Source organism: Pongo abelii, chromosome X, assembly GCF_028885655.2.
Source record: "Pongo abelii isolate AG06213 chromosome X, NHGRI_mPonAbe1-v2.0_pri, whole genome shotgun sequence".
NCBI classification, from domain to species: Eukaryota; Metazoa; Chordata; class Mammalia; order Primates; family Hominidae; genus Pongo; species Pongo abelii.
Window position 1 is genome coordinate 156,189,965 of NC_072008.2, and position 70,739 is coordinate 156,260,703.

General features: G+C 45.6%; 3 protein-coding genes and 1 pseudogene across 6 annotated transcripts; all 4 read left to right on the forward strand.

Annotated features, from left to right (window-relative positions):
* The first annotated feature begins 1,487 nt into the window (after positions 1–1,487).
* TMEM185A (transmembrane protein 185A) lies at positions 1,488–35,678 on the forward strand. 4 transcript variants are annotated; one of them, XM_054544056.1, is made up of 7 exons: positions 1,488–1,752; positions 21,068–21,244; positions 23,672–23,879; positions 28,185–28,268; positions 31,766–31,942; positions 32,567–32,719; positions 33,978–35,678. In XM_054544056.1, the coding sequence occupies exons 1-7, from the start codon at positions 1,715–1,717 to the stop codon at positions 34,200–34,202; spliced, it is 1,062 nt and encodes a 353-aa protein (XP_054400031.1). In that variant the 5' UTR covers positions 1,488–1,714; the 3' UTR covers positions 34,203–35,678. The 4 variants fall into 4 exon arrangements, with proteins under 4 accessions (XP_054400031.1, XP_054400033.1, NP_001126120.2 ...); NM_001132648.3 differs by having other exon boundaries at positions 1,533–1,752; positions 32,567–32,690; XM_054544058.2 differs by lacking the exon at positions 21,068–21,244 and having other exon boundaries at positions 1,510–1,752; positions 32,567–32,690.
* Positions 35,679–35,715: 37 nt separating this feature from the next.
* On the forward strand, positions 35,716–39,737 carry LOC100438616 (heat shock transcription factor, X-linked). Its single transcript, XM_054545174.2, has 2 exons — positions 35,716–38,114; positions 38,952–39,737. Exons 1-2 carry the CDS (start codon positions 37,551–37,553, stop codon positions 39,657–39,659), a joined length of 1,272 nt encoding a protein of 423 aa, XP_054401149.1. The 5' UTR covers positions 35,716–37,550; the 3' UTR covers positions 39,660–39,737.
* A 4,768-nt stretch (positions 39,738–44,505) lies between these two features.
* LOC112131876 (melanoma-associated antigen 9) lies at positions 44,506–50,105 on the forward strand. Its single transcript, XM_024241805.2, has 4 exons — positions 44,506–44,904; positions 48,150–48,236; positions 48,388–48,458; positions 48,534–50,105. Exon 4 carries the CDS (start codon positions 48,599–48,601, stop codon positions 49,544–49,546), a length of 948 nt encoding a protein of 315 aa, XP_024097573.1. The 5' UTR covers positions 44,506–44,904; positions 48,150–48,236; positions 48,388–48,458; positions 48,534–48,598; the 3' UTR covers positions 49,547–50,105.
* A 19,740-nt stretch (positions 50,106–69,845) lies between these two features.
* LOC100451240 (melanoma-associated antigen 8-like) overlaps positions 69,846–70,739 on the forward strand; it is a 1,009-nt pseudogene continuing 115 nt past the window's right edge.

A 70,739-nucleotide genomic window follows, 5' to 3' on the forward strand; every position in this document is an offset into this window, starting at 1 on the left:
AATGAAGATGGTGCTGTCCAATCTGACCACTGGCAAGCACCTCTTTCTAACAGTATGGGCTGCAGGTTCAGCTAGACCCTGAGTTGCATCTGTGCTCCTTCACCCTTACTTGCTGGGTGGCTCAGGGCCTGTTATACAAGCTTCTCTGTGCCTTAGTTCCTCGTCTGTATTTGAGTGTTCATTGAGAACCTCCTTTGGGCTACACATTGGACTTTACCCAGAGGATGGGAAAGGAAGATGGGTGAAAAAGTCTGGGACAGGGTCCTGGTGCTTCAGCAGATGAAAACTTGATTTGGGTTACTCATCCTTAAAATCAGCTCATATAATAATATCCATTCCCCAGCGGGTGTTGGGAAGCTTAATTACCACTTATGATATGTTTTTACATTCTCAGAAGAAAGGTGATACATCAAGGCTAAGTATGACTATCGCAATTGTGATTCTCTCAAGCTGCCCTTGGGGCTAAACAGTATAAAATTGTCATTTGTGAAACTCTGCTATTGCAACAAAGGATGACTATTATCCATAATGATACTAGACTAATGTTTAAGGCATTGTTGTGCTCATGAAAACTTAAATCTGCCCGAAGTGAAGATGGTAAACTAGGTCACCTGCTATGAGCTTGTCCTGCTCTTGGATTCCAAAAGCAAACAAAATCCTTGAAGAGGTAGACACCTGAAAGAGTACCAGATAGCAACAGCATTCTTTGTACACCTAGCATGTACCAGGCAGTGTGTTATGCACACGATCTCACTGAATCTTCCTAACAGGCTTAGAAAAGAGGTTTTTATCATTTCCATTCTGCGGAGGAGAAAAACTGAGACTCAAAGATGTTGACTTGCCCAAGGAAGATGAAACTGGCACTTGTAAGTAGGGCAGCCTGGAGTGGAGGCAGAGGTCAGGTGTGAAGTGACCACAAAGTTTAGACAGGATCCAAGGAGGCTCTGAACTGGGTTAGAAAAATGAGGATGATTTCCACGTCTCCTGCTTGAATATCCCCCTATGTACGAATAGGCCTGCTGCTAAGGGAAAAAGGGAACCCAGGAGGGGAAGGCGGTTGGGACGGGAAGTGACTTTGGTGCTAGGTAACTTGAGTTGGGAATAGCCAGCATATCTGGACACGCTGGCTTGGGAATTGCAAGGGAAGTTGGGACCCAAACTTTGGAGTCGTTGACAGATGTGACAGGTGAAGCCTGGGATGACATCGCCAAAATGCAACGTCTCACTCGTTGTCACTACTCCCAGGGCTCAGTCGTCACTGGGGAAAATCTCCAGAAGGTAGCGCGGGCCAAGGTGACAGGTGTCTGCCAAGATCTGCCCGCCAGACTCCCGGGCGGCGCGCTCCCTCCCTGCAGGCCTTCAACCCGTCAGCATCCCCTTCCTCGGGGCCCTGCTCACTCCCAGCCTCCATCCCCCTGCCATCTCCTCCGCCGGTCGCGTGCGGACACGAGGATGGTGGCCTTTCAGCGAGGAGCGCTCTGGGCGGGGCTCCGGACGCATGCGCGGCCGCCGTACGGAAGCCCGGAAGGAGGGGCAGGGGGCGGTGGCTCAGGTTTCTCCGGGCGGCGGCGACGGCAGCGGGGAAGGCAGCAGTAGCGGGAGCAGCAGCGTGGACGCGGCTGGCGCCGGCGCCATGAACCCGCTGTAAGGCGCAGGCTGTGCAGCACGGGGTGCGGGGGAGGAGGAGGAGGACGCCGCGGTGAAGTTCTCCGCCATGAACCTGAGGGGCCTCTTCCAGGACTTCAACCCGAGGTGAGGCGGCGTCGTTGGCGCCCCCGGGAGTCCGCGCTGCGGGCTCGGGCGCGGGCTGGTGTTCGGCTCCGGGGAGGCACGGCGGGCGAGATGCTGCAGCCCGAGGACCCGGGCGCCTGCCCGAGCCTCCCTGCGGGTGCAAGCGGTCCCCAGGCAAAACAGTCGGCCTCGGCGCCCGGCCGCTTCCTCCTCCCGTGCCCGGTGCTTTCAGCCCCTGCCCGGCCGCGAGCCCCGTCCTGCCCCAAGGGAACCCCTTTCTTCTCTGCTTGCTGTCCCTCATTGGTGTCCCAACTTCTTCGTCTCGGTTCCATCCTCTTCTGCGCCGCTGCGGGCCCTCCATTCTCCGCGTCAGGGCCTTCTCACTTGACCCAACACCCCTACCCCCACCCCAGCTGTTTCCTCCAGTTCCTCGCAGTCCTTGGGGTTTTCCTTGGGTTTATGCCCATCCCTCTCTTGTTTGCTTCTTTGTTGAACGGATACCTGAAACACTGTTGAATCCTTGGAGTCAGTGTCGGGGTATGGCAATACCTTATATAATGCATTTCTGGGTGAGCCTGATCATTTTCCATACTCATTTTCTCATCAGTCTTCACTACAAGTTTATTTGCAGGAAGTAGATATTGCTGTCCTTCTTTTCCAGATGGGGAACACCCAGTGGACAGTGTGGAGAAAACACTGGCTAAGCACTCAAGCGCCTGTCCTTGCACTTGCCCGACTGTTTTATAACTGTTCTTTACCCCAGGCTGTGAGCTCCCTGAAGCTGAGACCATCTCCTGCTCATCTCAGTGTCCCCAGCGCCTCCTGCCCACCGTATCTGGCACATAGTAGGCACATATAAAATGTTTGTGGAGCTAAACTGAGCCCAAAGACTTGGATTGGAGACGAGGCCGTATGTAACTGGGCGATTCTCTGCTCTTTTTTGGCCCTTCTGTAAAATGAGGAGTTGGCCTAACTGATCTCTTAAATGCACTACTCTCCGAAAGGAGTACCCGTTTCCCTTATTTGCTAGTTGGGAAGACATGTGCTCAGTAAACATTTGTGTGGTGTAACCTATGCTAAGTGCTTTAGATGCTGGCGGTCGCAGCATAGGGGTGAAGAAAGGCTTGTACACTTAAGATGCCTTACAGTACTGTGCAGTGCTGTACTATGAGGGCCAACTCTGGGGACCTGTGCCTTGGCTGCTTGTTGAGGATGAAAGGAAGTTTTAGGGGAGTATTTGTATGTTGAGGGTGCAGTCTCCCTAGAGATGGTGACATTTTAACTTGTGAGTCATTGTGACTTTCTGTGTGCTCTTATTCCACTTTGAGTTCACGTTCTGGTCTGGAGTGCCAGTGTCTCTAACACAGTGCAGACATTATCATTGTTGGCCTCGAAGGCATAGAGGAGGTAACAGAACTAACTGCAGTCCCTTCCTCTGCTGCATCGGGGGTTAAGATTCGTCTGCAGGATAGTAGGGTTGGTGCTGTAGCTGGACAAGCCATGTGTGTCTTCTGTTTGGAGATGGTGATAAGAAAGTTAAGTAAAAACTGAATTGTTTTGTGCCCTTGGGCAACTCACTTATCTATTGTTTTATCTGTAGAATGAGTATAATCTCTCAGCGGGGTAGGGAGGCCAATTAAAGATTGATTACAAAGTGCCTTACAAATAGAAAGCTACAGTGACTTGTTTGCGAGGTGACAGATAATTCAGAAGCCTCAGAAGCCGCAAGAAACTGCCTCAAGTGATCAAACAGGCTAACGGAGTTGCCAAAGCAAAATAGTGCTGCACTGATATTACCTTTAACCATTTTTTCCTTTAGCCCTTTCCCCCCAAAAAAAATTAGTATATGAAATTACAATGAAATACCTTGTATCTAAGCAGATTTATAGTAATTATCAACATATTTATCAATCTCTTAATTCTACCTGGATTAAAATGTATTTCTACCTGAAACGTTTAAAGGTCTTTTATACTGTGCCATTTTCCTGATTCGTTGTTGCCAGAGGTAGTGAGTTCCTTAACTTTACAGATATTTCAAGAGTACATTGGCCACGTATTATTGGTAAATCAGATTTGTTTTTTTAGCTGGTAGTGTTTCATGTCTCCTGAGCACTCCTAGTTTTTGACAGTGTGCTTTAGTCTCCTTCCATGCTGAGGAAGGCCTTCTCTATAGCTAGAAAGAAAACTGAGGGGTGTACACAGGAAGTTACCTTATGCTGGGGACTCAAACCTTGATGCTACTGCTTTGCCCCCTGCCTCTAATTTTGAACCAATTCAACATCTCCCTCCTACCCCAGGACCTTGTCACACACTGTTCTCTTTACCAGGAATGTTTCCCTCTCTTTTCCTCTCCTCCAGACCTAGTGAACTCCTATTTATCCTCACTTGGCACTTGCTAAGGGAAGCATTCCTGACTTCCCTGACCAGATTTACTGCTCCCTGTCTCTACAGTTCCTGTAGTATTTACTACTCCTCCATCATAGTGCATATTTGTACCCTTGTGTCTGTCTGGATGCTTATTTGATTAATACCTGCCTCCCCCACTAAACTTTAAGCTCCATGGGCTCAAGGTCGTGACTGTGTCAGTATCATAGCCTGCATACTTGGAATAGTACCTGTCTCAATAAATATTTGTGGAGTAAATAAGTGAATAACTCTCCAGAGTCTATAAGATAAATCTAGGGCTGCTGCTTTCAATCACTGCTTTCCTGGTGGTCTGTGGCCTGGTTCTCTTTCTTCTCACACTCTTCCCACCTTCAGAGTGCAGCCATTGCATTGGAGAGATGGGAGAGAACATGGCACTAAGGCAGAATATGGCTATATTTACTTTGAAGAGTATGTTTTTGTCATAGAAATAGTCACTGTCATGGTTTGGTGGGTCCCAAGGCATGGGTCATGGCTCCAGATCCCCTTTCCAGCCTTTTGGATCTTGGTAAGTCTGAACTCACTGCTGCGTTGGCAAGGCTCTGGAAACTGTAGTGACAGAGAATGATTCACAAGTGTCAACACTCAGATGTACAGGGCTGCCAGCTGACCCACTCTACCTATTTCCATCTGGCACAGAACTGGTTGATCATGAACTTCTTCTCATAATTGCTTTTTAGTTATGCAGGTTAAGACAGGACCCACAAACAAGTCCTTCCTTGAATGCCTGAGGCTTCCTAACAGTGAAAGAGCCCTGTTCTTAGAATAGGCAAACTGATTCTGAGGCATTGTAGGTGGTAGGGATCTGGTAGTAGGTAGCATTAGGTGGGCTCCTGGCACTCACCATGGAGCCTTGAAATTTTCTGCTGCTTTGGGGGAGTTGCTGGTTCAGAGAAGGCCCTTCCACCCTGGCAGCCATGTGGCACTGGAAGGCTGTGAGAACTCTGCTGGGCCTTCTTAGTCATCGGTGGTGAGCTCCTGATGGGAGTGTGGTGTATCCCTTAGGTGTGCTAGACTGGAACAAAGGCTGAGAAATGTTGCTCTGGGGGTTCCAACTTGTGGGCATGTGGTACCGATGAGATCAGTAGTGTTTGGAAACTTCTGTATGCTCCATCTTCAAAAGACATTCTGGAGTCCATATAAGTTATCTTGTCTCTTGTTTGAAGTCAGGAAAAAGGAATGCGATTGCTGGTAATATAGTTCACTAAAGTCAGCTACCTGGCCTCTAACAGTTATTTGCAAAATATATTATAACATTGATTCATCAAACATCTCCTAGGTTCCTTATCTCGTGCCAAGTGATGTACTAGGTGCTCTAAGTACAAAAATAAAGGAATATAGTCCTCCTCTCAATGCGTAAGCCTAGTGGAAGAAGCAGAAATGAAAGGGAAATAAGAATTCAATAGAGTATGAGGCATTACAGAGAAAGAAACCAAATGTCTTGGAAGTGCAAATGGCAGAGCCACTAATTCTGTCTCGAGCAGGCAGGGAAGAGTCTATAGTGGAAATGACTTTTGAGCTAGATTTTGAATTGAGCTAGTCTTTTGAGCCACACTTTTGAGCTAGAATTGTAGGGTTGTCATCAGACCAGAGAGTAGGAAGGGTATCTTGTGGGGAAAAGAGAGATCAGATTGTTACTGTGTCTATGTAGAAAAAGAAGACATAAGAAACTCCATTTTGATCTGTACTAAGAAAAATTGTTTCTGCTTTGAGATGCTGTTAACCTGTAACTTTAGCCCCAACCCTGTGCTCACAGAAACCTGTGCTGTAATGAATCAAGGTTTAATGGATTTAGGGCTGTGCAGGATGTACCTTGTTAACAATATGTTTGCAGGCAGTATGCTTGGTAAAAGTCATCGCCATTCTCCATTCTCGATTAACCAGGGACACAGTGCACTGCGGAAAGCCGCAGGGACATCTGCCCAAGAAAGCCTGGGTATTGTCCAAGGTTTCCCCCCACTGAGACAGCCTGAGATATGGCCTCGTGGGAAAGGAAAGACCTTACCACCTCCCAGCCCGACACCCGTAAAGCGTCTGTGCTGAGGAGGAGTATTGAAAGAGGGGGGCCTCTTTGCAGTTGAGATAAGAGGAAGGCTTCTGTCTCCTGCTCGTCCCTGGGAATGGAATGTCTCTGTGTAAAGCTGACCATTCCCATTCGTTCTATTCTGAGATAGGAGAAAACCACCCTGTGGCTGGAGGCGAAATATGCTGGCAGCAATACTGCTCTGTTACTCTTTGCTACACTGAGATGTTTGGGTAAAGAGAAACATAAATCTAGCCTACGTGCACATCCGGGCACAGTACCTTTCCTTGAACTTATTCATGATACAGATTCCTTTGCTCACATTTCCCTGCTGACCTTCTCCCCACCTATTGCCCTGCTACGCTCCCCTCGCTAAGATAGTAAAAATAATGATCAGTAAATACTGAGGGAACTCAGAGGCTAGCGCTGGTGCAGGTCCTCCGTATGCTGAGTGCTGGTCCCCTGGGCCCACTGTTCTTTCTCTATACTTTGTCTCTGTGTCTTATTTCTTTTCTCAGTCTCGTCCCACCTGAGGAGAAATACCCACAGGTGTGGAGGGGCTGGCCCCTTTCAGTATCTCAGAAGGGACAAAGTACACAAAGGCATGGGGTCATGATAGTGCCTGGTATGTTCAGGTAGTGAAGAGGTCCGTGTGGTATGAGCACTGCAGATGACATGTGTTGTGTGAATTAAAAATACATAGTGTTAGTTACTGCAAATATTTTTTACAGGTTATTGTTTTTAAGAAAGCGGTATCCAATGCACGAGTGTACTGTCAGTACTGTCAGTGAACTACTTACCACTCAAGTGACTGCTTATCTATTGTTCTGTCCTCTCAAGCCACCTACAGTCAGAAAATGGTCTTGATTTTACTGATGTTGTTGTTAATAATAGCTGTGACTTCTTGAGTACCCACCACATGCCAGGCCCAATGTAGGGGCTTTGCATCCATTATCCATGATCTTTACAACAACCCTGCAAAATTAGGTATCAGCCTTATTTTAAAGTCTTGACAGCTTGTGACTTCCCTGAAGTTGCATAGGCAGGAAGAATCTAAGTCAAGATTCGAATCCACGTCAGTCTCATGAAGCCTGTGCTCTTTCCTGCCTGCCATGCCATAGTTCTAGTTAAGTGACAACTCCTTTTCCCCATGACACTGTAGATCCAGTATACTAAGGAACCCTCTATTTACAAATTGTAAGTGATTAAACAAAACAAACCTGTTAGTGGCACTTATACATCCAAATGAGTGTTGTCATTCAAAGAAGTTACTTGGGGAAAGAGAATGTATAAACCTATTCCATTGTTCATACTCCTTGTTACTCATCTGGAATTCCCTTTAAAGTCAGTTTACATATCACATAAGAAGATCCATCTCATTGCTTTATCATCATCTATCATTTTCAACCAAAATAATTCCACCTAGTTTGATCACACATCTTATTCACTAACCTTGGCTCTGACTGACTGTTTGCCATTTCCAAAATTTGAATCCACCCTCAGTGAAAATTTAGCACCATTTGGGATAGTCAAAAGATCAGACTGCAGGTTCTCAAGGTGCTTCCAAGAAGAAAGCTTCAAAGATGATTTGAGTAATGAAGTACCATTGGAATTACTGCATTGCCTCCCGAGGGGACTGGTTAAAGGAGAGAAATCTCATTTGAATGTATAATTTCCAGTTTTAAAAATATCATTCCTATTACTTGATAATTACACACACATTGTTCTTAGCTGTGTTCTTTGAGGGCCAGGATTTGGAGGTACTGAATTACGTGCTGAATGAGTGGATGTTGGGTACAAATAGACATCTACCACTGGGAAATCTTTGTTGTACAGGAGAGACAGTGGATTGAAGGAGTTTTAGATAGTTTCCTAGGACTCCAGAAGTTAAGCTTTTTAATATGGAGCTTGAGTTTTCTAATCATTTTGCCTGATATGTCATGCCTGTACAAGATGACTGGAATTTAAGACAAAAGCCTCGAACTCTGGAGATAGTTGCTTTATAAGTGGAGATTCATACTTTGTCAGCTCCGGCTTAACAGTGACAACAATGATTGCTAAATGAGATTGTTACCTACAATGTGGCAGAACTTTTGTCTTTCGTAATACTGCTAAAGCTAGAATGGGTAAAATGTATCATTTACACAGTGCTTTCACATACCCTTGTCTTAGTGAATCAGTATATGAGGAATCAGATGAGGAGACAGACCTGGGGGAAAATAACTCACCCAAGACCACACCGCTGATGAATGGCAGTTGAGGAACTTAAATGCAGATCTTCCTACTGGCCTGGGCTCTGCTTTTATTTGGCTTTTGTGCTTTTTTGTATCTACTGGTTAAATGCTCTTAAACATATTTCATCTTAATAAAACCAGCTAAAGTCTCCAATAAAAGACTTTAAATTTGGTTAATAAGGTGTAAGAGGGGCAATTCCCTTAATAGTTTGTGAGTATGTCAGGTTGTCATTTGGAGCCATTCTGTCAAGCTTTAGACTGGGATGTGCCATCCAAAGTTTGTGTGTGCGTATGTGCCTGTGTGTGTGTACGTGCATGCAGGCATGTGTTAATGCGCGTGTATGTGCTCCAGTGAAGCCAGCAGCTTCCACTGGAAAAAAACTGATAGGTCTAAAATGAGTCCAGCTGCATTCTTATGATATGCAGAAAACAGATACTAGAACTTTTACATTCAGAGTCATCATTCCTTTGCTATGTATATTCTCTCTCTCCCCTCCCTTCTTCCTTTTCTCCCTCCCTATTCTCCCAGCCCTGCAAAGTGGAGAAAGGGAATTTGAGCCTGAGCAGAAAGCTCCATATACGTTTCAGAGAGGATACTAGCTTTGGCCCAGGTAGCACTACTTAGTGATTCATCATATACTAACACTACAGATTCAAATGAGAGTGGAATAAATCCATTCTAAAGATGTAACTGGAAAAGTGAATTTTAAGAAGTAGTGATTAATCTTAAACCAGAACCTCCCATTTCTCCCAGGTTTGTGGAGAATTAAGCAGTCTATTTTTATACTTGGAATCTGGTCTGAATGTTTCTTGAAAAGTAACTCAAAGTAGTTTAGGCTATGACCATAACTTATTTTTGTAAATACGTTTTCTTATCACTGTATTATTGCATATTATTGTGTATTATTTTGCAAATCAGGCTTGATATTTCCTTTTGGCTGTGCAGTCACCTTTTAGACTTTGCTTGCAAATATACTGATATAGTTAAGATACTATTCTTTCTTTCCCCAACTAGAAGTGTGTATGAATTACATCTTTTGAACTTTCTGATTATATTACTTTGTTTTACTTGATCAACTTTGTAGTTTAATTTTTTTAAAAAGCTAGCTGTTGGGATTACTGATCAGTTTCATTTTTATATGTATATTTCTACTTTTAGTTTTATTATTTTCATGTTTTGGCTTTTTCCCCAAATTTCTTAGAAACTCAGATTACTAGTTTTCTTTTGCCTCTTTTTTTTTTCTTTGTTTTCTACTTTTATTTAAACATTTGAAATGAACACATTTTCTCTGAGTTTTGTTTTGGCAGCTGCCCAGGCATTTTTATGTTTCAATTGTATTTTAGTAACTCTACTAAACTGCTTAACAAATCAGTATTGAAAATGATCCATTTTTTGTCAGTTTTTTTATGAATCATATAAAATGTCTACCTCTGGTCTCTGCAGATTACAATCTACCTTACACACTCATATGTATCTTCTGTCACTCTTTTGTTGAGAAAATCTGCAGTGGCCCCATATTACCTATTAATAAATTCCAAGGACTTTATCTTGATATTCACATTCCCCTACCATGTTACCACAGTCAACTTCTGGCTTATTCCCCCCAGTGCCCTTTCTCCTGTCTCTGCAGCACCCTACCCATCACGATTTATAGAAAGTATTCTGTGTGTTCCAGTCTGCTGGAATTGGAGACGGGAGGATAAAGAGGGGATGGGCAATGAGTACAATAATACAGTTAGATAGAAATAATAAATCTAGTGTTTGGTAGCATAAGAGGGCAAATATAGTTAATAATGTATATTTGCAAATAACTAAAAGAGTGGAATTGAAATGTGCCTAACACAAGTAAGTAAGTGATCAGTGCTTGAGATGATGGATATCCCAGTTACTCTGATTTGATCATTACACATTGTATGCTTGCATCACAGTATCACATGTACCCCATAAATAGGCACAACTGTTTTGTATCCATAATAAATAAAAATAATTTTAAAAAATTGGAAAACATCTTATTCCCTTTGTCTGGAATTCCTTGTTCCCAACTTGTTGCCCAGATTCCACTTCTCTTCCCAGCTCTCCCGGGGAAATTAATCTGCCAAGTCCCCTAGTTTACCATATGTAGTTACTTGTTGATACATCATCTCCCTCTGTTCCTATTAGTCTGAGCACCTTGAGCGAACGCATTGTTGCTCCTTTTTATGTATCTCACACATTTCAGGCACTCAAATATTTTTAAAAATTGTAAATTAGATGTGTGTTTATTGTGTATTGCTGCCCCATGATCCTTTTTTTCTCCCTGGAAAAACTGTATATATGTAAAGAAAGTATGTTTTCTTCTGCTACTTAATTATCTTCATATAACCTTGCTATTTTTTAAATTTTCTCGTTCTGCTACTTAATTCTCTTCATCTAACCTTGCTGTTTTTTAAATCTACTCTTGTGTTCATTTCTGTATTCTCCTTAGGAACTTCGTCTGTTTTATCTATCATGATTTAAGAGTAGCATGAGGAAGCCCACAATTAAAATATTTCTGTGTATCCTTAAAAAAGAAAAATTGTAAAATTATTTCCATATTCCATGGTCATGTTGTTAGGTTTTTGTTATTTAGGTTTTCCTTATTAGTCCTTTTAGCATTTTAATACTTTTGGCTTTGAAATCTAATTTATCTAGTTTTAAAGGTAGTAAATTGTTGCTCTTGTCTTCATCCAGGCATGCTAAACCTCTGTCATCTGATTTCTGATAGTTGGTTTGACTTTTGACTTTGGTTCCAAGCATAACTCTTGAATGTAACAGATTTACTTTCTTAATCTAGGAAGCAGCCTTTCTTTTTACAGAGCTGTGGTAGGCAGAATAATGACCCCCCAAGTATGTCCACATCCTAATCCATGGAACCAGGGAATATGTTCTGTTACATGGCAAAGGGGAATTAAGGTAGCAGATGGAATTAAGTTTGCTCATCAGCTGACCTTAAAATAGATTATTCTGGATTCTCTGGCTGAGCCCAATGTAATTACAGGGCCCTTAAATATAGAAGAGGGAGACAGAAAAGGAGGTCAGAGTGATTCAGTATGAGAAGAACTGCATTCTCCATTGTTGACTTTGAAGATGGAGGAAGGGGCCATGAGCTAAGGAATGTGGCAGCCTCTAGAGCTAGAAAAGATGAAGAAACATTCTCTCCTAGAGCCTTCAGTAGCATAGTCCTGCTGACACCTCAGGTTTAGCCCAGCGAGACCCATATTGGACTCTGACCTCCAGAATTGTAAGGGTTATGCTTTTTAAACCACTAGGTTTATGCTTTTTAAACCACTAGGTTTGTGGCAGTCTTGAATGGCAGCAATAGGAAATTAATAAGAGAACATTCAGCTCGTGTATGTTTTTCTAACCCTAGTATTTGAATCATGAATTATATTTTGTGTGTCCTTTTGTAAGTTTATCTTGTTTTCTATTTCTCATGTAATAGACATAAAATTTTAAGTTTCCTTTAAAGTATGTCAAAAACCACATAAAATAATCACTTTTCCAACATTTAAAACATTTTGGTACTTCTCTTTTCTTTAGTTGCACTACTCTCTTTTTTTATTAAATAAGGAAACTATTTTACAGAGGATAATGAAGTTAGCTTACAGCATTTACCACCCCCCCCCACCACCAATTTACTTTTTATTTATAGTCTGAAAATCCTTTAGGATAAAAATTACCTGTACACGTTATCTAATTTACATATGAATCCTGTGTCTGTCATTATCTTAGCATTTGTTAATGTTCGAATCCACTAATTTCTTTTTTAAATAGTCTGTTTTCAGGTCCATTGTTTCTGGTAATTATTTGTAGCCACAAGCTTTAGTTGACAAATTGGTTCTGATTTTTTTAGATTTTGGAATATTTCCCTCTGCTTTAAGAGAGAAAACTTCTGCCTCTACTAATTGTGTACTGTAATTGTGGTGATAACTCCATTTCTACTAACTTGTGAATCCCGCTCCACCCCACCTTGACACAGGCTCTCTTCTTGTCCAAAGTCTAAGGGATGAAGTCATTTTTATCTTGGTTTCTTTAAATGTTCTGTCTTTCTTTGTAGCAGCTTATAAAAGCCTGTTTTTGTTTTCGAGTATCAATAATATTAGCTAATGTGTATTGAGTACGCTGGTTATCAGACTGTTTCCCACAGACCTTGGGAGTGGGCCTTGAGACCCTTTCCAGGTATCTGCAAAGTCAAAATTATAATACTAAGACATTCTTTGCCTTGGTCGACATTGGCACTGGTGGTACAAAAGTAGTGCATCAAACAGCTGGTGCTGGAGCACAAATCAGGACAGTGGCACCAGCTGCACTAGTCTTCTGTCACTGGATTCTTCACCACCACGTGCTGGACTTGCAGTTAAAAAAAAATGCCAGCTTCACTTACGAATGTCCTTGATAAAGCAGAAAAATATTAATCTCATTTAATCTTGACCCCTGAATGCACATCTAGTTTAATATTCCATGTGATGAAATGGGAAGAATGCATAAAGGCCTGTTATATGCTGAAGTGCAATGGTTGACTCAAGGAAAAACGTGTGTGCCTGAGTTACAAGCTGCTGTTTTCATGGAGTATCATTTTTATTTGGAAGGACAACTGACAGACAAGACTGTGGTTATTTGTGTTATGGTGTTTGGCAGACATTTTCTTGAAAATGCGGGAAGCAAAACTTCAAGGAAAACAACTCATGGTATTTTTTGTAAATGGTAAAATTTGATCTTTCATGGGAAAACCAGAATTTTTGAAAAGTTGTATCTGCTACCATGAGCTTGACAACCTCCCAGTAATTAAAATATTTCTGATGAAGTTGGTGGAGATAGTAAGTAATGTGATTTTTTTTGCTATTGTATATGAAATGTGTCAACATTTGAAAGATCTTTATAACTCAGTAAACCAATATTTTCCAGTCGACCTACATTGTATTATACAATAATGCTGGGATAAAAGATTCATTGAAAGTATAAGAGAGACCAGTGGATTTCAGTGTAGCAGAGTACAAAAAGGTCATTGATACGATTTCAGATTCCACATCATAGTTAACCTTTAAGAAACTACCACTTGTTGAGTTTTAGTGTCCTGTTGAAGAACATCTACCATTATCTGAAAGAGCTATTAAAATAGTTCTTTTCTAACTACACATCTCTGTGAGGCCAGATTTTCTTTGTATATTTGAACCAAAACAATGTATTGCAACAGAATGAATGTAAATGTAGATATTAGAATCTAGGTGTCTTCTATGAAATCATACATTAAAAATTTTGCTAAACTGTAGAAACAGTGCTGCTACTCTCTAAATTTGTATTGGTTTTGGAAATGTTTTTAAATAATGTTATTTATGTTAGTATGTAATGTGTTTTTATTACCTTTGAAGAGTAGATATTTTTTGAATAACAACTGTATCATAAATATTAAATACCAATAGGGATAACCCATATCAACAAGAGCTCTTTGGGATCCTCAGTAATTGTTAAAACTGAAAAGGAGTTCTTTTTAAGAGTTAAACGTCAAAATTTTTGATACTAAAAACTTTAAGAGCCACTGATATAGTGCTTTATACAAAGCACTTGTTATACTCATTATCTTATATTCGTAGCCACCTTATGAGGTACATATTATTGCCCTAACTTTATGGGTAAGAATACCATGACACAATGATGCTATGTATATTTTTGTTAGCAACCCCTCTGAATCTCATGATCTTCCCAGCGTAGTTTTCTCTCTTGGAGGCTTGCTTCCAAGTTTAATTTTGTAGGTCCAGTCTTCTTATAACCCTCCTCCCTTTTTTCCAGTCGAAGTTTCTTATGTTATTTTTCATAGTACAAAAACAGTACATGTACCTTACAGAAAACTCAGATATCATAAGCAAAAGAGTATAAAGACTATCCTTAATCTTCCCGAGTAGAGACCTGTTAGCTGCTCAGCGGATATTTATTCAGATGCTTTTCTAAACATGTTCATTTATCAGTGTAAAGCCAGGATAGTATAATACTCAATTAGAAGGATTTTGGAGTCAAATGGTTTGACTCCCAACTCTGAGCTCTTAGACAAGTTATTTAACATCTAAGCTTTCTGTTCCTTATCTGTAACCGCACTGATCTGTTTTCTGTGTCTAGAGTTTTGCCCTTTCCAGAATGTCAAATAAGTAGCATTGTACAGTATCTTGTGTTTGCCATCTGAATTATTTTACTTATAGTGCATTTTAGATTCATCAATGTTGTTGTTTTCATCCATAGTTTGTTACTTTTTACTGCTGATCAGTATTCCATTGAACGGATATATCAAAATTGGGTTAACCATTCACCAGTTTATGGATATGTGAGTTGTTACCAGTGGCAATTATGAATAAAGCTTCTTTGAATATTTGAATACAAGCCTTTGTGTGGACATACGTTTTCCTTTTTCTTGAGTAAAATACCTAGGTGTGGGATTGCTGGGCCATAGAATAAGTATACACTTAACTGTATAAGAAACTTCCAAAATGTTTTCTAAAGTGGCTGTACTATTTTGCATTCCCACCAGCATATATAAGAGATCTAGTGTGTGTATAATCTTATCTCATTGTGGTTTTAGTTTGCATTGTCCTAACATCTGAAAATACTGAGTAATTTTTGTGTGCTTATTTGCTTTTTGTATGCCTTCTTTATGGGATGTCTCTGAATTTTTTGGCCATTTTTAATCGGGTTGTTCACTTATTTTTTTAGTTGTAAAAGTCCTTTTTATATACTGGATACAGGTTACTTTGTCAGATATGTGTTTTCAGAGTATGGTCTCCCAGTTTGTGGCTTGGCTGTCATTTTCTTAATGTCATTTCTTACTTTTGGAGAGTAAGAGTTTTTCATTTTGGAGAAGTCCAATTTCATATCCCATCTAAGAAATGTTTGCCTAACCCTAGGTTGCAAGTATTTTTTTTCATATGTGTTTTGGACATTTTATAGTTTTGTGTATGACATTTAGGTCTATGATCCATGTCACATAAATTTTTGTATATGTTGTGAGGTTAAGAGTCAAGGTGTACTTTCCTCATTTATCCAGTTGTACCACCATTTATTGAAACATAATTATTTCTCCATTGAATTGCTTTGGCACCTTTGTGGAAAATTAACTGACTCTATATGTATGGGTCTGTTTTCCGACTCTCTAGTACGTTCTATATATCTATTCTTATGCCAGTACTACATTGTGTTTATTACTGTAGCTTTATAGTAAGCTTTGAAAGCACGTAGTATAAATTGTCCAACTTTGTTCTTTCTCAGAATTGTTTTGCCCACTCTAGGTCCTTTGCACTGTCATATGACTTTTAAAGTCTGTATGTCAATTTCTACAGAAGAACCTGCTGGCTCCCAATTTTCGCTGGGATTGCATTGATTCTTTAAAATAATTTGGTTAATTTGGTGTGTGTGGTAGGCTAAATCATGGCCCTCAAAGATACGCACTTCCATGGAACCTGTTTAAGATCTTGAGATGATGGGGTTATCCAAGTGGGGCAATAAATGCAATCAATCACAGGTTCCCTTAAAAGAGGGAGATAATATTAAGAGGAGAAGGCAATATGGTGGAAACAGAGACAGAGATTTGAAGATTTTATGCTGCTGGTTTTGATGATAGAGAAAGCGGCCACGAGCCAAGGGAATACAGCTCTGGAAACTGGAAAAAACAAATAATAGATTCTCCCATAGAGTCTCCAGAAGAAGTAGGTCCTGCTGACATCTTGATTTTAGCCCAGTGAAACTCTTTTTGGACCTCTGGCCTCAGGATAATAAATGTGTGCCATTTCAAATCACCAATTTTGTGGTAGTTTGTTACAGCACCCATAGGAAACTAATACACGGAGGATGTAAATCTTAACAGTATTGAGTGTTCTATGAACACAGTATATGTCTCCATTTATTTAGATCTTTAATTTTTCTTGGCAGTTATGAACTGAATGTGTCCCTTCAAAAATCACAGGTTGACTCTAATCCCCAATGTGATGGTATTTGGAGGCGGGGCATTTGGGAGGTGATTAGGTTATGAGGGTGGAACCCTCATGGTTGGAACTAGTGCCCTTATAAAAAGAGACCAGAGAGCTAACTCACTCTCTTTTCACCATATGAAGGGTATTGAGAAGTCTGCCATCTGCCACCCAGAAGGCAGCCCTCACCAGAACCCAGCCATGCTGGCATCCTGATCTCCAACTTCCAGCCTCTGGAACTGTGAGGAATAAATTTCTGTTGTTTATTAGCTTCCCCACAGTCCTACCAGTGTTTTGTAGGTTTCAGTATATAGGTTTTGCATATATGTTGTTACATTTATCCCTAAGTGTTTTATATTTGTGATGCTATTGTAAATGGTGGATTTTTCATAAACTTTTAATTTTTGAATAGTTATAAATTTATAGGAAAGTTGCAGTAAATGATACATATTTTTAAATTTCTGTTTCCAATTTGTGATAACTACTATATAGAAATGCAATAATTTTTGTACATTTACCTCGTATCCTTCAATTTTGTTAAATTCACTTACTAGATCTACTAGCTTTTTTGTAGATTACTTAGGATTTCCTACACAGAAAATCATGTTGTCTGTAGATAATGACAGGTTTACTTCTTTCTTTTAAAACTATATTCTTTTAATTTCTTTTTATCATTTATTGTTGTGGCTAGGACCTTTAGTACAATGTTGAATAGATGTGTTGAAATGGACATACTTGCTGTGTTTCCTGTCTTAAGGGGAAAGTATTGAGTCTCTCACCATTAAGCATTATAACTGCAGGTTTTTCGTAGATGCTCTTCTATTCCTAATTTGTTTAGCGCTTTTAACTTGAATGGGTAGCAAGTTACGTCAAATGCTTTTTACACAACTATTGAGATGATCATGTGATTTTTCTTTTTCAGCCTGCTAATACCACGAAGGTTGCTAACTGATTTTCAAATGTTAATCCAAGATTGCGATCTTGCAATCCTAGCTAAACCACACCTAGTCATAATGTAGTATCCTTATATATTGCTGAATTCAGTTGGCTAAAATCTTTTGAGGATTTTTGCATATCTGTTCATGAGAGATATTGGTCTGTAGTTTTCTTTCTTTGTCAGTTTTGTTATCAGGGTAATGCTGGCTTCATAAAATAAATTGGGAAATGTTCCCCCCTCATCTTTTTTGCAAGAGTTTGTGAAGAATTGGTGCTATTTCCTCATTAAATGTTTGGTAGATGTTGCCATGGCCTGACATTTTCTTTGTGAAAAAGGTTTTAACTAGAATTGCAGTTTCCATGTCTTTGTTTCAAGAAATTTCCTGGCATAAAGTTGCTTATAATATCCCCTACTTATCCCTTTAGTATTTTTAGGATTTGCAGTGATATCCCTGTTTTCATTCTTGATATTAGTAATTTGAGCCTACTCTTTTTTACTGATTATTCTGGCTGTAGATTTACCAGTTTTCTTACTTTGTCAAAGAAACTGCTTTTAGTTTCGTTGATTTTTTTCTCTAATGCCTTTTTACTGTATTTTATTGATTAATGTGCTTACATTTATCATTTTCTTCTTTCTGTTTACTTTTTAAAAATTTCCTTCTGTTTCTTACATGGAGGTTCCTTACCTCCATGTTCTTTCTAGTTTCATAAGATAGAATCTTAGATTATTGACTTGATATCTTTTCTAATGTAAGTATTTGATGCTAAAATTTCCCTTAAGTACTGCTTTAGTGTATCTCACAAATTTTGGTATATTGTGTTTTTGCCTTTATTTAGTCCAAAATATTTTTCAATTTTCTTCATAGTCTTTGACCTGTGGATTATTTCTCAGTGTGGCATTTAATTTTCAAGTATTTTGAGAATTTTCCAGATATTTTTCTATTGTTGATTTCTAGTTTGACTTCATTGTGCTTATTTACTTTGTATGAATTCAGTCCTTTTAAATTTGTTGAGCCTTGTTTTATGGCCCAGAATTCAATCTGTCTTGGTGAATGTTCCGTGTGTGTTTGAAAGGAATCTGTATTTTGCTTTTGTTGGGAGGAACTCATTAATATTAATTAGGTCAAGCTGGTTGATAGTGTTGCTACAATCATATATATCCTTAGTAATTTTCTGTTTATGTGTTCTGTTACTAAGAAAGGAATGTTAATTTCCATTTATAACAGTTTGATTTTTTTATTTCTCCTTTTAGATTAAGCAGTACTTTCTACATGTATTGTGAAACTTTGTTATTAGGCATATGACAAATTGACCCCTTTATCATTATGAACTACCTCTATTTGTCCCTGGAAATAGTCCTTGTTCAAAAATGTACTGTGTCTTACGTTGTGGTAGGCAGAATGCCCCACCCCCACAAATACACAGATACCCAGGCCCTAAGCCCTGAAACCTGTGAATATGTTATTATTTTACATGGCAAAGGGGACTTTGAAGCTATATTTATTAGCATTAGTTTCTGCTGTTACCATGACAAATTACTCTCAGTTCTTTAGGTCAGAAGTCCGGGTACAGCACGACTCAGATGGGTCTTCTGCCTAGTTTCACAGGGTCAAAATCAAAGCGTCAGGAGGGCTCTATTCCTTTCTGGAGCCTCCAGGGATTAATCTGCTTTCAAGCACATTTGGGCTATTGTCAGAATTTAGTTCCTTGGGGTTGTAGGGCTGAGGTCCCCTTTACCTTGCTGGCTGTCAGCTGAGTTATTCTCAGCTTCTGAAGTTATTCTGAGTTATTCTCAGCTTCTGAAGCCTGCCTGCATTCCTTGGCTCATGGTTCCTTACCTCCATGTTCAAAGCCAGAAGTAACAGGCTGAATCCTTCTCGTCTGGAATCTCTCTGACTTCTGCCTCATCTCTCTTCCACCACATTTCTCCGACTTACTCTTCTGCTTTCTTAAGGGCTCATGTGATTACACTGGGCACACCTGGATAATCCAGTATACTCTTCCTGTTGTAAAGTTAGCTGATTAGTAACCTTAATTCCATCTGCAAAGTCCCTTCACAGTATTACTTAGATTAATGTTGGATTGAATAATCAGGGGACAGGAATCCTGGGAAACTTCTTTAGAATTCTGCCTACCAACCACAGTTATGGACCTTAAAATAGGGAGAGTAGCCTGGCTTAACCAGGTGGACCCAGTTTCATCACATGAACTCTTAAAAGCAGAGAACTTTCTCTCACTGGAAGCAGAAGCGATATGGCAGAAGAAGTGAGAAAACATCCCAAGCATGAGAAAGATTGAATATGCTGTAGCTTGTTACTGGCTTTGAGATGTAGGGGCCTATTTACAAGGACCCAAGAGAGGCCCCTACTATCTAAGATCAGCTGCTGCGTGACAGCAAGCAAAGAGACACGTACCTCAGTCCTACAACCACAAGAAACTGGATTCTGCCAACAACCTGAATGAGCTTAGAAGTAGATTCTGACAGAGTCCCCTGATAAGCATTCCACCAACAGACATCTTTATTTCAGCCTTGTGAGATTCTGAGTAGAGAAACCAACCAAGCCCGTCTGGCCTTCTGTCATATAGAACTGTGAGATAATAAATTTACGTTGTTTTAAGCTGCTAAGTTTGTGGTAATTTGTTACAGCAGCAATGGAAGACTAAACAGATATTAATATAGTCATTCCAGCTTTCTTTTGGTTAGTGTTTATTTGGTATAACTTTTTCTTTCCTTTTGCTTTTAATCTATCTGTGTCTTTATAGATAAAGTGGGATTCTTACAGACAGCATATAGTTGTCTTGCTTACTTATCCAATCTGATCTTCTTTGTCTTTCAGTTGGCCATTTATATTTAATATAGTTATTGACAGAGTTGAGTTTTAACTGCTTTCTTGCTGCAGCCTGGAAACTGCCTCTGATCTGCAAACTGGGGTAATAGTAGGGTTTACCTCCTTTATTTCCTCCCTCTCACCTGTTCTCCACTGCCTGTTGTCAATGTCTGAAAACTTCTTTTGTAGACTGTATCAAGTTTCTTATTTAGGCGGGAAGGTAAATTATATTCCTATTATTAAGTCAAGGCTGGAAGTAGAGATCCTCAAGAGTATAATTTCTAATTATTTCAAGGACATCCTCTGTAGCAATTCCCTTTTATATGAGACGTGAGCATGTGTGTATGTGTAATTTATTCATTCATGGAAAGTATAATACATACACTAAAATGTTCATGCCATATGAATATGACAGATGGCTGCCTTTTTAGAAATAGAATCAGTAAGTGATAGAACTTGACCATTTTCAGAGCATGTCAGCCTTTTCCAGTCTCTGTGTCTTGGTATAGCTAGTTCCTTCTGCCTGGAATACTTTCTCATCTCACTTGCTTTCCTGCCTGGCAGCTTCCTGCTTACCCTCTGGAACCAGCCCTAGGGTCACCACATCTCTGCTTCTGAGTGCCTCAGACACAATCTGTATTTCCTCTTCCAAGCTCTCATCACAAACATTGTGCTGTATTATATGTTTCTGTGTGGTCTTCCTTCTATGAGGAAGCTTTGGAAAGCAGGAGACTTATTTTAGTCTTCTTTATGTTTCTTTTATTCCCAACACATTATGTCTGCCCCATAGACCTTTTCAATAAATGATTGTTGAGTTAGTGACTCCTTTTACATGCTGACAAATGTGGCTCTTATTACTCCCCATTTCAGTATCACATATTTGTAAAAGTGAATCCTCCTTAATCGTTTTACTTTTCTCCTAGTAAATTCCTCATCTATGCCTGTCTGCTGCTGTTCTCTGTGCTGCTGGCCCTTCGTTTGGATGGCATCATACAGTGGAGTTACTGGGCTGTCTTTGCTCCAATATGGCTGTGGAAGTTAATGGTCATTGTTGGAGCCTCAGTTGGAACTGGAGTCTGGGCACGAAATCCTCAATATCGGTAATAATGCTTTATACAACCCATTGGTCTCTAGCATGAGGGAGCAATATCTTGACTTTTCTCACTTTTGATGAAGTAAGGACCATTTTATTTTCTGCCTATCTGGGGTCTTAGAACTATAGTATAAGCTAACAGATCTCTTCTGTGTTTTTGAAAATTTAGTCTTTGGTATGTATTTTCTTACAAAAGCAGTGCCATTTGGGGGGTAAGTTGCCAGCCAGCTCACAGATGCCTATATAATCCAAAATGCACCCAAAATACAGAACTGGTATGCCATACTAGACTAAGCAGCATGAAACCACCCTGTTTTTAGGAAAAGACACTCATATTATGTTTGGTCATGAAAGATCTTTCTCCACTTCAGTTTTGGAACTGGGGCTCCCCTTGTCCTACCCTCCTAGTCCCAGAGCTTTAGGACTATTAGCAGTGTAGGGGAAGTGGCTTGACCAGGAGACCATGAGTCCCTGAGACAGCAGCTGGGGAATGAGGAAAGTCAAAGGTTGGATGCCGAGAAGGAAAGCAGAGCCTTTGGGGGCAGGGGAGAGGGGTACCCTTTACCGTTTCCAACTCTTGCCCTCCCTGCTCTTGGACACCTCCACTGGCCCAAATTCCTGGGAGTTGGCTCATGCCAGCATGCAGCCTGGTGTTGCTGGGACCTGCGAGAGGCTTTCCCTTCTCTGCCACAGAGACTGTAACTACATAAAGGGAAAAAGGGGGACTTAAGACTGGGAGGCTATTATGAACCTCCACTGGGAAGATGAGGAGTACAGGAATTCCCAGAAGGCAGCTGCTCATGTGGGAAAAGTGTAAAGTTGAAACTACTGCACCTTTTTTTTTTTTTTTTTTTGAGACAGAGTTTCACTCTTGTTGCCCAGGCTGGAGTGCAATGGTGTGATCTCGGCCCACTGCAGCCTCCACATCCCGGGTTCAAGTGATTCTCCTGCCTCGGCCTCCTGAGTAGCTGGGATTACAGGCACCTGCCACCATGCCCAGCTAATTTTTTGTATTTTTAGTAGAGATAGGGTTTCACCATGCCAGGCTAGTTTTGAACTCCTGACATCAGGTGATCCACCCACCTTGGCCTCCCGAAGTGCTGGGATTACAGGTGTGAGCCACCACGTCCGGCCACTACATCAACTTTTTAAATTTTTGTTTACTAAATATGAAAATGATTCAGATTGTGTAAATTACATATCACATACATGTCTAAGAACTGTAAAACAGTTACACAGAGAGCCTTGGCAGCTGAGGGACATTCATGTATAGCTGTTTCAAAGTTCTTAGATTTTTTTTGAAAGATTGATGACCTGTGTGGCTGTATGTGTTTTATTTTTTTATGAGATATTTTCAGATATCTAATATTAATTGCTTCTCAAAGAATGCAAAGTTAAATAAACATTTAGGTTCTACTAATTGATATTTAGAATATATTCAAACTTCTCTTTGTTGGTCTTATTTAAGATGTTTTGAGCAAGGAAAGGAATTGTGTATGTGGGGTTGAATGTAAGGAATGTACAGGCGTGGTCATTCTCGTGTTAACATTAACCAGTGGAACATGGTTGGGTCCTACAGGAATAACTTCTGATAGCATTTTCTCTATGATCTAACTTCCGGTGTATTTGTCACCCACAATACATGTATATCATAAATGTTCATCTGTATTTTGAATAAACATTGTAGGCCTTTCAAATGCATTATAGTGCCTTTTCCTGATTGGCGGCCTTACCATTGCTCAGTTGTAGATCTGTTAAGGTTATTGTGCATGATACTTAGCTAATTAAACTGATTTTGTCTGAGAACAGTTTTAACTCTTGTTCTTCTTTCTCTTTCATCTGCAGGTGTTAATTTATCTTAATGGAATAGAAAGGAAAATGAAAATCATTTATACGTTTTATTTGCATTTAAAATAGCACCTAACAATAGTTACTACTATCTTGAAATATAACCGGCACTTGTTCATAGAACTAGAGTTATTTTTATAATATTGTGTGAAGGGTGGTTTACATGGTTTCTTGAAAAATGAGAATCATGAGACTTAAGGGGTATTTGCCTGGTTTTAGCAGCAGAAGCAAATCAGCTTGAATAATCTTGGAATTAATTCTTGTTGTTGAATTTAAAGATGTGAACAGAAGCGTTTATGTACATTGTCAGGAAAATAAGAACTGGCTATTACTTTTGAGAATATCCTTATATGGTTAAAACATTAAATTCTGGTTTGGTTGTAATGTTCATTTTGTATTATGTAGTAGTTCTTCGATGTTTCAGAGATTGCCTACCAAATCAGCTTTCTATCTGATTTCCCTTTGCTTTTGTCAAATTTTCAAGTAAAATTCAAAGTATCAGTATAAGTTGGTATTTGCCCTGAACTGCTTGCTTATAGTGGAGATTCTGAACTGAGGGTGTTTTCTTCTTCTCTCCCTTTTTTAGAGCAGAAGGAGAAACGTGTGTGGAGTTTAAAGCCATGCTGATTGCAGTGGGCATCCACTTGCTCTTGTTGATGTTTGAAGTTCTGGTCTGTGACAGAATCGAGAGAGGAAGCCATTTCTGGCTCCTGGTCTTCATGCCGCTGTTCTTTGTTTCCCCGGTGTCTGTTGCAGCTTGCGTTTGGGGCTTTCGACATGACAGGTCACTAGAGGTGAGATTTCATATATTTAAGAATGCTTTCCACTTTGGGAGGTCAAGGCAGGTGGATCACTTGAGGTCAGGAGTTTGAGACCAGCCTGGCCAACATGGTGAAACCCCGTCTCTACTAATAATACAAAAATTAGCTGGGCGTGGTGGCACGTGCCAGTAATCCCAGCTTCTCTGGAGGCTGAGGCGGGAGAATCTCTTGAACCCAGGAGGCGGAGGTTGCAGTGAGCCAAGATTGAACCATTGCACTCCAGTCTGGGTGACAGAATGAAACTCCGTCTTAAAAAAAAAAAAAAAAGAATGTTTTCAAAAGTAAAATATTTTGCTCAGTTATTCAGATGTCAATTTCTTACCCTTTGTTAGGAAGAGCTTGATCATTACCAGCTCTACATCATGAGACAACAAGGCAACAAAAGACGATGGAAATAACAATTTTTCTTTCTTCACTTAGAACACTAGCTTTTCACCCAGGACATCAGCCTTCTCCCAGCTTCACATCTTGTATCAATCAGACAGAAACAGAACTGATAGGTTAGATACAGATATATGTATAAAGAGAGTTAAGGAACTGGCTCACATTACTGTGGGGCTGGCAAGTCTGAAATCTCCAGGGCAGGTGAACAGGCTGGAGACCTAGGAGGAGGTGACACTGCAGTCCTGGCACAGAATTTCTTCCTCTCCAGGAAACCACAGTTTTTGCTTTTAAGGCCTTCACCTGATTGCATGAGGCCCACCCATGCTATGGAGGGTAGTCTCCTTTATTCAAAGTCAGTACCTTCACCACAACAGCAAGCTTAGTGTTTGATTAAATAACTGGGTACTATAGCCCAGCCAAGTTGATACTCAAAACTGACCATCTCCCCACCTCAGACCCCATGATTTAGCACCTCCCCTGCTGTCTGGTTAGCTTATCCTGATGTGCCCCTGTGTTTGTTTATTCATTCAATAAACGTTGATCAAGTATTTACTAGATGCCAAGCCCTTTTTCCCTAAGCATAGGGGATATGCAGATGAATAAAATACCAGGACTAGTAATAATAGTAATGAAAATAGTTGCAGATAATGTTTATTGAGCACTTACTGTGTGCCAGGCATTGTGTGAGGCACATTACATGCAGTAGTTTTCTTACTAACTAACCTTGTGAGGTAGATCCAGAGAAGATAAGTCATTTGTTCATGGCCACATGTGAAGGGGCAGGACCAGGATTCCATTTGAGTCAGCCCGACTCTAAAGCCCGGGCACATAACTATATAACTGCATAGAAGCTGAGGGCACAAAGCTGAATACTGATGGGTTGAGGGGAGAACTAGAGGCTGTAGATGCCTGGTTTTGAGCCGTGTGGATAAAGAGTGAAGGAAGAAGACTGCAGTTGGCTTAGGAAGTAAACAGAGCAGCTGCAGGGTGGGTCAGGCATATAAGCCTGGACTCCAGGTGTGGGTGTGAGGGGAAGGGATGTAGACAGAGGGACGGCGATGGAGCAAGGCCCTGTGGGACTCAGGGAGAATGGGACCCGGAGCACCAGGAAGGGTTTGGCCTTGAACAAGGGGAGCTATTCCCTGATTTTCATGCTGGTGGAAAGGCCACAGCATGGGTATGGCTGGTAGGTAGGAGTGAGCCATGGAGGGAGAGTATCTGATGGTCCACTTTCACCCTCCCTACAATTCCCAGTTTATATCAGGGACTTGAGCATCCATGGCTTTTGGTATCCACAGGGGGTCCTGGAACCAATCCCCCATGGATACCGAGGGACAAGTATACAAGGGCTAGGACTGCATTGCGCCTGAATTACAGAAAGTAAGTCTGTCATATATTCACACTCTTGGCATTCCTGCCCTTGGAAGAAACAACATACCAGGAGCTGAGCTCCCTCCTCCTGTGATGCAAGAACAGTACCTATGTTGGTGAGGAGGTGGTCTGCAGTAGGCTCATACAGAGATGGGAAGGAGGAGTTGAGGGTCTGCCAGGAAGCCCTGTGTTGGGAGGGAAGGGATGGCATTTTTGGGACACATTGAAGCCTAGAGGCAGGAAACACTCCATCAGCTGAGTGGACTGTGGCGATTCAGATCCGACGGGAGCACAAGGTGGAAAGGAAGGAACTGTGGGAGTTGAGAAGAGAGAGAGTCTCTACAGAGGGATTGGGGCAAATAGGGGCCACATCCTCAGCCCGCAGAGCATGTGCTGAAGTGCCCCAGGCACCCCAGTGTACTCACAGGGCACCAGGGGATAGTGATAGTGGACATTTTGAGGAAAACAGTAATACCTGACATTTGTTGGGACACCATACAAACTACTAGCTTGAAATAGTTTACACGTTTATTTTTAGGCCACTCTACATTCCTTTCAGTGACGTCGTATCTTTAAGAAGCTGGGTTTTCAGCAGTTGCTGTGAAAACAAAAAAAGGCTAGTGCTGTGTGAAAATCCAGGTGAAGAACAGGTAATGAGTGGGAGCACCTTGTCTGATTCCAAGGCGTGGGAAATGGTGAGCTACCTGGCAGGCACACGCATCCCACTGGGAATTAGTTTTGGTTATTTAAGAATAATATTAACATTTTTCTTTAGATTTATATGAATTATTTTTTCTAGTGGCTACTTAGAACAGAAATACTTACTAAGTTAGACGTAATTACTTAAATCAGTGCAACTGTTGGCATTCCCAGCCACATTAGGGATTTCTTTTGGCCTAGAGGTCTATGGGAGGAATTACTAAATTCCCCATGTACCTATGTACTGAGAACTTTTGGGAAGCTCTGGGCCTGGTCCCAGATTTCGATTTTGTGGGCAAGAATGTACTTTACCAGAGTGAGGAGCAGCCTGCAGGGCATTTGGGCTGGAGGCGGGAGGTTAGTAAGGGGTTGCTGAAGTGGTAGGGGGATAGTGCGGAAGAAGGCCTCACTAGGCAGTCATCATCAGGATAGGAAGTGGGCACGGGATTCAGGAGAAGTCTGGACGCTACAGTGGACAGGATGTGGTGACGAACGCGACAGTGTGGGAAAAAGAATGCAAGGTGATTCCCGGGCTCATGGCTTGAGAAATGAGACCACTGTTGTGCCTCAAAGTGACATGGGAGACTATTTGAAAGAGGAGATACAAGGTTCTAAGTACAGGCGATAATGATCTCTATTTGGGACTGGCTTCATTTGAGGTGCCTCTAGGAGAGCCAAGTGGCCTATGCACAGCTGGGTCCGCTATGCAGCAGGAAGGCTAAGTTGGAGACAGATGTGAGAACTAACCACTAAGGAGGTAATAATGCAGGCCAAGGGTCTGGTTGAAATTTCTTCTCCTCCAGTCCAGGGTGCAGTGGGTGAGTGAAAATATGTGTGTTTGTGTGTCTGTCTTCCTAGTCGGGAGAGAAGACTGAGTTTGTGGCTCTGCGGAGCATCACCATTTAAGGAGGGGGAAAAGGAGACAGAAGGAATTACCAGAGCACTCCAGAGGGCTCCAAGACTGCATGGTGGGATCCTAGAAGGCCAGGAGGAGGGGAGCAAACAGGAAAGAGTCATCCACAGTATCAGTAGGATGCCAGTTGAAGTGTTTTCGCTGCCTCCCGGTTATCGGTGACTTTGATGAAAGCTATCTTCTGGTGATCATGGGGGTGGAGGCCACATCACAATGAAGGAAGCTGGGAATGGTAGATGAGATAGTAGGGGCTTGCATATTCCTTACTGTCTCACAGAGAGAAACCTGAGGCTAAGGGGGGTCTTGGATCAAAGGATGGGGTGGGTTTATCTGGTTTTGGGGTTTTTGTTTTTAATGAGAAGTTGTTGTTTCTGTGCTGCTAGGAGGGATCAATGGAATAGGTGGGGTTAAAGATACAGTAAGGAATCTGTAACTGATGGCTTGATGTGACAAGGTCCTCAAGGAGCCTGAAAGGAAGGGGTGGGATCCAAGGGCAAATCTGAGGTATGAGAAGAAGGATGCACAAGGATGATTTCCAGTAGACAGTATTGTTGGTAGGGACATGAAGGAAGCTTAGTGGTCTATTGCAGCTAGCCTGTGTTCCCAGTGAACCTGGAAACAAGGTTCTCATCTGTGCTCAGGCCTCAGGCCAGAAAGGGCAAGGCAGCAGAGGGGCAAGGCGGCAGAGGGGCAAGGCGGCAGAGGGGCAAGGCAGCAGGCTGAGCCCTATTTCCCCTTGCCGTAATACTGCTGTGCCCCTCTGGTACCGAAAATCAGGAGTTTCCAGTGCAATATATTATACAAGTTACACTGTATTATAATGTGTATTGTCTTTTAGTGTGTTAACCAAATTACTGCAGTATTAAATGCGAATTATACTTTGTTTAACTGATTCTTCTCTTCATTTTTAGTTAGAAATCCTGTGTTCTGTCAACATTCTCCAGTTTATATTCATTGCCTTAAGACTGGACAAGATCATCCACTGGCCCTGGCTTGTATGTAACTTTTAAAATCCTTAAATAAACTTTTTTATTATAAAAGTAATTCATATTCACTGTACAAAGCTTGGAAAAGATAGACAAGCAGAAGTAATAGCCTTAGTCACCCATAATCCCACCATGGGGAGATAACATGGTTAGTGTTTTTATGTCTGTGTTTTATACAAACAGTTGGGATATAACTGTGTGCACCATTTTGTATCCTGATTTTTTTGTTTTAATGTTGTATCATAAACATTTTATCATGTTAATAAAAGGTCTTTATAAACATGACTTCTAAAGTTTAATTGATACAAAATATTCTTCAAGTGCATGTATCAAATCATCCTCTTATTTCTAAAATATGATATTTTCATTGTTGCCAGTTTTGAATGATTTTAAATCATACTGCAGTATATATGTTTATGCATTAAAATTTTTGCCTTTTGTTTTTTGGTTGTTTTCTTAGGAAATAGTCCAGAAATAGTGTTACTGAGCTAGAGGTTGGGAACTATTTGAGATTCCTATATACGTATACTGCACTGCCAACTTGCTTTTCCAAAAGCCATACCTGGCCAGGCGCAGTGGCTTACACTTACAGTCCCAGCACTTTGGGAGGCCGAGGTGAGCTGATCACTTGAGCTCAGGAGTTCGAGACCAACCTGTGCAATGTAGCGAGAACCTGTCTCAAAAGAAAAAAAAAAAAAGCCATACCCATTTACACTCTTGCTGGTGGTGGCATCTATGTCATGCTTCTAAACTGTGACTTCAGTTACTGGGCATTTGGTTGAAATTAACTGTGAATAAATGGGTAGATGGATGCAGAGATAGAAAGATAAGTGGCAAGGTAGAAGTTAGAGAACACAGTATAGTTTCCACTATTAAATGCATGGAAAAAAGATGGAGACTAACGGCAGAAGAGTTCCATTGCCACTGGGAGGTAAGGTCATGCTAGTGTTTTTGTTCAGTTTTATTTTCTCTGTTGTTTGATGTATAATTTTGCATACAATATATTTTATGTATTAAATATAGTTACCCTTAAAAAGTAAAAAGTATGGTAAAGAATTGGGAGCAGAGAAGAAATGAAGGGAACCTAAGTATACTCCATATTTAAAGATGGGAATAATCATTTCTGCCCAAAGTCTTTGATAAAACATTCATAATAAAAAATATTCAGTCACTCATCCTACAACTTCGCAGTGCTGTATCTGGAGAATGGTCATTGGGTTCAAAACTGTTTCTGTTGTGACGTGAAGGAAACATATCTAAACAAGACCAAATTTTTTTGTATAAGATACTGTCAGGGAAAAAAAAAAGATTTGTAATTTTGAGAGCTTTCCACACATGAGAAGAAAGATTTTTTCTGCCCTTCATCCTGTGTAGATCCCAGTTGATGAAGCAGTCTAAGTACATGCTTCCCATAGTGAGCAAGAGACAACAAGGAAGGCTATTGAGATCTAACATTCCACCCATGAAGGGAACTTCAGTAAAAAGGAGAATCTCATCACAGAATGGGGAAGGGGGAAGAAAGGCGGTGCATAGACTCTGCAGAAAAACCTACAATCAAGAACTGGTCAGGAGAAGTAAAATTCGTATGCCAACTCAAATCATAGATCTAAAAGAAAATGTAAAACTATAGATTTGTTAGGAAATAACATAGGACACAATCTTTGGAGTTTGCAATTAGGCAAAGAGTACTTAGAAATGGCACTGTTGATATCGTCCATATGAGAGAGAAATCATAAATTTGGACTTCCTCAAAATTAAAATGAAATGAAGACAGGCCACAGACTGGGAGAAAATATTTGCAAAGCACACATCAAAACATTGACTTGCACCCACAACATACAGAGAACTCTTAAAAACTCAAAACTGCAAAAAGAAACACCTAAAAACTGGCAAAAGAGTTGACAATTTGCGAAGGGGATATATGCATGGGGAAAAAAGCACAGGAAAAGATGCTCAACGTCATTACAGGTTAGGGAAGGCAAACTACAACCAGGATGAGGGCCCGAAACACATGGCTTCAGAATGGTGAAACTCAACAACACTGACAAGGCCACGGGCCTGGGAGGATGCAGAGGAACTGGGACACTCCAGTGTTACTGGCGGGAAGGCAGGTGGTACCGGCACTGTAGAAAATGGTTTGGCCATCTCCGATGCAGTTAAAAGCGCACTTACTGTGGGACTTGGCTGCCCCACTCCTGGGTATAAGATTTACCCCAGAGAAGTGAAAGCACGCAGCCTGGTAGAAACCCACACACCAGTGTTTGTAGCAGTCTTGTTTGCATTTTGGATAGCGGCCTTGTTTGGTTTTCACAAACCACCCTCAGCAGACAGTCAGATAAACTGTAGGCATCCATACAATGGAATACCACTCAGAACTGAGAGGGAACGACCTGTGGATACTGGGAGGGAACAACTTGGACGAATCTCATTACAGACATTACATGGATGGCGGGAAGCCAGTCTCAACAGGTTACTTGTCTCGCGATGCCATCTACATAAAGTTCCAGCAGAGACAAAAGTACAGTGACGGAGAACAGATCAGTGTTTGCCGGGGCTAATGGTGGGACGGTGTGATAGTGAAGGGACAGCACGGAGAGTTTTGCAGGGTGACAGACCTCTTCTGCATCCTGTCTACGGCTGTGCGAATCTACACTTGTGTGAAGACTCAGGGAAATCACACCAAAGGAAGACAGTCACTTTTCCTACTGTATGATAGATAATTAATAAAAAGGGAGAATGGAGGAGTGTCGTCCCAGGGGACAGGGCAGGAGGGCGAAGACGTGTCACAGGGGAGCCTGACCAAGTGGCGCCCCCAGAACTCATCCTCTGGGCATGTGTGTGGATGAGACAAGGTCTACCTGGTACGACAGCGATATACTTGGAATGCCCCCTTGTCACGGAGGCGGGGACCCGGCAGCGCTACATATCCAGCATCAACCTGTATCCAGCATCAACCCGCCAAGTTCACTAACTTGGTAGGGGTGAGGTTAGGGATCCTTAGGAGCCCAGGCAGCCACACTTTCTGGGGAGCCCGTTCCCATTTGTGTTGCCAAAGTACCCCCAGCAGGTTGTGGGAATGTTGCCTGTGAAGAGAGTCTGTTGGGGTGAGATCTTGTGTGTGTGCACAGGGTGACAGTTGTGTCCCGTTTCCCGGGAAGCTGTGATGGCAGCAGAACCTAAGGGAGCCTCAGAGAGTGTGGGAGGGCGGGCCTCTGGAAGAGTAGAGGCTGTGGAGCCAGATGCAGGGCTGGCTGTCACCCAAAGGAAGGGGGACTGATGACTCACTGAGTGTATGTGTCCCTTGGTGGCAGCAGGCCCCATAGTGAGCATACCATACCTTTTCAGTCCTGAGCGATGCTCCCAGCAGTCCTGGGAGATGGAATGGTCCTTATTCGGCTCACGGGAAGGACCGCCTTAACAGCAAGGTGCTAAAGATGCCTTCCATCAGAGGCCAGGTTGGAAGCTCTAAAGAGACTTTCTCTCGCTGTTCTCTCACCCACCCCCAGGTTGTGTGTGTCCCGCTGTGGATTCTCATGTCCTTTCTGTGCCTGGTGGTCCTCTACTACATCGTGTGGTCCGTCTTGTTCTTGCGCTCTATGGATGTGATTGCGGAGCAGCGCAGGACACACATAACCATGGCCCTGAGCTGGATGACCATCGTCGTGCCCCTTCTTACATTTGAGGTAAGCGTTCCACGGGAAGCCTCTTCAGCCCCTGAAGCTTGCGCTTCCCCTGACAGGATTCTGCACCCCTAGAAAGGCAGCCTCTGTCCCTCGAGCTCCCAGTGAGCCCACTCCAGGAGAAGGGAGAGAACACGGCCATCTCCGAGAGGGAGCTTCGGTGAAAGGAGAGCATCCTTCCTTTTTCTTGGAGGCAGCGCGTGGGGCTGGCAGGGAGAAGACTGCACCTTTTTAGCCATGGTGCCTCTGTATGGCTCCAGTTTCCACTTTTGGAAAAGCAGAGTTGGATGTCAGATTTGTGTATTGGAGTCACGTGGAGAATTCTCGAATGGGAGCCGTTGACTCCTTAGAACAAACACCGGGAGGAGTTTGCCATAAAACTGCTGGCATTGGGAGCTTTTCAAGTGGATAGGCTATTGCCGAGCTCTGAAGAGGGACATAAAAGCTCATTTCGAGCTTTCCCCAGTGATAGGTGGTTTCCCGCCTTTTTCTGGCGGTGCTGATGTTCCCTTTCGTGGGAGCACACGCGGGGGTGGGGTGGTGGGGAGGAACTGCCTAATGAGGTCTGGCTTCCGCCTCTGTCCATTTTTGGTGCTGGCTCTACCGGGACTATGTCTCTTTCTTTAGATTCTGCTGGTGCACAAACTGGATGGCCACAACGCCTTCTCCTGCATCCCGATCTTTGTCCCCCTTTGGCTCTCGTTGATCACGCTGATGGCAACCACATTTGGACAGAAGGGAGGAAACCACTGTATGTACTCAGCATTTCAGAAGTCCTTGGTGTGTGTCTGGGGTGGGACCAGGGGGTGGGGGCGGATAGAAGTCTAGGAAGGGATGAGTCCCCGAGGGCCCCAATTTAGAAGTTTGTGTGGGAAAGTGAGGGCTGAGGAAATTCTGGGACCTTCTAAGGGAAGGGCATGCCATAACTCTGGTGTTCTGCTGGCCTGCACCAGGACTTTTCTCGCAATGCACATTGCCATTTGAGGTAGAACCAGACAAGGCAGGCAACCTCTCAGAGATCCCGTTCCCTCCTCTGCAAAATGGGGATCAAGACAGATTCTTCCCAGGCCCGGGAGGGTTTGATGGAAAATCCACATCTCCCACCCAAACCTGGGATTCATCCTAGGTCCCTGTTGGCCCCTCTGCCTCCCCCATATCCTTGCTGCCATCACCCGAGTCTTGCCTGTCTTGCCTTGCTAACACTCTATTCCCCTCCACCTGCTTGCTGAGGCAGACACTTCCAAAATGATCTCTGCAGAGGGTGCCTTCCTAGCAAAGCTGTGAGCTCCATGGCATGGAAGCCCAGAGCATTGCCCTTCCGAAAGCCAGTGGGTCTGGGGGCAGGGCCTCACTGCAGCCCAGCAGCCCAGGCTATGCTTGCTGTTTGTGCCTCTGCGCCCCCCGGGAGCAGGGAGGGCTTGCACAGAGCTGACACTCCAGTAGCCTACAGAGAGGAATAGCAGGACTGGGAAAGTGGTTTTAAGGTGGCTCCATGAGTTCAGGCCCCCTCCTGCCCAGGACCCACACATGACTACCGCCCTCGCGGATTCTAGAGGGTGACAGAAATCTTGTTCTTGGGTTGCACTGTCATCCATGAGCTTATCCTGGCTGGAGAAGATTAGCGGAAGACACCATAGTCTACTCACCACAGATATTTTGAGACTCACTAGAGCAATAGTTCTCAAACTTGGGCACCCAGCGGAATCCCAAAAGGGCCAGGAAAAGGGGACCGCTGGAGCCCACCCTAGCCCGACTCAGTTTCTGGAGGTCTGGGCTGGGGCCGGAGAATGGCATCCCTAAATACGCCCCGGGGACGCTGTCCCTGCCGGTCCGGGAACCCCACTCCGAGCACCACAGAGCTAGCATTTGCACTTCTTCCCCATTTTGGGTACTCAAGCCCTGTTCAGGCTTTGTGACTCAGGAGTCTGGATAAAGTATGTTATGACATTGTAGGAGTGAAACTTCTTGTTATGGAAAGAAAGTTAACAGGAAGGTCAGTTGAGCCTCGTGTGTGAAATAAAACATTCTTATTTTTCAGGGTGGTTTGGCATCCGCAAAGATTTCTGTCAGTTTCTGCTTGAAATCTTCCCATTTCTACGAGAATATGGAAACATTTCCTATGACCTCCATCACGAAGATAATGAAGAAACCGAGGAGACCCCAGTTCCGGAGCCTCCTAAAATCGCACCCATGTTTCGAAAGAAGGCCAGAGTGGTCATTACCCAGAGTCCTGGGAAGTATGTGCTGCCACCTCCCAAATTAAATATCGAAATGCCAGATTAGATGCCACTTCCGGGGACAGAGCTTAAGTGGACTGGGACACACTCTCTCCGCCTTCCTCTGCCTCCTCGTTCACCCCGCAGACCAGAACCAGAACTGGAGCTGGGTCTCCAGGTACGTCCATCTCATGCCTTGTTTGCATCCAGCGCCTATCAGCCACTCACCACGACGGGACGCGGAAGTGGCAGGTGACGGGGTGTGTGCCAGCAGATGCGGATGCCAGGAAGAGTGTGAGAACAGGGGTGGGATTTCCATCTGTCTGGGAGGGGCTCCAGGTACCCCTCTTCCCCGTCAGACCCACTGGGGGATGGCTGCTTGCCAGGCCCCCGGAAGGAACATCTGTCTACACGGTGCTGAAATCCCAATCAAAAGTATTGTTTAGAAATGTATTTCTCCACAGGGCTGACCTCCTGCAGCTCGCTCAGCACTCCCAGGTCCTCAGCACTCCCAGGTCGTGGCTGGGGCAGTCAGTAGGAACTGTAACTATGTCTCTGATGCACCACGTGTTTAGACACAGCACAGTCCTTTTTTCTGTTCCTACTGTGGAAGTAGTTTCTCTTTGGGCATGCTGACAGCAGTTTTTCATAGCCTCACCGATGAGCCCTTTCTACGGGAGTGACTCCATGCTTGTATACAGAGTATTTATACAAATGTTTTAGCATCTTCATATGCGGTGTTAACCCCTAGTCCTGTACAGCATATTCTGTTCAAGTATTTTTTTTACAAGCTTGTGCTGTAGGCACATGCCTTCTGCTGCAGAAGTGGACGCCCGTGGCACACCCACCCTGCCCCAGTGGAGTGCCACGCCTTCATGGGACATTGCCACTTCTGCTCTGGAACTCGTGCAGGTACGTAGTAGCTGCTACTGCCAGAACAGCAATGCCAAGCAAGAGATGGTCCATGCTTTTCTGACATTCTCAGAATAGTGGCTAGCTTCAAACCTGACAAGCGCTGCTTGAAGCCGGAACACTAGAGAATGTTGCTGAGGGCAGAAACGGCCACGCGGGTGACGACTATGCATGGGAAAGTCTCAAGCTTCCCTCCTGCCAGCAACAAGAAGGCTTTGGGGTAGGCACGATGTTTTCACGTGTGCGTGCCGTTTCTCCAAGCACTGCAGGTTCCGCTGTGTGTCAGAGGCTGCAAGTTTAACATCCTCCTGCCTGAAAACAAATAGGTACTTTGCTGAAAAGAGGGTAAAAAAAAAGAGCTTTGATCGTCTCAGCCAGGAGAAGAGTGTGGCGTTTTCACGCGGGCAACTGCTCGCCGGCCTACATGGGGTTAATTCAAGTCTGCTGCGAACACGACTCCGCCCCTGGCACTGGCCTCCAGCAAGCCCTGTTCTCTTTGGGGTACGGGGGAACGGGATGGCTTAGCCTTTCCTGCTCAGTGTGTAAAAAATGTAGCGAAAGCCACTATTTTTGCTCTCTTAAGCTGTTCAATAAACCGGTTCCTCGTTTTACACGTGCATGATGTGTATCTTATTTGCTGGATGGCCCAGGAAACTGGAATGGTCCTCTCAGCCAGCCTCAGAGGAAAAGAAATCTCTAGCTGGCACAGGCAGCCGAGTGAGGCTGGCGGCTGCAGGGGCACAGCCTTTAGAATGAGTCCTTCAGTGCACAGGTCCCAGGGTATACGGGGTAGTTGCAGGAAGGAGGGGACGCCTTGCAGATGCCACTGTTGGCTGGGCTACACCGTGCCGCACTTGTTACTGCTTAGGAGGCTTTCTGGACTGTTCCTTGGGTGCTACGACAATCTGCAGCAGACACTGTCCTTTTACCGCTCCTGGTCCTGGTTTCCTCCCCATTGATGTCAACAGCTGAGGACTGCTCACGCTGCAACAAAAGGCTCTGCAATTGCTGTCTAGCTCGCCCTGGCCGTCTCTAGAGTTCTGCTTGAACTGAAACTCAAGTGGGGTTCAGCTCATGACTTGCGGCAATTGACCAGGAAATCCACCAGTTGCTGTGGCTGGAAGGATTTTCAGTCCTGTGGGTTGTAACCAGAGGCCACAGGTGGATTCTGCCTTAGGCTCATGAGATTTCCGACTTGCTATTCAAGAAAATGCCTTGTGAAGTGACAACAGTAGCTGTGACCCAACTGCCGGTGCCTTGCTGGTTCCTGTACGTCCCACTGGATCCTCACAGCCCCGGGAAGCAGGTGCTACTACTCTTATCCCCGGGAGGAGACAGAGGCCGAGAGAGGTTAAGTGACGTGCCCAAGTCACACAGCTCGGCAGCGGCCAGGTTGAGACACCAGCATCAGCAGTCTGTTTGCAGACCCCTCACTGTCACCCCCTGAGCCAGTGCGTCTTGGGCCCTGCGGTCAGGATGTCTCAAGCGTGGAGGCATCACCGGTTCCTGGCAGTCTCTGGAGGGTCACTGAACTCTGTGCCCAGAATCGAGTCGGGGGAGTCTGTGCAGAGGTGGCCCTGTGTGTGGGGACAGTGTGTGACACAGACACTGCTTTGGATGGACGCCTCTCCCGTGACCTCCTAGCATCCAATCCCAAAGGAACAACTGTTGCAGAGATGGACCGCTGGACACCAACCCACGTGCGTTTCTCTGGAGACACTGGCCAAGGAAAACAAAACATGTTGGAAGGCCAACAGCTGCATGCCCCACCACGACGTGACCGCAGAGACCCGGGGTGTAGAAGGGTGTCTCTGCTTGGTGGGAGGACACGTGCAGGCCGAGGAGAGGCAGGAAGAAGGCTGCCTCCGACTCCCCACTGGACTGCATGGCGACGGTGTGTGGTGGGGCAGTCAGCTAAGCCATTTGCCTGAGTGGCTGTCGGGCATCTGCGTGCTGGGGACCGACAGTGTGGATGTGTTAGGAGGATCTGTATGGAGCACATTGCTGCCTCTGGCTAGGACAGGGTGGAAAGGGTGGCGTGGCTACAGCCTGACCCATGGGCACCGTCCTACCCTTTGTTCTGTGCTTCAAAGTGTCAGTCATGTGCTGGGGTCTGTGGGCCCATGACTCAGACGGTGAGCTCTGACCTTCCTGAGCCAGGGCTTTGCTGTAGTTCTGTCTGGCTCAGGAGCTCTAGGACAAGGGGACTGCTCCAGGTCTGCATCTAAGGTGTGGCAGGGCCCCTCGGCACTCTTGTGCACTAGTGTCATCTTTCCCATTGAAATGACTGTGAGGACCAGAATGTGCACATGCAGATGGGCAGCTACTTGTCTGCCTTGGCCCTTTATTACATAACTTGCTGGGTGTGTGGAGATGCCACCCCCCCCACCCCCCGCAGTCAGAGCCCCTTTATGATGTCGTGGGGCTGGTTACATGACTGCCAAGGGGTGCTGCTGGCCACACTGCACTAGCAAGTTTGCCAGATGGAGGACAAGCCATCATTGAGTATGGCTCGCTGTGAGGAAAGACATTCGAGAGGACAGGGTCATGGCTTGGAAAGGGTGCCTTTTCCTCCCCAATTGCACTCAGAGACCTACCTTCACCCAGCAGATCCTTCCCCCGCCTGGGATGACCCAGTGTCCACTGGGAGCCCTAACTTCAGGCTGCTGACAGAAGAAATCGCTTTCCAACCTCTGGCCGAGGAAGCTTCGTTCAGAAGGCCACACCCTGACGGTGACGACCCGCCCCAGGGAGAAGATAATCTCCTCTCCCTCCCCTTTCCGCAGAAACTGTGGAGACTGGTCAGCAGCAACCAGTTTTTGTCCATCTGGTGGGATGACAGTGGGGCTTGTATAGTGATCAGTCAAAAACTCTTTGAAAAGGAGATTCTCAAAAGGGACGTCGCACACAAAGTGTTTGCCACAAATTCGATAACCAGCTTCTTCCGCCAGCTAAACTTGTACGGCTTCCGAAAACGGCGTCAATGCACTTTCAGGACCTTCACCCGCATTGTCTCCGCAAAAAGGCTGGGCTCCATCTTGAATAAGGTAATGAACAACAAGCCTCTGGAGGGGTTAAGTCGGTGGGCTCTGGGGCCTGGTCGGGTGGAAGTCCCAAGACTGCCTCCTGGGAAGTGGGTGACCTCAGGCAGGGTGTGGGGCCATCGCTGTGGGCCTGTGTCCCCCTCTGGGTGGAGGTGACATGAACTAAAAGTGAATGTGGGGAGAGGGCTGAGAATGGTGCCGGCCCCTCTCGAGTGTGTAAAATATCACAGGTGCTAAGTAGCCGTATCTGCATGTCCTCCTGCCCGGGGCCAGTCATGTTGTCTGGTGGTGGCTGTGTCCCCCTGACTCCATAGCGCTTCACCCTGTGAGGTGAGCAGGCCAGGGGAGTCTGGTATTTGTACCACTGTCACCCTAGCTGGTGTCTGGAGAAGTGCTCAAGTTGAAGCGCTGAAGGGCGCCTGGCGCAGGAGGTGCAGATGCTCCTGCTGCCCTTAGTAGGTGGGCCCCTGGTGTGGAAGAGCCAGTGCCCAGGGCCTCCAGCCCAGCCGGGGTGCATTCTGTTGCCAGCTGCCACTGCATGGGGGAGGCCCAGAATCTTCTTCCCTCCTGGTCTGCAACTTCAAAGACCCTTTCCACCGGCCGTGGACACCCTAATCTGCCATTTTGAGGCTTTTTCCAAGACGGAAAGGCCCGCCACAACTTGGTAAACCTTGACGATGTGAACGCGAGTCGCCAGCTTCCTTTGGGGACTGGGACCTTTTCCAGAAAGGCCTCCTGGGCCAGTAGAGTTCTCTTGCACAGGGGCGTAGATGGTTGGTAGTTGTAGTCCATCCTTGTGACTTGCAGTTTCCTTTTGTTTATTTAAACTTTGACTTACAGTTAGAGTTCTACTGCCATCCTTACTTTCAAAGAGACGCCCCTCACCTCCTCGTGAGGATGAAGAGAAGAGTGGGCGTCAAGTCTGCACCAAGACATCAGGAAGAGGACGAGCCAGAAGCTGCTGGATCCTGTCTGGCACCAGCAGACCCTGAGCAACAAGATCACACGTCTCCGAATGAGAATGACCAGGTCACACCACAACACCAGGAACCGGCCGGTCCCAACACCCAAATCAGGAGTGGCTCTGCTCCACCAGCAACTCCTGTGATGGTGCCCGATCCCACCGTGGCGAGTGACAACGCTCCAGCGACCCAGCCGGCCGGCGAGTGGTCAGAGGGCAGCCAGGCTCACGTCACTCTGGTGGCCGCTGTCCCTGAGCCTGCAGCGCTGCCCTTCCTCTATGTCCCTGGATCTCCCACTCAGATGAATTCTTATGGGCCTGTGGTGGCCCTTCCCACAGCTTCCCCTAGTACCCTTGTCATGGACACCACAGGACTTCCTGCACCCGGCGTGCTGCCCTTTTGCCATCTCTGGGTACCGGTGACCCTAGTGGCTGCTGGGACTGCACAGCCTGCTGCCTCCATGGCCATGTTCCCCCATCCCCCAGCTCTGCACCACCATTGCCCCCACAGCCACCACACGTCACAGTACATGCCAGCTAGCGATGGGCCCCAGGCGTACCCAGACTACGCAGACCAGAGCACATAGAGGCGAGCATTTGGGCAGAATATGTGCTGGTCAATAAATGTGTCAGAAAATGAGTAATTTTCTGACTGCACAAAAAAGTCTTCGTGGTCTCCGTCCTTTTTCTTTCTTTGCAGTTGAGTACCCGCCTCCGACATCTTTGGCTTGCATGATAGAGACTTCAGCCTAACACGCCTCCCTGGAAAAGTGCCCAGGAGATACTCGAGCAGGTGCTGGGTTTTAGGAAGCCCCTCAGACATCCTGCCTCTGCTCATTAAAAACTACCTGGAGCCGGCCGGGCGCAGTGGCTCACGCCTGTAATCCCAGCACTTTGGGAGGCTGAGGCGGGCGGATCACGAGCTCAGGAGATCGAGACCGTCCTGGCTAACACGGTGAAACCATGTCTATGCTAAAAATACAAAAAATTAGCCGGGCGTGGTGGTGGGCGCCTGTAGTCCCAGCTGCTCCGGAGGCTGAGGCAGGAGAATGGCATGAACCTGGGAGGCGGAGCGTGCAGCGAGCCGAGATCGCGCCACTGCACTCCAGCCTGGGCGACAGAGCAAGACTCCGTCTCAAAAAAAAAAAAAAATTACCTGGAGTTGCTCGCTGAGTGCCAGTTGTGCTGCTAGCATTGCTGGCCGAGGGTACACAATGACACTGTGTTGCTGGCCATTCCTTGTCATGGCAGTGCCTTTATATAACAGGATCTTCACTTTACATACAGATGAGATCACGTCTGGCTTTTTCATTGGGTTAAAAAGTGCCCTTGATAGTTGTGGAGGTTACACATACTACCAAGGAGTCCTACGGGTTTGCAGTTTAGAGGGTGCTCATTAGTGTCTGGTGGACAGGATTTACGTTTGGCTTTTATGTCTGTACTGGATCCGGTGGGGTTTTTTACTTCCTTCCTTGATTCCTCCACTATGCCCCCACTTTTTCTTTCTTGTTTTCCTTCCTTCCTACTTTCCTTTCCTTTCCTTTTTTCTTTCTCTTTCTCTCTTTCTCTCTCTCTGCTTCCTTCCTTCCTTCTTCCTTCCTTCCTTCTTTCCTTCCTTCCTTCCTGCCTTCCTTCCTTCCATCTCTCTCTCTCTCTCTTTCCCTCCCTTCCTTCCTTCTCCTTCTTTCTTTTGGAGTCAAAAATTAATTTAAAAGATGTCATATCATGTTTTAACTTAGGAAGCAGCCTTTTCTGGTCACTTGGGGTGTTCATCTTAGAACACATGCTATCATCGACAAACCTCTTTGACTGAATGATCAGAGGAAATAGATTCAAGTTCTTACCGTAGAGACAACTGGGCACAGACATCAAAAGAGCTCTGAAATCAGGGCGTGCAGAGAGCCCCAACACCCACACACCAGAACCCAGAGGTATCCCTGCCTGTGATTTTTAATTTGACAGTAGGTGGCAGAGTCCTGGGAGACGTGGGAAGAGGCCATAAGAGAATGCAGACATGGGAATGGATTAATCCAGAGTCCAGCCATGGTCTGCAGGTGGATCTCCCTGTCTCAGCCTGCTCACTTACAAATGGGTGCTCATTTACAAATCGGTGTGAATCACATTTCATCATTTGTGAGCTCCGTAGTTTCCAAGAAGTACAATTTTCTCATGTGTTTCCTGGACTTTATACATATGCCTCCAGAGTTTGAATCATGCAAAGATGCTGCCACTTAAAAACCTCTTTCCTACAAACTTACACCCCTCCGATCATGGTTTTCCTGTGAATCTCAGCCGGGCACGGTGGCTCACACCTGTCATCCCAGCACTTTGGGAGACTGAGGCAGGTGGACCACGAGGTCAGAAGTTCAAGAGCAGCCTGGCCAAGATGGTGAAATCCTGTCTCTACTAAAAATACAAAAATTAGCCGGGCACATTGGCAGGCACCTGTAATCGCAGCTACTCGGGAGGCTGAGGCAGGAGACTCGCTTGAACTCAGAGGGCAGAGATTGCAGTGAGTGGAGATCACGCCACTGCACTCCAGGCTGGGCGACAGAGTGAGACTCCATCTCCAAAAAATAAAAATAAAAAAATAAAACTGTTAGAAGAATGGAAAAAACTATATAGATGGAGAGAAAATATTAGTAATCTGATGTCTGATAAAGAACTCATATGCTGAATAAATACCAAACTTTTAACATTCAACCTTTGAAAACAAAGAATCCACCTAAAGATGTAAATGATTTGAAGACATTCACCAATGAAGACACGCAGAAATACACATACATTCACCAATGAAGATACACACATGAAAAGATGATCAGCACAATTATTCACTAATAATGCAAATGTCAACAGCACTAAGATTCCTCTACCCACCTATTACAATGGATACAATTCAAATACCTGAGAATATCAAATTCTGGAGAGGATGTGGAATTCTCATTCATAGCTGGTATACAAGAAAAATGTTTCATTCACTCTAGAAGGCCTTTTGGCCCTTTCCTATGTAGTAAAACATAGACTTACCTTTAGATCCATCAGTCGTACTCCTAGGTTTTACCTAAGTGAATTGGAAACTTTGGTTCTCACATGGAAAATCATGTACACGAATGTATATAGTAGTTTATTCATAATCACCAACCAAGATGTCCTTGAAGAGGTGAATGGATAAAACCAATGGTACTTCCACAAACTGAAAGTGTATTCAAAGTTCAATCTACCCTCAAATATTCCAGGACAGGAAATTTTGGAGGCCAGTTCAGCCAAGTGGCAAGGGAAAATGAATCACCATCTTATCTCATCTCTTCCAATGCACCCAAAATGGGCAATTGTTTAACTCATTCTCCCAGGCTCGCTCTCCTAGATTCATAAACAGATGAAGGCACCCGAGCGCTCATGAACAGAATTTGTGAGGCAAGTGTTCACACATATCGCAGCAAATGTCATAAACAGATAATCACATATCCAACACAACAGTGGATTAAACGAACAAGCCGCCTGTATGCATGGAATAAAAATACGATTAAATGTTAGAAAAAAATTCAATTCTAATTCCCTGCATACAAGATAGACTAGAAAAAAACATTCAGTCATGACAATGGGTACAGGAAAAGGCTCTGAAATGAATTCTGTGTAAGTACAAATTAACAATGTTTAGCAACCTAACATTAAAAGGAACTTCCGTTTCCTAAAATCGGCAGCAAGCATACATAAATGTGAAATGTCAGAAGCTCTGCCATTCACGGCAGTGACAAGTCGTTGACATATGCTGTCACCACTACCACCTACATCTGCAGTGATATCAAAATGAAAAAGAGCCAGAGCTATGGATGTCAAAATGAAAATGAGATATGAAGACTGCAAAGAAATAGATAGTATTTGTTAACTATATGATTATCTACATAGAAAATTCAAAGGAATAGACACATTGAATATTCAAATGAATAAAAGACTTCAGAAAACATCATATAGAAGGTCATTACAGCAAAATCAAGAGCCTTGCCACACAAAAGCAACTTAGTGCATAAAATAGAAAATAGAAAATATACCATTCACAGCAGCATTAAAATCCAAAATGTAAATAAGAAGAGCCCAACAAGACCTTCATGGAAGCAACTGTGCAAAGTTGCTGATAGACTCAGGAAATAATCTCAAGTAAATGGATCTGTATACCATATTCCTTGATGGGGAACAGAATATGGCAAAGATGTAAATGCTACTTAAATTAAATACAGAGTGAGTGCCTTAACTGTCATTGCCAAAGTGACAACCAAGCTCAGGTTGCTGTGCTCTGCTCCCCAAATCAACCCTGGAAAAATATAGGAGGGAAAAGATTAAAAAAAAAAACCCATCAAAACAGAGAAAGCCCTGGGGATGACTGAAGACTGTGCTAAACTAGTACTTGTGTTTTGGGTCCAGAGAGCAGCAGGGAAATCGAGGAGGTCTGTACCCTGCACAGATGGCAGATTACAGGATGGATAGGAGAAAGTGTTTAACATTCCACCCCACATCATCGCACAATCTCAGGCAGCACCACAAAATCTGATGCCAGTAGCCCTGGGGTAATATCAGGACACCAGGAAATTTGAGTTGATTGAGACACTATGGCTCCAGAGTTCTGCTAACAACCACCTGAAACAAACTTAGTAGGAGAAGACCAGCCTTCCAAAAAATTATTATTTTAATGGAATATAAAGAATGAACTAGGAATAGAATAGTAAGTATGTGTGAAGGCCACATACTGTGAGTAGATATTAATAAAATATGTGTGCACATATATAGTAAAAAGTCTACAAATACAAACAAATATGTATCTAAAGATATATACATGTAAGTACATATAATTATACATATATGATATAAAGATATATATGCATGTGTATATACATATAAGCATGAATGTATATAATGTCTAAAACACGTATGTATATAAACGTAGATATAAACAAAATGTACATATACCATATATAATGTACACATACAATGTAAAATTTATTACCATATGAATGAGGATTAAAATATGAAAATCGCTAATCTGGACTCTGCTGTGTTCGATACCTTCAAAACACATGGCTTCTCCAAATCTGTTGCTGCTGCTCAGCCTCTTCCGTGTAAAAATAAATCCTTTGCGACAAAAGGTTTGCAAAGTCTAGCTCTGGCTGGGGAGGAGCCCCCATGGGAAGGTGTGTATCTTCTCTCACAGGTCCTACAATCACAGATGCTGCAGCCCCCCAGGGAGCATCTAGCCTTGGACCCGCAGCCATTCTCTGCAACGCGTGCAGCTGGGCAAATGCTCAAAGGTGACATAAACGGATCATCTCCCACCCATCACTTCATCAAAGAGCCAGGAGTCAGGAGCCAGGAGCAGAACCCTCCTGAGAGGGGACTGAAGGTCCACCTTCCCCACATAGAGGGGCCACAGAATCCAGCTCAGCCCTTCTTGTCAGCCCTGGAAGACCCTGGCAATGTTGTCACCCCGACCACACCCCTCCCCTCACTGCCACTTCATGTGATTGGGAGTCAGAGACTTGGTCCGAGAGGAGCAGACCCAATCGGCAGAGAATGGGGATCCAGACCCAGGCATCAAGGTCAGGACCCCCTGAGGGATGACTGAGGGCCCCTATCCCCATCCCCACCCCTACTCCGCCAGAACCCGGTTCAGCCCCTACTGTCAACCCAGGGAAGCCCCAGGCTTGGAGGCTGGATGTGACGTCACTGACGTGCGCTCACTGACGTGCGCACTGGGGGTCAGAGAGAAGGGAGAGGCCTCCTTCTGAGGGGCGGCTTGATACCGGTGGAGGGAAGCGGGCCGAGGTTCTGTGAGGAGTCAAGGTGAGGTGCTGAGGGAAGACTGAGGATGCCCCCACCCCACATAGAGGACCCGAAAGAACCAAGTGCCGTCTCTGCTCCCAGCCCTGGACCACCCGGGGGCCGATCTGGGGCTGACTTGTGAGGCTGGGCCGACCCCCTCCCTCCGCCGCTCAAGCTGCTGGGCACTCTGGAGTGAGAGCTTGGTGTGACCAGGGCAGGGCTGGTTAGGAGAGGGCAGGGCCCAGGCTCTGCCGGGCATCAAGGTCAGGACCCTGAGGGAGGGCTGGGCCCCCCCAACCCAACCATGACCTACAGCCCCAGGTTCCCCAGCCCCAACCTCAGCCCCACGCTACACCCCACCCCACCCCACCCCCAACTCTCCCGCGGCAGAATCTGGTTCCGCCCCTGTTGTCAACCCAGGAAAGCCCCAGGTGCCCGGATGTAAGGCCAGTGACTTGGGCACTGGGGGTCAGAGAGTAGCAAGGGCTTGATTCTGAGTGGTGGCTGAAGATCGGCAGAGGGAAGCGGGCCCAGGCTCTGTGAGGAGGCGAGGTGAGACGCTGAGGGAGGACTTAGGACGCCCCCACCCCAGATAGAGGGCCCCAAAGAATCCAGCACCACCCCTGCTGCCAGCCCTGAACCACCCCGGGGGCGGACTTCTCAGGCTGGGCCACCCTTCGCCACCCCACCGCTTAAGCCCCAGAGCTTGGTGTGACCAGGGCAGGACTGGTTAAGAGAGGGCGGGGGCCAGGCTCTGCCAGGCATCAGGGCCAGGACCCTGAGGGAGGCCTGAGGCCCCATAGAGGGAGTCACTGCCCCTGCAGTCAACCCTGGGAAGTTCTGGGCATGGCGGTCAGGCAAGCGGATCCTGATATCTGCATCCTGGGCTGACCGAGGGAAGGGACTTGGTATCGTTAGCATGGCCGCGGGAGAACAGAGGGAGGGCCCAGGTCCTGCTGGGAGACAAGGGAGGCCAGAGGGGACCCAGTACCCCAGGACAAGGGGCCCACCCCGCCCCTATCTGAGACCGAGGCCCCTCCTCATTCAGCCTCGGGAATCTGACAGATAGAGACTCAGGTCCACTGAGGGGTGGGGCCCAGCCCTCTAGGAGACCAGGGAAGGAACAAGACGGAGGACAGAGGGGACCCCGGAGTCCAGCTCAGTGGGGATCTTTGCCTGGGCGATCCCGGGCACGGTGGCCGCACGTGGTGCATTGTGGCTGCTGGGATCGGGTGTCAATGGGAACAGTGCTGTGGTATGAGGAGTGGGGCCTCAGGTGAGCAGGAGGAGGAGTCCCAGAGGCCTGAGGAAGGATTCACCAGACCTCTCATCCCAGACCTAGGAAACCTGCCCCTGCCGTCAGTCTTGGGAGGCCCCAGGCAGGACTGTGAGGAAGGGAAGTGCCCCCTCCACCCCCAACACACACTTTCTCAAAGAGGGTCTAAGGGAGAAATTGGCCTTGGTCTGCAAGACTCATCTCTGGTTCAGCAAAATGGAAGGGGCCAGATTCTGTCAGAAGCAAATATGAATACCTAGAGGACACCCAGACCGACGAGGCCCCCTGGAACCTGCTCCTTTGGTCAGCCTTGGGTATCTCATGCATGAGTGACCATGAGGTGGCCCCTCACTTCTGCCTCCCGGGTCTCAGGGAGGTGGGGGCCTTGGTCCGAGGGGTTTCCTCAGCTCAGCAGAGGGAGCCACACCTGGTCAGCACAGGGTGGAATCCAGGGTCTTCCAGGAGTGACGGGGAGGAAGTTTGGTGAGGACTGAAGGTAAGAAGGTACCTCCACGCTCTCAAAAAAGAAAGGACCTCACAGACACTGGTGTCACCTGTTCTCAGCCCCAGGTGGCCCCAGGCAGGAATGGCATGAGGCATGCTCTCATTTCTCCCACGTGACTGGGGGTGAGAGGTCTCAGGGAGGTGAGTACCTTGATGCCAGGGGGCACTGAGAGATTCAACAGAGGGCTCCACACCTGGTCAGTAGAAGGAGGACTCCCAGGATCAGCAGGACCCAAGGTGTGCCCCCTTCATGAGGAATGGAGGTACCCCCAACCCAGAAAGAAGCCACCCCACAGAGTCTAGGTGAACTCTGTTCTTAGATCTGGGGACGGGGGGGGCGGGGCCTGATGAAGGATGGCGCTAAGTGGCAAGCTCACTTGTACCACGGCAGGAAGTTGAGGAACCCTCAGGGGGATGAGGCGTTGATGTAAAGGGAGATGTCTTCTCATCTCAAGGGTTTGAGGGTCGAGGAAGTAGAAGCCCCAGCAGGAGTAAAGATGAATAACCCGCAGGAGGACTTTGGAACACCCACCTCATACCTGAAGGGTTCAGCTGGTGGGGTCAGCCCCGGACACCCCACGCAGGGGTGACAGATGTGGGGCCTCCTCCCCTCTGTTTCTGGATCTCAGGGAGGTGAGGACTTTGTTCTCAGAGGGTGTGTGGACAAAACAGGGAGGCCCTGTGTTCGACAGACACAGCGGTCCCAGGATTGGAGAGCAGTCCAGGTGAGGAACCTAAGGGAGGATCGAGGGTACCTCCAGGCCAGAGAAACTCTCAGATCAAGAGAGTTTGCCCTGCCCCTACTGTCACCCCAGACAGCCCGGGCAGGGCTGTCTGCTGAGGTCCCTCCTTTATCCTGGGATCACTGGTGTCAGGGAGGGCTGGCCTTGGTCTGAGGGGGCTGCACTCATGTCAGCAGAGGGAGGGTCCCAGGCCCTGCCAGGAGTCCAGGTGCAGACTGAGGGGACCCCACTCACCAAACACAGAGGACCTAGCCCCACCCTGCCCCTTCTGTCAGCTGAGGGAAGCCGCTGGGTGGATGGACTCCCCTCACTTCCTCTTCAGGTGTCTCCTGGAGATAGGGCCTCAGGTCAACAGAGGGAGGGTTCCAGACCCTGCAGGCATCAAGATGAGGACCAGGCAGTATCCTCACCCCAGGACACATGGACCCCATTGAATTTGGACATCTCTTACTGTACTTCTGAGGAAACCCTGGGGAGGTGTGGGCAGATGTTGGTTGGGGCATGTCCTTCTGTTCCACATCAGGGATGTGAGCTCTTGATCTGAGAGACTCTCAGGCAAGTAGAGGAGTGGAGTCCAGTCCCTGCCAGGAGAAAGGTGAGGGCCCCGAGTGAACGCAGAGGGGACCATCCACCCCAAAAGTGTGTAGAACTCAAGAGTGTCCAGCCCGCCCTCTTGACAGCACTGAGGGACCGGGGCTCTGCCTGCAGTCTGCAGCCTAAGGGCCCTTCGATTCCTCTTCCAGGAGCTCCAGGAAGCAGGCAAGCCTTGGTCTGAGACGGTGTCCTCAGGTCACAGAGCAGAGGAGACCCAGGCAGTGTCAGCAGTGAAGGTGAAGTGTTCACCCTGAATGTGCACCAAGGGCCCCACCTGCCCCAGCACACATGGGACCCCATAGCACCTGGCCCCATCCCCCCTACTGTCACTCATAGAGCCTTGATCTCTGCAGGCTAGCTGAGTAGCCCTCTCACTTCCTCCTTCAGATTCTCAGGGAACAGGCTGACCAGGAGGACAGGAGCCCCAAGAGGCCCCAGAGCAGCACTGAAGAAGACCTGTAAGTCAGCCTTTGTTAGAACCTCCAAGGTTCGGTTCTCAGCTGAAGTCTCTCACACACTCCCTCTCTCCCCAGGCCTGTGGGTCTCCATCGCCCAGCTCCTGCCCACGCTCCTGACTGCTGCCCTGACCAGAGTCATCATGTCTCTTGAGCAGAGGAGTCCGCACTGCAAGCCTGATGAAGACCTTGAAGCCCAAGGAGAGGACTTGGGCCTGATGGGTGCACAGGATCCCACAGGCGAGGAGCAGGAGACTACCTCCTCCTCTGACAACAAGGAGGAGGAGGTGTCTGCTGCTGGGTCATCAAGTCCTCCCCAGAGTCCTCAGGGAGGCGCTTCCTCCTCCACTTCCATCTACTACACTTTATGGAGCCAATTCGATGAGGGCTCCAGCAGTCAAGAAGAGGAAGGGCCAAGCACCTCGGTCGACCCAGCTCACCTGGAGTTCATGTTCCAAGAAGCACTGAAATTGAAGGTGGCTGAGTTGGTTCGTTTCCTGCTCCACAAATACCGAGTCAAGGAGCCGGTCACAAAGGCAGAAATGCTGGAGAGTGTCATCAAAAATTACAAGCACTACTTTCCTGTGATCTTCGGCAAAGCCTCCGAGTTCCTGCAGCTGATCTTTGGCACTGATGTGAAGGAGGTGGACCCCGCCGGCCACTCCTACATCCTTGTCACTGCTCTTGGCCTCTCGTGCGATAGCATGCTGGGTGATGGTCATAGCATGCCCAAGGCCGCCCTCCTGATCATTATCCTGGGTGTGATCTTAACCAAAGATAACTGCGCCCCTGAAGAGGTTATCTGGGAAGCGTTGAGTGTGATGGGGGTGTATGTTGGGACGGAGCACATATTCTATGGGGAGCCCAGGAAGCTGCTCACCCAAGATTGGGTGCAGGAAAACTACCTGGAGTACCGGCAGGTGCCCGGCAGTGATCCTGCGCACTACGAGTTCCTGTGGGGTTCAAAGGCCCACGCTGAAACCAGCTATGAGAATGTCATAAATTATTTGGTCATGGTCAATGCAAGAGAGCCCATTTGCTACCCATCCCTTTATGAAGAGGTTTTGGGAGAGGAGCAAGAGGGAGTCTGAGCACCAGCCGCAGCCAGGGCCAATGTTTGTGGGGTCAGGGCCCCATCCAGCAGCTGCCCTGCCCCATGTGACATGAGGCCCATTCTTCACTCTGTGTTTGAAGAGAGCAATCAGTGTTCTCAGTGGCAGTGGGTGGAAGTGAGCACACTATATGTCACCTCTGGGTTCCTTGTCTGTTGGGTGATTTGGAGGTTTATCCTTGCTCCCTTTTGGAATTGTTCAAATGCTCTTTTAATGGTCAGTTTAATGAACTTCACCATCGAAGTTAATGAATGACAGTAGTCACACATATTGCTGTTTATGTTATTTAGGAGTAAGATTCTTGCTTTTGATTCACATGGGGAAATCCCTGTTATTTTGTGAATTGGGACAAGATAACATAGCAGAGGAATTAATAATTTTTTTTGAAACTTGAACTTAGCAGCAAAATAGAGCTCATAAAGAAATAGTGAAATGAAAATGTAGTTAATTCTTGCCTTATACCTCTTTCTCTCCCCTGTAAAATTAAAATATATACATGTATACCTGGATTTGCTTGGCTTCTTTGAGAATGTAAGAGAAATAAAAATTGAAAGAATAATTTTTCCTGTTCACTGGCTCATTTTTTCTTCAAACATGCACTGAGCCTCTGTTATTCGGAACACCCTGGGTTAATAGTAGAGATGCTAGGTAAGCCAGACCCACCCCTTTACCATAGGGTGGTGAAGTCCAGGAGCTACAATCCTAAAATTAAGGTGGTGCCATGTCCTCTAAGAACCAGAGGAAAATAAAACATGGGTGAGGGTTTGGGGCTCTAGATGACAGCAGTCGAGTGTATATGCCCTGAGCCAGGGCCTTTTGGGCTTTGGGAAACTGCAGTTCCTTCTGGGGGAGGTAATTCTATTGAAGCTGGGCGGTGCCAGAGCCAGATTCTCAGAGGATGAGAGAAAGGCCTGGAGTGGATGACTGCTCAGCAGTTCCTTTTGGATGGTGGATGAACAGAGAAGAGTCTCCGCCTGGGGCAGGAATAGAAGGAAATTGTCCCGCGCTCTTGTCTCGGTGCGGTTGAACACAGTGCAGGGGCTAGGTGATGGATACCTATCATCTGCAAGGGTTTCCTGCAAGATGAGGGTGAATCTCCCAGAAGGGACGCCCAGAAGTCATTGGCCAGGTGCTTTTCTGCCTGTCTGGGAGAGCCAGAGTTGATCATATTTAAAAGGCATTCTAATCAAGTTATCTCAGGTGGGATTTGAGCAATTGTGAGCAAAGGCGAGATTTCAAATGTTAACAAAATAAGTGAAAACAGTGTCTTGGATCAAAAAGCAGGTGGGAGAGAGGAAAGGAGTTGATCCTCGATTCAAATTCTAGGAGCTTTGAGCTGCATTCAGCTGCGCAAGACTCCAGCACACCCAAATTTTGAAGTACATTCGCTGAGAGGAAATACTTAATTTTATTGACGAAACTTCCTGTTTGGGCTAATTATCCCTTGTCCTATTGAGCTATATATTCTCTGGTAAGTCTTGGAGAACAACAACATTTACGAAATCCCAGACTGCTAGGGTCTAGGGTCAAATAGTATTCGATATGACAGCCATCCGCCATTCCTTAAACTTCTAACTTAATGCCAGGCCCCGAGCCAGATGCTTCACTTACATTGCACACACTCTAACCGTCCTAGTGGAAGGGCCTCATCATACCTGCTTCACAGATGAAGAAGCAGAGGCTCACAGTACTTGGGTATTTCCCAGGATCAGGTGGCTAGTAAGGAACAGAGCTGGAACCGGATCCCTGATCTGAATTCCTCTAGAGCCCGTGCTGTTCCCACTCCCCTGAGCCGGAGGCAGACCTCCTCACTGGTACTTCATTTCTCTTCTCAGCAATGCATCATCTCTCTCAAGTAACAAAAAGAAGGACTCTCAGGCCAAGGTACTAAATGCAGGCCTAAAGAAAGTGACAATGAGCATCAAATACAATTTGGGGATGGCATGCGGTGGGTCCCCTGGGAACTGTCTGCTGGGTGCTGCCTGTTGAGCACCTACTATGAAACAGGTTGTAGGAGCGCCTACAAATGCTCCATCCACATCTTTTGTCTTCTCTTTCCTGGGCACAAGGGACGAATACATAATCAGCACTTCTGTCTGGCACCAGCACGTTCCCATGTCACAGTGCCCTTCCCCGGTCACTATCATGTTTCCTCCCTTCTGACTCTGCGACCTGACTTACTGCTTGCTCTTCACTGTTGCCTCGCCTGGAGTCTGGGCAGACCCACCTGCCCTTCCTGCAACATGGAGCATTCCTAGCCCTTGAAGTAGTCCCCTGCTTCTCGCATGGCTCGCCCTTAGTCCAGTCCCACAGCCGCAACCATTCTGGACGGTGACTTTAGACACTTGGTCCTCCCTCCCTGGGAGAATTCTACTCTGTGTATTTCCAGTGGGCTGTGAGAAGAGTCCAATTTGACCCATAAGCTCCTGGTTGGGTTACAGCCCCGAAGATTGAGAGAGTGTTTTCTCAGTCAGTTGCCTATTTGCAGTAGGATTTTATTGAGTTTGTTATCTGAAGCTGGGGACAGAACACGCAAACAGATGGATGGTGCTCAGAAATTCCCCCCCAAGAGGTGGAAGAGGAGCAGCCATTCTATGAAGCTGAATTCTTACAAACCCTGGGCTCCTCCCAGGAGGTGAAAAATGGTTCCATGGCGGACATGCCAGCTGGAGTTTCAAAAGAATAATTAACTAGCTTTCCACTGCTCCCTGTCTGGCATCTGTCCCCAGGAACATGCCGGCTTTCAGCGTGACTAGTGGCACCTATACAGGTGTTCAGGTAAGAATAGTCATATGGAGGGTAGCAGAGATGATGGGTAAGATTCTGCCCCTGCATCAGATGGAAGGAGGAAATCCTCAGCTTCCTGAGATGATAGATGGTGTTGCAAAGAGAAGTGCAGAAAATGCTATGGAGTGTAGAAGGTGAACTCTCCATGCTGACCTTACAGGATCCTCTTCAAATTAGATGGGTTAATGCAGCGATCCCCACCCTTCCTGGCACCAGGGACCGGTTTCTGGAAGACAATTTTTCCATGAGCACGGGGTGGGGGTGGGGCATTGTTTCAAGATGATTCAAGCACATTACATTTATTGTGCACTTTATTTCTATTATTATTGCATACTCACCATCATGTAGAATCAGTGGGAGCCCTGAGCTTGTTTTCCTGCAAATAGATGGTCCTATCTGGGGGTGATTGGAGACAGTAACATATCACCAAACGTTAGATTCTCATCAGGAGCACGCAACCTAGACCGCTCACGTGTGCAGTTCACAATAGGGTTCCTGCTCCTATGAGAATCTAATGTCGCCACTGATCTGACAGGAGGTGGAGTTCAGCTTCACTTGCTTGTCCAACCACTCACTTCCCGCTGTGCAGCCCAGTTCCTATCCATGGCCGGGGGTGTTGGGGACCCCTGGGTTAATACGTTTGAAAGCATCTGTAACATAGCAGACACGTTGAGCATTTCAAGGCAAATCTGGTCTTCTCAGAAACTTCTCTAAGAAACAAACATTGTTGTTGTCACAACAATTTATAGTTTCTGTAAAATGTCCTCTCCTTCTAGCTGTGTTCAAAGCTGTTGCTTCTCCAGAACCACGTTTTCTGGGGTTTTGTTTTGTTTTGTGAGATAGAGTCTCACTCTGTTGCCCAAGCTGGAGTGCAGTGGCAAGATCACAGCTCGCTGCAATCCCTGCCTGCCAGGCTCAAACCATTTTCGTACCTCAGCCTCCCGAATAGCTGGTATTACAGGCATGCACCGCACGCCTGCCTAATTTTTGTATTTTTAGTAGAGACAGGGTTTCACCATCTTGGCCAGGCTGGTCTTGAACTCCTGGCCTCAATAGATCTGCCTGCTTCTGCCTCAAAAAGTACTGGGATTACAGGCTTGAACCACCGCACCTGGCCCAAACCCCTGTGTTTCAAATTTCTCAGATTGACTTCGGGCCTTTCAGCTTGTCTGATCTACTTAAAGATCTAACTTTTGATTCCGTCAGTATTATTTATTGTTTTTCTAAAATTTCTGAAACCTCAATTTCATTAATTTTTCTCTTCTTGTCTATGATATCCCCATCGTTTTGCTCACCTTAGGTTTAATTTCCTTTTTCTAGTTATTTAAGATCAAAATATACATATTTGAGTCTTTTATTACTTTCTAATATAAACATTTCAGTACATAAAATGTCCCCTAGGCACATTTTAGCTAAATTGCAGATATTTAAAACATCACATTTCCAATTTCCATTTTTATTTATTTGAAAATATTTTCTAACTTTCCTCAAGAATTTTTTAAACACGGATTAGTAAAAATGTGTCATTCATTTTAAAAATACTTAAGGACTTTACAGATATTTCCTTTGTTATATTTTGAATTACATTCCATTATAGATTTTAAAAAGATACTTTGTACAATTCCAATTATTTTAAATTTTTTATGGGTTGTTTTCTGGTCTCTTTTGGTAAAAATTCCACACACACTTGAAAATATCATATAATCTACTGTCGTTCTGAGGAGTGTTCACTAAAATCTAATCAGCTCAAATTGGTTCTTTGTTGCTCAGCTCCTCCTACACCCTTGCAGAATTTCTGTCTACTTCAATCATTTACTTGGAGAGGACTGTTGCCATCTCCAAATATCATTGTAGATTTGACGATTTATCCTTGCAGTTCTATCAGATATAGTTTCTTGCATTTTGAAGCTCTGCTTTTAGGTGAATTAACAGTTAAGATTATTATGTCTTCTCCCCAAAAGAAACCTCCTCCATGTGCAATTCATTTATAGCTGTACCCACCACTGCGCGCCGAACCCTGGCAGCCACTCATCTGTACTCCATTGTTTCAGATTTCTCTTTCAAGAATGTCAGGTAAACAGAATAATAGAATATGTAACTGGTTGAGACTGGCTCCTTTCACACAGCAAAACACCTTCGAGTTTGAAACACATTGTTGTGTGTATCAGTAGTCCATTCTTTTTCATTGCTGAGAAGTATTTCATAGTAAGTAAGGATGCCCCAAAATTTCATTTCCCATTTATCCATGGAAATACATTTGTATAATTTCCAGGTTTTGGCAAATATGACTAGAGCTGCTATAAACATTCATGTACATAGGCTTTTGTGTAAACATAAATTTTTCTTTTTCCCTTAGGTGAAATCACTGAGTCACATGGCATGTGTTCATAAGTAATTACCAAATCATTTTCTGCAGTTGTCCCGTTTCATAACTGCCACTAGCAATGTATGAAATTTCAAGTTGTTCTTCATCCTCGTTAGCACTTAGAAGTATCTCGTTAAAAATTTCAGTCATTTTCAAATATGTGTTATGGCATCTGATCATGGTTTAATTTGCATTTTTCTGATAGCTGTGATGTAGAATAGTTTTTCATGGGCTTATTTGTCATGCGTATGTCCTTTTGAGTGAAATGTCTATTGATATGTTTTGCCCTTCTAAAAAATGTGGTTGTTTGTGTTAAATGAACTCATGGGAGGCCATTGTTTTGCCCTAATCACTGGCCCCAGGCCCCAGCAGAACAGACAAAATCAGAATAGTGTCCCTTGTACCAATTGCCATTCATCAAAGTGAACATTGAAATGGGCCAGTTCTCAAAAAATTAAAGACAGAATAGTCACAGCAACCAATAACAAGGAGCCCACCGTACCACAGCAGGCATGATAAGAAAGTTTTATCTGCTTTAATCCTACAAGGAAATCAACTTTGAAATCACCAAACCACGTTTTGTTCCCTGTTTCTACTTTTTTCAGTCCTCTTCTGCCTATAAGCCAACGTCTTTTGCTCAACACATAGGGACACTCATTCAAGTTGACGGAGAGAAAAAATGCCCATTCAAGAATCATAAAGAAAAGCCAGTTAGATCTTTGAACAAAATTTAGTGAAACTTTGTGTTTTGAAATGTGTTCTGACATGTGTTCTAAGTTTTGAGATTTTAGGAATCTTTATATAATTTTCATAAAAGGCCTTTGGTGTATACATGATTTGCAAATACTTGTGAATACTTCGTTTGGCTTTTTAGTCTCTCCTCACTGTCTTTCTCAGAGCAAAAGTTTTAACTTTGAGGAAGTCTAATTTATTGTTTCTTTTCTTTATGAATCACACTGCTGGTGTCATGTTTAAGACCTCTTTGCCTCACATCAGGCTACTAATATTTCACCCTGTGTTTTCTTTAAAAGTTTTTTGTTGCTGTTGTTGTTTGTTTGTTTGTTTGTTTTTTGAGACGGAGTCTCACTCTATTGCCCAGGCTGGAGTGCAATGGCACGGTCTCGGCTCACTGCAACCTCCGCCTCCCGGGTTCAAGCGATTCTCCTGCTTCAGCCTCCCGAGTAGCTGGGATTGCAGTTGCGCACCACCACGCCCAGCTAATTTTTATATCTTTAGTAGAGATGGGGTTTCACCATGTTGGCCAGGTTGGTCTTGAACTCCTGACCTCGTGATCCACCCACCTCGGCCTCCCAAAGTGCTGGGATTACAGGCGTGAGCCACCGCACCTGGCCTTCTTTAAAAGTTTTACAGTATTTCATGTAACATTTGGATCTGTGATCCACTTTGAGTTAATTTTTGTATAACATGTGAGGTTTTGCTCAAGTCTTTTTTATAACACATGGATGTTCAATTGTTCCAATACCTCTAATTGAAAAGACTAATATTTTTCCAATAAATTGTCTTTACCCCTTTCTAAAACCTCCATTGCTATATTCGTGTGGGTCTATTTATGGAGTCTCTGTTTTAATCCATTAATCTATACGTGTATCCCTTAGATAATTCCATAATGACTTGATTGTTTTAGGCTTATGCTAAATCTTAAAATTGAGTGGTACGATTAGTGCAATTACTCTGTGTTTTGAAAATTGTTTTAATTATTTCAAAACCTTTACCTTTGCATATGCTTTTTGAATCAGCTTGTGTACAAGTACAAAAAAGCTTGCTGGCATTTTACTAGAGTTACATTGGATCTATGGATCGCTTTGTTACAGATCACATATCTTCACTGAGTCTTCCAGTGAATATACATGCTATGTCTATTTAGTTGGGCCTTCCTTGAATTTTTCATCAGCATTTTGTAGTTTTCACCATCCTGATATGTACATGTTTTGTTAGATACATACCAAAGCATTTCATTTTTAATTATATTAAAATGTCTATTTTGTTTTTGTTTCTGTTTTTTGTTTTTTGGGGTTTTTTTGGTAAAAAAAAAAATCAAGAATTTACAGTATAGAATTTACAGTGTAGCTGGAGTCAACAAAGCCTTTGAGGATAATACGCTGTATCACCTGGGCCTCAAATGATCATTTGGAAAGGAGAAAAGAGCACATAAGAAGTGATACTAAAGGAGCAGAGTGATCGAGATGGGATTACTTTTCCAGGGAATATCTTTTAATTTTAAATTATTATTATTACATTTTATGTTCTGGGGTATATGTGTAGAACGTGCAGGTTTGTTACATAGTGCAGAACGTGCAGGTTTGTTACATAGGTATACACGTGCCATGTGGCACTATTCACAATAGCAAAGGCTTGGAACCAACCCAAATGCCCATCAGTGATAGACCGGATAAAGAAAATGTGGCACATATACGCCATGGAATACTATGCAGCCACAAAAAAGGATGGGTTCATGTCCTTTGTAGGGACATAGATGAAGCTGGAAACCATCATTCTCAGCAAACTAACACAGGAACAGAAATCCAAACACCGCATGTTCTCAGTCATAAGTGGGAGTTAAACAATGAGAACACATGGACACAGGAAGGGGAGCATCACACACTGGGGCCTGTCAGGGGGTGGGGGGCTAGGGGAGGGATAGCATTAGGAGAAATACCTAATGTAGATGACAGGTTAATGGGTGTGGCAAACCACCATGCCACGTGTATACCTATGTCAAACTGCTGTTTTTTAAAAAGTTTTCCAATTTTCTTAAATTCTTATGTTCAGTCGGGTATGTAAGGAGCTAGATGGCTCTCTGCCTCTGACACAAACAAGATAAGAAGCTGAACAAATTGGAAAACAACAACTTTTCTCTGATCCCTCAGAGAGCTGAGGCCATAGGGCTGATTGCTGACCCAAAACAGAAGAGACAGTAGATACAGTCAGCCACAACTTTGGAGAGCAGAAGCTCAGGAGCTGAATGCTCAGAAACAAGGACCAGGATACGAAAACCTCATCTTTACAAGATGAATGGTGGAGGGCTCACTATGGACAAATTTGAGAACTAAAAACTCCTAGGGGCACCATCCAGAGGGCTACCACAGTTTCCAGAGTTTTACCTCCGGGAGCCCTATCAGGTTCCCCCAGTGAGGACCAGAGGGAGAAAGGAGTCATTTGAAAATATGCCCAGAGTATTCTGTTCTTCAAACGAGGGCCTGCCCTCAAGAGAAACTGTTTTACCAGAGTCTGTCCTACTTGGTTTTCTTCCAGACTCTCATCAACATTGGGTAAGGAAAATATCCAGCTACAACATTCTGGCCCCTTAATGTCTGTCCAAGGAGAAAACAAAACAAAACTGGGAAGCACTAGTGAAAGCCACAGCCCGGTGTACACTGACTCAAGCCTGCCATGTAGTCATAGGAGGATAGAAGTCTTCCCCTCCCTCTGCAGCTCACTGCCACATCAACTGGGGAATGAAACTGAAAGAACTGTGAGTGCCAGACCATAGTGAACAGGTCTCCAAGGAAAACCAAACACAACCAAGGAGGAAAAGTGAAGGAAACCACAGGGAGGTTTAGCCTCTGACACCTACAGCTACAGCAAACAGTAAACACAGCCAGATGAAGGTAAACCTCGCACTAAAGGCCTATTTAACTCCATTCTTTTCATCTGACACATTGTGGCAAGTTTGCAAAAGGAAATTTCAAAGCATAATAATAGAAAAAAAAAACACAGTGTGAAGACAAAGAGCAGGTATCAGAAACAGACTCAGATATGATAGAGATGTTGGAATGATCTGACTGGGAATTTAAGACAAGTATGAGTAACATGCTGTGGGCCCTAATGGAAAAAGTGGATAATATCCAAGAATAGGTAAGTAATATAAGTCAAAATATGGAAACTCTTCAAGAACAACTGAAAAGGGGCCTGTAATCCCAGGGCTTTGGGAGGCCGAGGTGGACGGATCACTTGACGTCAGGAGTTCGAGACCAGCCTGGTCAACGCGGTGAAACCCCGTCTCTACTTAAAAAATAAATAAATAAATGAGTACAATACAAAAATTAGCCAGGTGTGGTGGCGGGCGCCTGTAATCCCAGCTTCTCAGGAGGCTGAGGCACAAGGATCGCTTGAGCCTGGGAGGCAGATGTTGCAGTGAACCAAGATCGTGCCACTGCACTCCAGCCTGGGCAACAGAGCGAGACTCCTTCTCAAAAAAAAAAAAAAATGAATGAATGAATGAAAAGGAAATGCTAAAAATTAAAAAAAGAATGAATGAATGAATGAAAAGGAAATGCTAAAAATTGAAAAAAGAATGAATGAATGAATGAAAAGGAAATGTTAAAAATTAAAAAAATATATAGACCTTAATGGAAATGAAGAATGCCTTTGTTGGGCTCATCAGGGGACTGGACAGAGTGAAAGGTAAAATCAGAGAGCCTAAGGAAATGCAATAGCAACTTCCCATTTTTATTGCCATTATATGAAATACGATTATTGTGTGTTGAGCTTCTACCTTGCGACCTGCCTGCACTCACTTATTTGAGGAGTTTTTGTGCAGTTTCCTTGGTATTTTCTGCATAGGCAGTTGTGTCTTCTGAGATTAGAAACAGCATTATATATTCTGTCCCATTCAAGATGTCTCTTATTTATATTTCTTGATTGATTTCACTGGTAAGAATCCCACTACTCACCACTGAATAGGAGTGGTGAGAGGGGACATCCTTTTCTTGTTTCTCTTCTTAGGGGGAGGCATTCAGTCTTTCACTATCCAGTTTGATATTTGCTCTTGGTTTTCTGTACATGTACTCTGTCAGGTTAAGTTCCTTTCTATTTCTAGTTTCCTGAGACTTTTCACTGTGATTACGTTGTACATTCTCAAGTGCTTTTGTCTGCTTTAGTTGAGGTCATCATACATTTCTGGATATAGTGGACGGCATTGATCAACTATCAAACATTAAACCAGCCTTGCATTCTCCAGATAAATCCCACTTTTAAGATATTGCTGGATTCTATTTGCTAATTTTTTGGAGATTTTGCATCTATGTTTATGAAGCATATTGACCTCTAGAATTTTTATTGGTTTGTGTTTCCTTGTTTGTTTGTACTGTTAGCCTGGTAATCCCATGGTAATGTTAACATGGTAAAATGATTTGGGAAACATCCCCTTCTCTTCTATTTTCTCTGAGAGACTGTGCAAACTCGTGTTACTTGTTTGATTTCTAATACGGTGCCATAGAGGTCGAAGAACATACGCTTGATGATTTGGATTTTTAAAAATCTGTTGTTTCAAAAAAGAAAGAAAGAAAGAAAGAGAAAGAAAGAGGGACTGGCAAGATGGCTCACACCTGTAATCCCAGCACTTCGGGAGACCAAGGCAGAGAGATCACTTGAGATCAGGAGTTCCAGAGCAGCCTGACCAACATGGTGAAACCCTGTCTCTACTAAAAATAAAAAAATTAGCCGGCCAGGTGTGGTGGCTCACGCCTGTAATCCCAGCATTTTGGGAGGCTGAGACGGGCAGATCATGAGGTCAGGAGATCAAGACCATCCTGGCGAACATGGTGAAACCCTGTCTCTACTAAAAATGCAAAAAAAAAAAAAAAAAAAATTAGCTGGGTGTGGTGATTTGTGCCTGTAGTCCCAGCTACTTGGCAGGCTGAGGCAGGAGAATCACTTGAACCTGGGAGGCGGAGGTTGCAGTGAGCCGAGATCACGCCAGTGCACTCCAGCCTGGTGACAGAGCAAGATTCTGTCTAAAAAAAAAAAAAAAAAATTAGCCAAGCATGGTGGTGTGCGCCTGTAATCCCAGCTACTTGGGTGGCTGAGGCAGGAGAATCCCTTGAACCTGGGAGGCAGAGGCTGTAGTAAGCTGAGATCTCACTACTGGATTCCAGCCTGGGCAACGGAGCAAGACTCTGTCTTAAGAAAAAATATATATATTTATTTTATGACCCAAGAGATAATCTAGCTTGGTGTGTTTTCCATGTGTGCTTGAAAAAAGGCATATTTGGATGTTGGTGGTGCTGTGATATTTGAATCCATAGTATTTCTGAGTCCTCCTGAATAATGGCTGAGAACTGGATGATGGTCTACCACTAGTTCAGTCCTCCAGTCCTTGGTAACTATGAAGGTTTCTGCGTGAGCACCTTAGGTTGAGCCCAGGAATTTCTGCTCAATTTAATGTGTTCTCTTGCTTACATTTGCTACTCTCAGTGGTTTTTCCCAAGCTCACTGGGTCCCTGGGGACTTTCTCTGATCCTCTAGCTAGAAGGTAAGTCTTTCGTGTCCTCACATTGCTGTGCATTTCCCTTTCAGGGGTCAGGCTAGGCAGCCAGGTGTTGAGAGGATAGACAGAGAAAGGATTTCTCTCACACTTGTTTTTCCTCCAGCTTCTTTCAAGATTTTTTTTCTCTTTGATTTTCTGCAGTTTGAATATGATGTACATAGATGTATACTTCTTAGTATTTATCCTGTTTCCTGTTCTGCAGTTTCATGTCTGTCATTAATTCGGGGAAATCTCAGCCATTACCACTTCAAATATTTCCTTTGTTTCTTTCTCACCTTCTGAGCATGGTATTTCAGTTAGGCACAGTGGTGCCTTTTGTAACTGTCTCACACTTCTTGAATTTTCTGTTATTTTTCCTTCCTTTTTTCTCTCTTTGCATTTCAGGTTCGGATTTTTGATTGACATTTCTTCAGGCTTGCTGCCTGTTACCTCAGCCATGTCCTGCCTATTGATGAATTAATCAAAGATATCCTTCATTTCTGTTACAGTGGGGGTTGTTTTATTTTTCCTAATAAATTATTTTCATCATGATTAAACACCTATCACATAAACCCTCCTAACCATGGTAAGTGCACAGTTCAAGGCTCTTAAATACATCCATACTCTTATTCAGCCATCACCACGGCTCATCTGAAGAACTCTTTTCCTCTGACAAAAATGAAACACTACACCCGTTCAACAATAACTCCCCATTTTTCCTCCCTCTCATCTGGTAACTAGCTTTCTGTTTCCTGTCTCTATGAATTGGACGACTCTATGTACCGTGTGTAAATGATATCCTACAGCATTTGTCTTTTCATGCCTGACTTATCTCACTTAGCATAATGTCCTCAGGTTCAGTCACGCTGTACCTTATGCCAGAATTTCCTTCCTTTTGAATGCTGAATAATTTCCCATGGTATGTATATTGCATTTTCCTAATCCAGTTATGTGTCAAGGGACACTTAGGCTGCTTTCACAGTTTAGCTATGGTGAACATTGCTGCTATATATACGGGTCTACAAATATCTCTTTGAGACTCTGCTTTTAATTATTCTGGGTATACACTCAGAAAGGGAATTGCTAGATAATATGGTAACCCTATTTGGAATTTTGTGAGGAATAATCACATACTGTTACCCACAGCAATTTTGTAACATTTTATATTCCAACCTACACAGAGATTCCAATAACACCACATCCTTGCCAACTTGTTATTTCCTGGTTGGTTGTTGCTTTATTTGTTTCAACAGTAGCCATCCCAGTGAGTGCGAGGAGGTGCCTCATCGTGCCTTTGATTCCTATTTCCCTAATGATTAGTGATGTTGAGTATCTTTTCTCGTGCCCATCAGTCACTTGTGTATATTTTTAGGAGAAATGTCTATTCAAATATTTTCCCCATTTTTGATTTTGTTGTTGTTGTTGTTGTTTTTGTCATGTTTCAGGAGTTCTCTATATATCCTGGATATATATCCCTTAACAGATATGTGATTTACAAATATTTTCTCCCAGTCTTTTGGTTGCATTTTGACTCTGTTCATTGTGTTTTTGATGCACAAAAGTTCTTAATTTTCATGAAGTCTAATTTGTCTGTGTTCTTTTATTGCCTATTTACAGTGTTTTAGATTTTTAGTGTTTTCTTGTGATTCTTCTTAAAGAGTTTCCATCTCCCTGCTTATATTACCCACCTGTTCTTGCATGTTGTCCACTTTTTCCATTAGAGCCCTTAGCCTGTTCATCGTAGTTGTATTAATTCTCAAGCTGGTAATTCCAACATCTCCGCTAAACCTGCATATGTACCTGATATTTGCTCTTCAACCTGTGATTTTTTTCCCCCTTCACTATGCCTTGTAACATTTTTGGTGAAAGCCAGGAGTAATGTCCTGAGTAAATGGAATGGAAGAGAATGGGCCTTTCAGCTGAGAGTTTATTTTTGTCTCACTATGTGGTAGACGGTGTTTACTGTTTGCTGGAGCTATAGGTGTCAGAGGTTAAACTTCACTCAGGTGTCCTTGTTTTGTTCTTCTCTCCTGTCTTGGATTTCCCTAGAGACTTTTCCTTCTTCTATTTTGTTTGTTTCTTTTAGACACAGTGTCGCTCTATGTCGCCTCGGCTGGTCTCAAACTCCTGGCCTCAAGTCACCCTCCCGCCTTGTCAACCGAAAATGCTGTGATTACAGGTGGGAGCCATTGTGCCTGGCATGGGACTCTTCTTAAATGAAGTCTGCAATGTGCACTTGTTTCAGTGCTGCTCCCCTGCTATTGCACAGGAGCCTACTGACATCGTGGTAAGGTGTGGGGGAGGGGAAGTGTTCTACACACCTATGAGCAGGGCTCAGTCTTTTTATTGGCCTCTGCCACTGTGCTATGACCTGCACAAGTGCTTTTCATTTCCTACCCCCCAACTCTCCCCATACTTTTTGGTTGAAATTTCTTGTCAGAGAGCAGGAATCACCTATTCAAGGGTTTTAGGTGCCTGCCTGCCCAGCTGTGGTTGATGCTGTAACCGCGGGTTACAGATTCAGGACTGGGGCTGGTGTGGAGGCAGGTCCAGCAGGATCGAAAGGTTTTTTTCCCTCATTACCCATGTCCTCTATGGGCCTGCCTTCCTAGCTTTTGGACCATAAAGAGAGACCTTCATACATACAGCTTTTCCTATCCTTGTGCAATTCTCAAATGTAGGCTGCCTTTGAGTCCACGCTTGGAGATACAAGAGGGAGAAATAGCACAGGAATTTCTCCACTATATTGACCTTACTTCAACTTCTCGTTTCTTTGCGCAGTGCTCCTTTTCTGAACCATGCACCCTTTTGGACAAGGCGTCTTTACAGGAAATTATCAGTAGGACCTGACACAGCAGGGCGAAACTGAGCTGCATATAGATGTCACATATGCCGTTAGGGGTCCTGGACTGAACCACTTAACACAAACCCCATTAACCATAGAGGTGCATCTTAGACATCCACGTGGCTTCCCTCTTAAATTTCAGTATTAACTTTTTCTTTATACTTGGCCAATTCAATCAATTGGGGCATCAATTCAGGCAGGACACAGCTCTGGACCGTTGTGACCTGACCTGAAATCCATCCAGGGCTGAGGCCATGTCACAAAGGCAGGGCACACATGGGACTTACAACCCCGAGGGCACATGTGGTCCCCCTGCAAACACACACGGTACCATAATTTGGGCACCCCAAGATGGCCGAACTGAGTCAGGAAGCACAGAATATCAAGGCCTCACTGTGATATATCACCATGGCACCTCCTGCCAGCTACAGGGGTATCCAGTACAGGACACATAATCCAGTTCGGTCCCTGGTTTCACTTGCAGACAATTTGGCTTCTCCATGACTGGTAGGGAGGGCACCTGAAGGTACTCCGTGGGGAACACAGTGAAGCCGGGGTCTCTCCCTCTGTCCCCTAGTCAGTGAGGTCAGATGTTGTCGTGGGTGCAGCCATCAGTTTGGGGTCACAGAAATTGCAGCTGCTTGCAAAGGCAGCATGGGGAGTTTTCCTTCAGCAAGACAAGAAAGCTTCCAGGAACAGTTCTGCAACACCAAGAGCACAACGCCCTCCTCACACCTCCCCAGATGTTGCGTTTTTCCTCCGTCCTTACTAAATCAGCATGGCCCACTCAATAATAAAAGCTTTACATTGCTTCAATCATCCCCTACCTTGCCCGAGGCCTTCTCACCTGGCAGGGCTGTGTGTCATGGGGACAAAACCATTTTCACAGTAAAACACTGTCATAAAACAAGATGTGAATAGAAAGACCCGTCATGTTTAGGAAGCAGCCAGGAAAAAATCCTGTGTTTCCAAAAGATTCCAAAATGAGTTTGCATACCCCTTTTCATCCTGCTCATTTATGCAGTAAACAGTGTAGAACAATACCGATACAAAGAAAAAAAAATTCCATCCCTTCCTGGGCTCAGCTGCATTTGATAATCCTACGGCCTGGCGTGTGGACCAGCAGGAAGGAGAGGAAGCAGAGTTAGGCTGTCTGTCCACTATCAAAAACTGCAACTGAAGTGGGTCCTGGGACACAAGTGACTGGCAGTGGACATGCTAGAGAGAAGATCTGAGACTGATCTGTCACGAGTGGGTGGAGAAATCACAGTCGGTGGGGGGTGCCATCCCACAACATGCAGCTTTCAGCAGACATCGCACCAGTTAGAAGTGCAACCTGTCTGCATCAGAAATACAGTGCCCATGAGCAGCTTCACTCCAGTTGACCCCACCGGAGAACAAGCCCTTCATCATGGGCATCTGCAAGAGATGTGGGAGGTCCAGGGCTGCATCTGTGTTGTGTGGTGACCGTTTCGAACCCCACTAACAGGTGTTTAAAACCTGCCAGGGTTCCAGAGTCAAAGATGCCTTTGTTGCATTGAGCTATGCCTGCTTTCTGCTTGGCACAGCTTGTGGTGCGTCTGAAACAGCCCAGAGCAGATACTTTGGTTTTAGTTTAGAGTCAAGGCCAGCCTATTGAGATTTGTGACTTTGCAATTCCAAAACAGTCGGGGGTGGGAGGAAGGGGTTCTGTAGCAGCAGGATAGCCAGCATGCTGCAAGGCCAGACAACAGTGAGGCAGGGAGACGCCTGCCTGGTATGCTTTCCTATGGCCTTTAGGCCTTGCCAGTCTTACAGTCCAAACATGCACCTCAAATCACGCACCTTAGCTCCGACAGTCATCAGCTTATACGTGGCTGACATCCCAGTTCAGAAGAGCTCATTTCACACTGTTTGGGACTGGGGGTTGATCAAGGAAAATGACAGGATCACCAGAGGCTGTACCATACAAGCAGCTTTATTGGGTGCTGCTTGGACAGGGAATGCAGGGAGGGGACAGACTGTCCAGAATGTATGTTTCCAGGGTCCCCATCAGAACGGAAGGAAGGCAGGAGAACTGATGGTGCAGATGGGAATTGGAGAAGGACCTTATGAGTATAGGTGATGTTGCTCAGCAGCTGGGCCAAGTGGCTGGGGAGTCTCGTAACCATAAGGTTCTATCTTATCTACGGTTAGCCGATGTTAGGTGAGGACTAGCAGGGTATACAAGCGAGGAAGGCTCTGAATGCCTAAAAACGTGCTTAGCTGTGCCACGTTTCAAACAATCAAATGTGTGAAAAATTCAGTTTTGTGCTGATGGGCTTCTGAGCCAACAGGTCTCAGTCTTGCGAAGAAAAACAGTAGAGAAACATCAGCAGTGCTGCACGACAGCTGAGATGCTACTGCAAGGCCCTTCGCCAGCCACATCCCACGTCTAAACAATAAGCAAGGCCTTCCTCCAGCCTAGGGGCTACACGCACAGGTCATCTTTGGTTCATTTATCGAACACAAGCTGAAAACTGTTTTTAAAATCTCTGAAGATGTATCTCCACCTGGAGACCGTCTCTCTTTTTCCATGTGGACTTCCTTTCTCCAGGGATCCCAGGAGGCAAGAATTATCACCTTCAGAAACACTTCCTGTTTCCCATACTTGAAAAGCTTAACGCGAACACACACGCAGACTTAGAGAGAAAGAGCGTGAAAGCAAATCCAAGCACTAGATACAGATTGATTGAGAGTAGTGTTAATACTATAACTCCTCACGGACAAAGTTTCCTACAGAAGGCTTTTAAGATTCTGTAGAAAAGAAAACCAGTGGAAATCAAGAGCATCCAAGTATCCCTGTCTACAGCAAGGGAGGAAAGCTCGGTGTTAAGCAAAGCTAGCACTGTCTCCTTTAGAAAGGCTCATTAACTCGGGGGCCTGTGTGAAACAACATTCAGGGGAGGCCACTGCTGTGGACTAGCCTCCTGCCCTAAGCCCCAGCTGACCACACCTGACCAGAATGGGGTCACTTGTGCTGAGCGCCTTGGGGATCACAGAGAAGTGAGGGCCTGGTTCTGATGGCGGCTTGAGATTGTTGGAGGGAAGCGGGCCCAGCTTCCATGAGGAGGCAAGGTGAGGCCCTGAGGGAGGACTGAGGACGCCCCCGCCCCAGATGGAAGACCCCAAATAATCCAGCACCACCCCTGCTGCCAGCCCTGGACCACCCGGGGGCGGACTTCTCAGGCTGGGCCACCCTTCACCACCCCGCCCCTTAAGCCCCAGGGGACTCTGGAATCACAGCTTGGTATGACCAGGGCAGGGCTGGTTAGGAGAGGGCAGGGGCCAGGCTCTGCCAGGCATCAAGGTCAGGATTCTGAGGGAGGGCTGAGTCCCCATAGAAGGAAGCTCTGTCTTTGCTGTCAGCGCTGGGAAATTCTGGGAATGGGGACCAGGCACGCTGATGCTGCTGTCCACATCCTGGGCTGATGGAGGGAATGGGCTTGATACCATGAGTATCACCTCAGAGGAGTAGACGGAGGGCCCAGGTCCTGCCGGAAGAGCACGGAGGCCTTAAAGGACAACCAACACAGGACAGGGGACCCGCCCCGCCCCCATCTCAGACTAAGGCACCTCCTCATTTCGCCTCAGGAATCCGACAGATAGACTCAGGTCCGCAGAGGGGAGCTCTGATGCAGCCCTGCCAGGGTCAAGGGGAGGAAAAAGAGGGAGGACTCAGGAGACCTTGGACTCCAGATCACTTGGGACCTCCGCCCTTGGAGGTCCCACGCACGATGGCTGCATGTGGTGCATCCCTGCCTATGCCTTAGAGACCACGAAGAGGAGAGGGCTTTGGTATGAAGAGTGGAGGCTCAGGTTAGCAGAGGGAGGAGTCTCAGGACCCTGAGGGAAGACTCAGCAGAGCTTCTTTCCCAGAGGTAGGACACCTGCCCTTCCTGTCAGTCCTGGGGAGCCTCGGGCAGGACTGTGGGGAACGGACCTGGCCCCCACTTCCTCATTAGGGATCCCAGGGAGATGGTGGCCTTGACCTGCAAGACCGTCCAAAGTTCAGCAGGAGGGAAAGGGCCAGGCCCCGTCGGAAATAAATCTGAATATCTATAGGACACCCAGACACAGGAGGCACTCCTGAAATATGCACCTTTTGTCAGTCTTGGGAATCTCATTCAGGGGTGTCAGCGTAGTGCCCCTTCACTTCTGCCTCCCAGGCCTCAGAGAGGTCGGGGCCTCCGTCTGAGGGGTGTCCTCAGCTCAGCAGAGATAGCCACACCTGGTCAGCACAGGTTGGGTCCAGTCTGCCAGGAGTCAAGAGGAGAAAGTTTGGTGAGGACTGAAAGTAAGAAAGTACCTCCATACCTCCAAGAAGAAGAGAACTCGCAGAACCTGGCTTCCACTGTTCTCAGCCCCAGGTGGCCCCAGGCATAGGTACCATGTGGCATGCTCTCCTTTCTGCCACATGGCAGGAGGTGGGAGGTCTCAGGGAGGTGAACACCTTGGTATTAGTGGCACTTACAGTTCAACAGAGGAAGCCACATCTGGCCAGCAGAGGGAGGGGTCCCAGGATCAGCAGGACCCAAGGAGTGCCACCTTCATGAGGACTGGCGGTACCCTTGGCCCAGAAGGAAAGGACTCCACAGATTATGGCTGTCACTTGTTCTTAGCTCTGGGACAACCAGATCAGGAATGTCCCTAATTGGCAATCTCATTTGTACCACAGATAGGAAGTTGGGGAACCCTTGGAGACATGGGGTGTTGGTGTAAAGGCGAGATGGCTGCTCCTCTCAGGAGTTTGGGGGTTGAGGAAGGGCAGGCGCCAGGAAGAGTAAAGATGAATAACCCACCGGAAGACATGGGAAGCCTCACCCCAGAACCAAAGGGGCCCGCTCCTGGAGTGAGCCCCGGACACTCCACCCAAGGGTTATGGGATGTGGCACCTCCTCACTTCTGTTTCTAGATCTTAGGGAGGTGAGGACCTTGTTTTCAGAGGGTGACTCAGGTCAACACAGGGACCCCAGTCTGATCGACTGACACAGTGGTCTCAGGATCTGCCAGGTGTCCAGGTGAGGAACCTGAGGGAGGACTGAGGGTACCCCCAGGCAAGAACGCAAACGGGGGCTCCACAGAAATCTTCCCTGCCCCAATGTCACCCCAGACAGCATAGGCAGGGCTGTCAGCTGAGGTCCCTCTCTTATCCTGGGATCATCAGTGTCAGGGAGGGGGATGCCTTGGTCTTAGGGGGCTGCACTCAGGTCAGTAGAGGGAGGGCCCTAGACTCTGCCAGGAGTCAACATGAGGACCCAGCAGGCTCCTCGCCCAGGACACATGGTGTCCAGTGAATTTGGATATCTCTTGCTGTCTCTCCCAGTGGACCTAGGCACGTGTGGCCAGATGTGGGTCCCCTCATACCCTTCTGTTCCATATCAGGGTTGTGAACTCTTTATCTGACTTTCTCGAGCCAGCAAACGGGCAGGATGAGGCCCCTCCAAGAGAAAGGTGAGTGAGCACAGAGGGGACCATGTACCCCATGAGAGTAGGGACCTCACAGAGTCTGGTCAACCCTTCTGACAGCACTGGAAAGCCGGGGCTGTGCTTGCGGTCTGCACCCTGAGGGCCCCTCGATTCCTCTTTTAGGAGCTCCAGGAACCAGGCAGTTAGGCCTTGGTCTGAGGTACTGTGCTCAGGTCACAGAGCAGAGGAGTCGCAGGCAGTGTTAGCAGTCAAGGCGAGGTTCTGATCTGAATGGACAACAAGGGCCCCACACTCCCCAGAACAGAAGGGACTCCAGAGAGCCCAGCCTCACCCTCCCTACTGTCAGTCCTGCAGCCTCAGCCTCTGCTGGCCGGCTGTACCCTGAGGTGCCCTCTCACTTCCTCCTTCAGGTTCTCAGCGGACAGGCCTACCGGGAGGTTAGAAGCCCCAGGAGGCCCCAGAGGAGCACCGAAGGAGAAGATCTGTAAGTAGGCCTTTGTTAGGGCCTCCAGGGCGTGGTTCGCAAATGAGGCCCCTCACAAGCTCCTTCTCGCCCCAGATCTGTGGGTTCCTCCCCATCGCCCAGCTCCTGCCCACACTCCAGCCTGCTGCCCTGACCAGAGTCATCATGTCTTATGAGCAGAAGAGTCAGCACTGCAAGCCTGAGGAAGGCCTTGAGGCCCAAGGACAGGAGGCTCTGGGCCTGGTGGGTGCGCAGGCTCCTGCCACTGAGGAGCACGAGGCTGCCTCCTCCTTCACTCTGATTGAAGGCACCCTGGAGGAGGTGCCTACTGCTGGGTCCCCCAGTCCTCCCCTGAGTCTCAGGGTTCCTCCTCTTTTCTGACCATCAGCAACAACACTCTATGGAGCCAATCCAGTGAGGGCACCAGCAGCCGGGAAGAGGCGGGGCCAACCACCTCGCCAGACCCTGCTCACCTGGAGTCCTTGTTCCAATGGGAAGGTGGCTGAGGTGGTTCGTTTCCTGCTCCACAAGTATCGAGTCAAGGAGCTGCTCACAAAGGCAGAAATGCTGGAGAGTGTCATCAAAAATTACAAGCACTACTTTCCTGTGATCTACGGCAAAGCCTCAGAGTGCATGCAGCTGATGTTTGGCATTGACGTGAAGGAAGTGGACCCTGCCGGCCACTCCTACGTCCTTGTCACCTGCTTGGGCCTCTCCTAAGATGGCCTGCTGGGTGATGATCAGAGCATGCCCAAGACCGGCCTCCTGATTATGGTCTTGACCATGATCTTAATGGAGGGCCACTGTGCCCCTGAGGAGGCAATCTGGGAAGCGTTGAGTGTAATGGAGGTGTATGACGGGATGGAGCAATTTCTTTGGGGAGCTGAGGAAGCTGCTCACCCAAGATTCGGTGCAGGAAAACTACCTGCAATACCGCCAGGTGCCCAGCAGTGATCCCCCGTGCTACCAGTTCCTGTGGTGTCCAAGGGCCCTCAT

What these genes read in the sequence shown, in the direction of transcription:
- LOC100438616 (XM_054545174.2), top strand. Translation starts at nt 37,551, where the DNA reads ATGGAGGACAAGCCATCATTGAGTATGGCTCGCTGTGAGGAAAGACAT. An exon ending in TGGGCTCCATCTTGAATAAG is followed by an intron (nt 38,115 to 38,951) that starts GTAATGAACAAC and finishes TTTGACTTACAG; the next exon opens with TTAGAGTTCTACTGCCATCC.
- TMEM185A (XM_054544056.1), top strand. Translation starts at nt 1,715, where the DNA reads ATGAACCTGAGGGGCCTCTTCCAGGACTTCAACCCGAG. An exon ending in TGCCCCTTCTTACATTTGAG is followed by an intron (nt 31,943 to 32,566) that starts GTAAGCGTTCCA and finishes CTCTTTCTTTAG; the next exon opens with ATTCTGCTGGTGCACAAACT. An exon ending in CAGCATTTCAGAAGTCCTTG is followed by an intron (nt 32,720 to 33,977) that starts GTGTGTGTCTGG and finishes CTTATTTTTCAG; the next exon opens with GGTGGTTTGGCATCCGCAAA.
- LOC112131876 (XM_024241805.2), top strand. Translation starts at nt 48,599, where the DNA reads ATGTCTCTTGAGCAGAGGAGTCCGCACTGCAAGCCTGATGAAGACCTT.